Source organism: Sylvia atricapilla, chromosome 3, assembly GCF_009819655.1.
Source record: "Sylvia atricapilla isolate bSylAtr1 chromosome 3, bSylAtr1.pri, whole genome shotgun sequence".
NCBI classification, from domain to species: domain Eukaryota; kingdom Metazoa; phylum Chordata; class Aves; order Passeriformes; family Sylviidae; genus Sylvia; species Sylvia atricapilla.
The window spans coordinates 34713870-34785958 of record NC_089142.1 but is presented as its reverse complement, the minus strand read 5'-3'; the positions used below and the strand labels follow the sequence as shown (position 1 = coordinate 34785958).

The following is a 72089-nucleotide window of genomic DNA, read 5'->3' as shown; positions in this document are numbered from 1 at the left end:
TATGACCTCAGTGAACAGACAACCTTGAAGAGAGCATTTTTGCAGGAAGTTGGTATAGGAGTCCCTCAGTAGAGGTTGGCCATTCCATTTACTAGAGGAGGAGCCTGCTTGGACTGGACAATTACGACACAAGCTTAAGCAAAATGAAGCCCATTATTAAAATGTGGAATAGTTTTGCTGAGGAAGGGACACTGTTCTATAAAATGCTGTTGTTCACTACAAGGTGTTTTGAAAACATGGAACTGAAGGCACTAGGCAGTGTTGGGTTAAATAAAACCTATAAAACATAATGAAAGCCAAAGGATTTTTTTTTTTTTGAGAAAGAGATTCAGATCTCCTTGGCACTGGATCACTCACCTTTCAATAAAATGTTTTAGGTGAAATATCATGCTATAGATTTATTAAGAGAAGTGCCAAATTTGATAGGCTTGAAGGCTAGTAGTATGGCAAATCTCTTCATCATTAACAATTCCAGGTCTTGCCAGAAATAACTGCTGTGCAAAGGGAGACCACTCTTCGATATGTTAAAATTAGCTAGAATAGAGTGTCTCCTAATCAAATTTTGTCCAGAATTGCCAAATGATGTATAGTTGTTTGTGTTGTAGATAACGCTCCAGTGGGGACTATGCTAAAATCCCTGAAAACTCATATTATGCAAGACCTCTGGCTGAACTTTAACTCTATGCTTAGAAGTGAGAAGTTGGTGCTATAAGCCACCCAGATCTCCATTAAATGCTGTAAATTTAATTGTACACTTAGCTAACAAAGATCAACTTAGATTAAATGAACAATAGATTCCCACCTCTACAAAATGAACACAATGACATTTCAGAATTGTATAGTCTGCATTTGAGGCCACCCTCAGAGGCAAAAACGATGGCAGAAAAGGGACAAAGTGATCATCTAAGCATTGATAGGATTTTAGTGTTCTTTGCCTTTGCCTGCAACAGATGTTTCTGTGAGCTGGTCAGTTATATCATAGAAGCTATAAAATAAAGACAGAAGGCTTAACAAATAATTGGCATAGGCCCAACCTTGATATCAGCTCCAAGCAGTATAAGAAATTATGCTGCTTTGAGGGCAACTATAAGCAAAATCTATTCAGATGGAGTATACCTATTGAGTTTTGGCTGATTGCTGTTTGAACTCCCCCTGCTTACAAGTACATTAGGGAGTATAAATTTCAAAAAAAATGTTGCACAGCATTGCTAAGGACTCTGCATGTAGTTATCCTGTTGAAATGTTTGAAGTTATAACCGACATATGAGTTTTTAATTTCTCTCCATTTCTAATATCCTCCACTGGAAAATGTCGGTGCGTCCACACATTGCACTTGTCGTGCCATTCCAAACCTCTGCAATTCTCTGTAATGGAGAGTTAGAGGCTGGAGCAAACATCTCCAGAGTTAAATGTTTGTACAAAACACCCTTTATCTTATCTGTTCTTTTCTGAGATCTACAAAGCCTGTTTCACTGTGCTCATGTTCAGTCCTGGCTCATTTCTATTCTCAGACTGAACAAAGCAGACTCTTCAGATTAGAAATTTCAAAGATTCCTGTAATGGAGATCTATATGAAGGGTTTCACAGTTGGATCTAAGCTGACTTGTTCTGATTTCCTCCAGATGTCTGGTCATCTGGAGAAGGAGAAATATCAAAGGTGTCCCCATGCATTTCAAAATGTATCTTTTCCTTCTCCTGAAAGAGGCCCTAGTACCCAGTAATGCTGCCATTGTTGGGACTATTTCAGGGGAAGCCCCTTCTGCTATCTGATGGAGTTATTCCTTCAAGGAATAACTTCACTGATCTCATAGTTTTAAATCATAAAGGTGACCTGGGGCTTAATGCCATGGCCATGTTCAACACTCCACACACCCCACACTCAAGCTGATGCCATTTTTATACCATGTTTGCACACAGCAGGCACCCCCTCACCACGGTCACACGGGGAAAGAGTCTTTAGACAGACAGAAAAAGAATGAAGGTTTGAATATCAACCACATTATCAGAGAAACCCTGTTAAACCTTCTGAGTGCCCATATCATGATTTTTTTCTCTGAATGAGAGCCATCAGTCTTCAAAACTGGGATTTAACACAACAGCAGTGGAGAGCTTCTATGTCCTGAAGACTCCAGTTACTCTCTCCTGAAACAATATAGAATCTCAAGGGCTTCCTTCCTGTGAACTGATCCTTTCATTCACTATTGCTTTTGTTCTTAGCTATTTAATATAGTGTTTGCTGTTAGATTTTACTGTTGATATTTTGCTTTTATTTTAAAGTGTCCAAGAACCCTTAAGACAACTGCACTTTTCCAGGTCAATTCAGCTACCAAAACAGTAGATAAAATAGCCCTTGTTGTCAAGAGATCCTACTGTGGAAGTAGCTTCTAGGGGAGGTGAAAGCTAGACCTCCATTTAGCGACTTGTGACCTTTAGAACATGTGCAAGATTTCTTCTCTTTCAAAATTTGAACATATGAGACTTCAAGTGTGAAGAACAAGAGAACAGAGGTTGGTGATAGGCCATGGTCAATTGATATTTCAGTCAAGACCTGTACTTGCAGCAAGGGAAGAAAAAGACACCATGAGACATATTGTCTTGTCACTGTCTTTTCATACCAGAAGACTCTGAGAGGCTACAGAGGTGAATGATGAAAGCTTTAGAGCAGACAAACAGAGAAGAGCCACAAATGCAGGATAATGGTGAACACAATAGTTGCTGAAACCTCAATATAATTCTGTTCTGTAGTTCAACAAGGTCATGGATGGTAAGGCCAGAAAAGGTTGTCTTATCCAGAAGTTCCGTGTTCTTCTGCATAATATCTGACACAGAGTTTCAAATTCAGCCCTGACATAAGCAACTGAAGTGACGGGTGGGTCAGCAATGTGGCTTCTACAAAGTCATCAGAGATTTCTTGTCACCACAGCAAAAAGATGGTAAGATTAAACCAAGTGTATGGTGGCATTTGTAGTGTGAGCTAAGAATCCTCACTGTGAGTCCAAAGGTATGTGGCAAGACTGGCTACAGATTTGTAACCAATGCCACCACCAGTCATTCCTACTCTAAATCAGTTCCTGCTCATCAGGTTTGGAAAATCAAAGATAGTAGCATGGGATACAGTGGCCATGCTAGTGTCCTGTTGGCCAGAGAAAACAAGGTTCCAGGTTCCAGCCCGACCTGTCAAGACAGGCAGTCTCAGATGTTCCTGAATTCTGGGTAGATGAAACTGATTTCCAACATTTCCAAAATGCCTTAAATGCCAGGTGTGTGGTCTGCTACAACTGCATCATATTTATAAGAGCATCAATGCAAAATGTTTTTAGTGCTACACTATCAAATCTAGCTGTTCTTAAAGAATTTGTATTTATGCCCTGAAATAAACAAGAAAATATTTTAAAAGGAAGGGCATGTTAAATATAAACTTTATCATCTCCTTTTGATTATTGCATTGATCCATGAGTATATAGTATTTAGTATATTACTTTCCTACAAACGTCTGGAAAAGGAGGAGTTAATGCATCATGGAAAATAACTTTGTGTGCAAGATTTTATTTTATGAATGTGGCTCTAAAATTCTCTCTCTAGTTTTAAAATTACTATCACAGCCATATTGTGCATCAAAAAGATCCCACTTAGCAGAATATATGATCTCAAAAATGAATATCTGTTAGATTGTTCATACAAAGTGCTTTGAGAAATAATTTCTCACAGATGGAAAGCTATAAAAACAGTGTTCTGCTATCTTGTAGTTTGAACCACAATCTCAGAACATATGAAATATCGATATTGAATCAAGCTGTACCTGGTTCTGCTTGAATGAGTTCTTCCAAGTTCTTGACCTCTGTTCTAGCATTGTTTCATTTTAAGCTGGAGTGCAATGGAAGAAAACCCCAAAACCTGTACAAAGCACACACAAAAAAACCCCATCCTCAACCTTTTCTCCATGAGTAGAGGCTAATCAGGAATGAGATACTGTTTTCTAATGAGCCTATTTGATATTATATACTGCCTTTGAAGAGTGTAGTTATAATAAAGAGATGGTGTTAACAGATCACACAAATGAACATTTTACTTGGTGTGAAGTGTTTTCACTGGTCTCCCTATAGAATAGATATGTCTTGACAAACAGAGATGTCATAGAGAGCACTGCTGACATTTTTAGATGACAGAATAATGAAAATAAATGTTCATTTTCTGGAGATGATTCTCTATTGAGAGAAATATTCTCAGTGAAAAGTTCTAACGTCATCAGTAGAGAAGTCTGTCTGTGAATAGTGAATTTTTCTCTTAGAGTCTTCTTTCTTCATTCAGCAGTTCAGTCCTGGCACAGTTTTCAGAGGGTACAGCAAGGATGCTTTCAAGCACATTGCCTCTAAATCACTACTTAGGCCACACCAAAAGTACCAGTATAACCATTTCCTGGAAAGTTTCTGTGCTCTCTCCAGGTGTTCCTAACTTTCTTAATAACAGTAATTCACAGTGTCAGGGTCCCATTAGTTACCAGATGGATCATTTAACCACTCACAGAAGGTATCCAGCCCCTGCTCCACTGTGTTTCCCGATCAGAGTCTGCTGCCTTTTGATCTTGAGCAGCAGTTTGACTGTGACTTCTTGTGAACAACAGCACAAGTGCTAATACCTAACACCTCAAAGTCCACTCCTAACCTAACAGAGACCCTGGACAAACAGCTTCAGGAACAGAGGCATCAGTGGTCAGAAAATTCTGCTCTTTAGCACACAGATTTTACTCAGTCATTATACCCTGCTTTTTTTTTTTTTTTTTTTTTTTTTTTAGATATTTCATATGCAGCAACTTATGCCAGGCAGGGTCTTATTTAGTTCAGCTCAGTATAGCATAGCAGACCATTTACAGGTACATTACTTTTATTTTCCATACTTTTCATTTCAACATATTTATTATCCTTCACCTAATAAATCTTTTATCAAGTTATAGAGAAGGCTTGGATTGATTAAAAAAGTGTCTGTGGCAAGTTTTACAGCTGAAGATCTCCAAAGTGCTCTTTTATCACTACTGGGTTTTCCATATAATGGCTAATACTGGTTGGTCCCTTTGTGCAGCCCGGGGATGAGCTGAAGTGTCCTTTGAGGGCACTCTGTCTGACTCTACCAGGACAGCCAGCCCTTGCCCCGTTCAGGACTCATCAACTTCAACAGTGCTCACAAAACCTGCTGCTAAAACTGGTGCTAAAAGCTATTCTTCAGGAAGCACGTGTTTGACAGGTGATGTGCCTGCAGATCTCCATAACAGCAGAAGCAGAGGTGAGAGTTTCATGTCCATGTGGCTCAGTTTGGGCCAAGGACCCTCAGAAGGAAAATCTGGCCACATTTCTATGTAGGAGGTGGTCATGAGAGCTGGCAGGAGGCTCCAGACCACAGCCTGTGGACTAGCCTACCTCCTGCTGAGAGCAAGCCCAGGGATCTCCTCTGGGGCTAAATTCAGTGTCTAAAATCAGACAGGTTAGCAATTTCAAGGAAAAGATTTGAGGTGCCTTTCAGATGTGCGACGGGTCTCAGCCTGAAGGTCAGCTGGAAGTTCTACATTACTTTGAAAGCGCCTGGAAATTGCAACTGAAACAGACAACCTCCTCCTGCCAGAATCCTTATATTCCTGGTGATGAGAATATTTCCTGAAAAAATTAGAAAGGGGGCTGTGGATTAAAAAGACTGACTACTGCTGGATGAGAGATGCAGCTGAGGTACATCATGCAAGGTATGAAGTCAAACTTCCCCAGTGCTCAGAGGTGTTGAGCCCTCAAACAATGTTCTGTAAGATGCACTCAGACAGCTTTGCACCACAGAGGGGAGGTAGTAGCTTTTTAAAAAAGCTTGTTGAAAAAAAATTTGGCTCTCACAGGAGGTCAGCAGGATTGAGCTACTTTAGATCTACATTAGCATATTTCTTCTGTGTCCAGCCAGACATCACTGATGCATCACAGCTTTGAACTTTAAAGGAAGCTGAATGGCTTCAGCTGCAGCTTGCCCAGGGACTGCAAGGAGCCCCAAAATCCAATTCTGGGTCTGCCAAGGGAGCTGAGGACATGCCCTGGGAGTCCAGAGCAGCTTTTGGCTCCCAGAAGAGGATGTGAAATCCAGCCTTACCAGGCTGTCTGGAAACAGAGCTGTCTGGAAAAGTGTTGAGGAAGGGCCTTAAAACCTGCCCACTGCAGCAGGTTTAGATTAAAACAGGTATGTTGCAAGCAAACCTAAACCCACTCAAATGGCTGGAGCCCAGCTCCTGCTCAGCTTGCAGGGATTAAGTGCCTCACACTGACCAACTTCACACCAGCAGCCAGCCCCCGTGCTGCTCAAGTCTAGATCCCACCTTTTCTCAAGACTCCTTTTTTCAGCAAGTGGTAGCCATTTGCTCTGCAAAGCAAAATCTGTGTTGAACCTGCTGACTGACGGCTGATACAGAGCTGTAGGTAGTCCTCTTTTTAATGTTGTTGCACGTAGGCAGGGGAGCATCAGTGTGCCCATCTGACCTCGTGGGGCAGTGCTTACGTAGCACCTTTATCCATTCACACAATAAAAGCTGTCCTGTGCAGACATTTACACACACTCTTCTGAACACTTTGCTTTTGTTCTTTTTTGTTTTGTTTCCCTTAATCTAAAAGAAATTACTCAAACTGAGAACACATTGTTGCTCTTTGAGTGTGGAAAAACATAACATAGCAACTTGTCTTAGCTTTCTAATAGTTTCACGATGTGCTTTTAAACAATGTCAAACTTGTTCAAGGCTTCTGACATTTGAAGTTGGCAAGTAAATCAACGTTTGGGTTTTTTCCCAAAAGCAAAATTTTTTAGAAATAAAATGGTTGCGTTTATTTCAAAAGAAAATATTCTTCCTTGTTTTTTCTGGTTTGGGGTGTTTTTTTAGACACAAAGTGCTGTGTAGGCAGGATTATTTTTATTTTGTATGTATGTTGCAGTGCTCAACATTTTAATTGCCACTTCCTCAATAAAACTATTGGAAATCTTCCATCTTGCCATTAGCACTTACAAAATAACTGTTAACAATATGTTATCCAGACACAGAAACTTTATAATTAACATTGGACTAGTCTTCAAAGTCTAGTGACTAAAATATATCCTATAAAATTACTGGACTTCATTCAATGCTATTCTGCTGGTTTAATGTTCAATAAATGTGTTGAGGGGAGATATTTGGCAGCATGCATTAGTCTCCTCTGGCAGAGAGAATGACTACAATGGGGTTTGCTCTCTGCTCTGTGGCAAGAGCACCAAGGCTCTACTGGGCCGCCGTGCAAACACTGAAAGGTTGCTGCTGGTGTGAAATAACATCGCTCCCAGACACACTGCTGTGCAATCCCTCACTGCAACGCTCCTCCCTTGTCAACTGACAAGGAATTGGACAGTTTTCACATGAACAATAAAACGCAACAGGCAGTGTATTTCTGGAGCGTTATAGCACAACTGGGGTAGTGTCAGAAGGCTGAAGGCCAAGCGTCTCAACTGCGGGAGAAATACAAGATTGGCTCTGAAGTGTCTTAATGCTATCCCTAAATGGAATTTCTACAGTACATTAAATAAGGACAAATACTTCGTCCTGTGCCTTTAACACAGACATGGACATGACATCATTGGCAGCTAATTAAGACTTATTCCAGCCAGGATTGGGCTGCAGCCACAGCAGGCCATTGCACTGGTAAAGAGTTTGAAGGACAGGATGAAAAGGATTGGAGCACACTTTTTTTTAGATTAAACTATGAAAAAGGCATGATGGATTAAAACCCACATGATTTTGCAGGATCAAGGTAATTTAAAGCAGCATCTCCACATAAACTGATCGTATGAAGCTCTTTGCCCATGGGAAATATCTGAAAAAAGTCTCTGCCTAGTTTCTGAGATAAGCAAGACTAATGGACCAACAGACATGTGGACAGAGTTCTGAGAGTTATTTTTACTAGGATAGAGCTCTTAGTCTAGCCAACAGTATCGTGTTTAGCGCTCCAGCTCCTCATGGGGTGAAGCGGTTACTGCCCCAGTACACTTTCAGTCCCTCTTAGGTATGAAATACTTCACATGCAGAGTGATAGCTGTGCCAGGAGGAGTTGAAGGCAAGAGTCAGCCTGTATAGGATTCCTGCCTAGCAAGAAAAGTTGAGAAGTCAGAAGCAAAATTTTTGGCCTTATAGCCATTTGACTCCATGGGACACTGAGGAAAGGAGGGGTGTGAATGAGACATGCACAGCTCTCCCACCCCGACAGTTTTTGCCCTGGGTGGACCCAAATATATAAAGAGAAAAATGCATGAATATGCATTATAAATATTAATACAGTTTTTCTGTATCCAAAAGGGGGAAAAAAAAAAAAAAAAAGGCAAAACGCAAAAATTTTTCCAGATCACTTTACTAACTTTTTACAGATTTTTTAGCAGACAATATGAAAAAATGTGACTGCAACATCTGGGCAGATTTTCCTTCAGAAAATAAGCTTTAGTTGGAACTGTTTTCTTATTCTCTCTCTGTTCTCTGCTCACAGGTCATCTAGTGAGGCCACAGGTCAGGGTAAAGGCTTCAGTGGAAGAACAGCACCAGGGAAGAGCTTTCATCTTTCATGCTCATTGCATACATGAACATTTCCTTTCTGTCAGCAATTTGGACACCCAGTCAGACCAGTTATTTTCAAATTGTTTGTCATTGTCTGAAGAGGTGTGGTCTCTTTGCAGAGCATAATTTTTTCTGATCTGTCACAAGCGCGAACAGACATTTGAGCAAGTGGTTGTGCTGCTGAGAGAAATTGTTTGGCCTCAGAAATATCCACTAGGACACAGAGGAAGCTCCTGTCATCTGGATATTTCTCTGCACTGAATCAGTGGGCTCCTTCTGTTCAATAATCTACTTATACTGTAAACTAATAATACACTAGTGAAATTAAGTTATTGATCATTGTGAGGATGACTGAATTGTGCTAGTATAACACCACTATATCACAACACTTAGGAGGAAAAACACTGACATTTTTTAAAGGGAAAAATCCTTTGTTTATTCACTGTCAAGCACTGAGACTGAAGAGAGAAAACTTATTTTGGAGGATATAATTTTTGGGCATTTTATTTTTTTGCATCATCACACAGTTATCACTCATAAGGTCAGAGAAAAGGCATCTATAAGGGACACTAAGATGTTATCCAGCTGATCCACCTCCAACATAGTAGAGCATATAAATACATGTACATAATTCCTACCATTTGCTTTCTAACCTGTTTTTTGTCCCTTTGATAATTTGGCTTTATAGTTTGCCTAGTCAATCTATTTCAATGGTTGGTTATTTATTACAACAAAATATTCTTACTCTTCTGCTACCTAAGAGAATTATTCCTTGCTTAAACTACCTCCTTTTTTATGCACAAAGAGCAAAGGAATTTTTTTTTCATTCTTCCTGCTGCTACCCCCATTTATCTGAAGGCTATTTTCACAATTCCTTTTGATTCTTCTGCAGACTAAACTATCCTTTCAGTCATTATTTGTAAGATGTGATTTTAGACCTTTGCCCACTGTTGGTGTTCTCCTCCTCTGGTGCCCACTGTGTCTTTTTGGTATGCAGCACCCAGGGTTTACACACACTGAATAGAAGGGATATGACTTATGTCTTACATGATATCCCTGTCATCTTTCTTCTTCTAACATCTGGCATTAGGAGGCAGAGAGATGTGAATCATTCACACTCTGACCAGGGTAGGTATTGTAAGACAAAACATTTCTGTGATCTTTATCCAATAAAACCATTTTCATCTTGAACTCCATTTATTTTCCTGAACATTTGCCTGAATACACACAGAAGGTGAATGCAACTGTGGACACAAAGGCAGCTGTAACAGATTCAGACAGATATCCCTAAAATAAGTGTAAATGTCATCTCATCCTGAGTTAATATAGGTACCCTTCTTTAGGATGATGCAAGATTATAAATTATTCTGCAAGTTTGAGAAGATTAAAATGGCATATATTCATGAAACTGGTAGTAGATGCATAGATGTATGTATATCATGTTATAGTTTTAATGTTTTAAGAAAAATGAGGCAATGCTTATAAAGAATACGTGATATCTCCTTATGCTCTAAACAAGAAGGGAGAATACACAAAAAATCCCCAACAATGAACTATCATCCACAAGTTGGCCCTCCTTCTGTCTTGGACCTGAAATGGGAAATGGACCTCACAGCTCATCTCTTTTTTCCCCAATGATACTAGTCAGCCTAATGAAAGGGATGGCCTCTCTCCATAGATCTTGTTTCTCTGGTGGCTATCACTGTGATATTTGCCACCACAGGCCTCTAGGAATTTATGGATCATTCCGTCTCTCTCTCTCAAAAAGACAGAAAGGAAAAGGTCAGATGAAACTGTATCCCACGCCAGGTCCATAGTCCTGTGCCAAACAGCAGTGTCAGGGATTCCTGTGTTAGCCTCAGATGAACTGATGGGTTGATACAGCAGGATGTATCACGTGAAGAAACATGACCTTGTGTCCCAAAGCCATGAGAGCACCAGAATCAGTGCTGCACTGGTGCAGTGACACCAGGGCTGGTTTTGGAGGCTCTCCTAGTGCTTTCTCTCCTCTAGTGCAGCTACCAGACTTCAGCTCCTTGGGTGCATGGCGGCTTTTGAAAATACAGTCTCCATTCACAAGCAGGAGAAAATCACCAAGTGATTTGTTACAAATTATTTGCCATGCTCTAAGAATAACCAACTTATTTCATTAAAAAAGAGGGCACAGAGTTCTCTGCAAGCACGTGAGCATTTTTCCCCAAGGACAATTTCATAATGGTTAATATAAGCAGAACTACAGTAGTGCATATGGTTAACAGCTGCTTTAACATGATATGGCATAACAACTGTCTGGAAATCATTAGCCTAACTTTTCTTTAGTATTTGGATAATTAACCAACAGACAGAGCTATTTCAGCTTATCAGATAATACCCTTTTTTTCCCATTTTATTTACAGTACACATAGTGCTGTTTCTCAAAATAATACATTAAATGATTGCTGAGTGAATGAAAAAAAAGTCATAAGTCTCAACAGATATTTGACATATATTTAGGTCTTTCCAAAACATTGAAGGATTCATGGCTTTCAAAGAAGACTTTCCTTTAAGGAAATTAAAACATAAAACACTATTACTGTAAAGGTTGCATAGAGACTAACAAAAGCCTGGAATATAAATATTTATATGTATATATATTTAAATTTTGTTAAATATAATAAACTGTAAAGCAGAGTTCTCAGGGACTTTGATAATGTAGATCATCTTTTGGTACAAAGATTCTGTAGCACGCTTTTATTGCTCTTGACAATTGCCACCTTCCCCCTTTTTTTTCCTACCCATAAGAATTCTGTTAGCAGTACAGCTATTCTTCAGCTTAAACAGTGATATCAGAAAAAATGTTAGCTCTTGTAGTATTAAACAGAGCCAAAATCGAAGTGGTAGAGAGAACAGCATCACACAGGGAGGGCAAAATAATCTTATGTTGATCTACAGAAAGCAAGAAGTTATTGTCATCTTGTTTGAAAACATATATAAACATGTAGAGTGTAAAGGAAGTATTGGAAGTTTTAATATAATAATTATATATAATATTAATATATTTAATATAATAAAAATATAATAGTTTAACAAGCCAACAACCCTATAATTCATTAAAGTTGCTGGTCTAAGAATCAAAATTTTGTTTATTAAAAAATATTGACGTTTTGCTGCATATTAAAACTTATTTATTGTGCAAAACAGTCACAATATAACAATAATATCACTTCCAAAAGTATCTTTAGGAAGTAAATATGATCAAAGGAATGTCCTAAAATTAAAATGTACATAAGTGGCAGAAATAAATGCTTAAAATCCTCAGGGGTAAATTATTTTCAGCTTCATGAGTCCAAGTAGTAGGGAGGTAAGGATGAAAAGCTTTCCTTTCTGCTTCCCAGGGTGTTTCACTTGGGGATTTGTACACCTGTCCTTCCTTGAGGACAACTCAGAATTCATACTTAATACCCACAGAAGGCAACCTCATGCAGGTGCATCCAGGTTCTTCTGAGAGGGGAAGTGAAATGCTCTTAATACTTTTGTCATATTGAAGCTTTGGGAGTGGAGAGGGAGAAATGACAGGACAAAAATACAAATGGTTACTCAGCTGCCTGAGAATAAGCCAGAGATTAGCTTCACCCAATGGACTTCTATTTTGGATGCCACTAAATGCAGCTTTCTCTAGCTGCTCCACACAACATAGCTTATTTCCCCCTTAAGGACCTCATATGTGCCAAAACACACATTATTTTCCAGAACACATCTGAAAATAGAGTGGTGAATGCTAATCCTGCAATGGATTTTGGAGTGCAGCTATGTCCTTGCTTGATGAAGATTCCATTTCAACAGTAGCCATTTCATAAGAAATATGTGTAATGCACTGCTGCCTGAATCTGATCTATCACGTTTCTGCTAATACAAAACTTTCTAGAAACCAGACACAAAAGACTTACTAAAGCTTTTCCAGAGACTTGCCATGCCATTAATTAAGTGCATGTTAATGAGGATGGCATGCTTTCTAAATCCAAATCTAGCAATTTGGACAGAACTCAATAAATCCACGTTCCTGACAGGGTTTGAAGAACTACTAAAATGCCTGTTTGCAGTCGTCATTGGATAATAGAATGAATAAAGATAGGTGATGATATTTCCACATTTACTGAAGTTCCATGTGTTTTGTGATCCAACGTGAGAAATGACTGCAATATCTGTAAAGTAACGGTGGAGATGTATCTGATCATGCTTTGTCAATTGAAGTTGCCAAAGCACAGAGCAAGAGCTCATTTAACTCTGGGAGCTAAGCTTTGCAGATTCAGTTTGCAGTGATGAATCTGTTCCTAGTTTTGGTTCCATCAGAGACAAATAGCTGAAAAACTCACATTTCCTCATAAATGTCATGAGTTGAGATATTTCTCCAAGATCTTCATATAGCAGAGAATACTTTTGGGCTGACAGTCTTGCACAATGTTAAATACTTGACCTATAACTCTCAGGAGAGTACTTAATCACATTATGTCTTCCAGCTTGACCCAGAATTCTGGGTCCCCCTGTGACTGAGAAGGACCTTTTGAGGTGCAAGAGTGGAAGTCCTACCATCTTCCAGCTGAGCATTCCCCTCCTTGCAGAGATCATGAGAATACTTCTGGAGCACTTACCGTGGACTGCCATGCACAAGCCCATTTTGATGACAGCATCTGAGCAAGATTCTCAGCCTTCCTGGGGAGCTTATAGGACTAGTATGTGCACTTTCAGATTGCTCCCAACTTGGTGCAAATGAGGCATACAGCCATTCATGAACAACAGGCCACTGCAGTAAACAAGCACGTAGGGGTCTTGTGAGCATGGATAAAAAGCAATTCTTACTGCGGGAAATTACCTCACTTGCCCTTTTTCACTCTTATAGGACAATAGCTAGAGTAAATCTGCACAACAATAGAGTCAGATTTCTAATCACAAACTAATGTTTCCATTCACAGCACATTATTGGCCTCTGACCAAGTTCCATGTGGGTCCAATACTGCAATCTTCATTCAAATAAGAAGAGATTTATCAAAATGAGGATCGGATCTTTTGTCTATAAAATCAGCTGGTTCCTGTTAGAAGATTCATTCAATCATGATGACGTTTGTAATATCTCCACCAAAATCAGTTAAACTCATTCCTTTTGCTTTGCAAGATTTGTCTCATAGTGCATTATCAAAGCCTTTCTGTAACTCAGACCAGTGACTGTAAAGAATTATCAGAAAAAAATTCTGAAACTGCTTAGAAATACTGATTTCATGAGGTGGATGGGATGACTGTATAGAAATCCCCTTCCAAATTAATAGCATTTGAATCCTGAACCAAATGTAACACAATAAAATTGTCTTTAATATCACAATGATTTTAATGAGTTTAGAACATTTCAGTCACAATAATAAAACACAGAATCATAAATAACACTAATAATAACAACAGATAAATTCAAAGAATAACTATTGCATCTATCTGATAATAACAATGGTAAGAAAATGAGAAATTAAATCAAATCCAAAAATGAACTTTCAATTGAAAGCTTTCTATGCAGGCATCTTATAATTTAAAGTATGTCTAAAATAAAAGTAGTAAGAAAATGTTAAATATTCTCCCATAATATTCATATTCCAATTTTTTTCGGTTTCATAACTTCCATCTTTGTTTTTCAGTATTTGGGGCAAAATTCCTGGGAATGCTTTTCATGGTTAGCTTCCCATTTATCATGTCCCTTCTGTTATTTGTTCCTAGGAGGTAAGAAATGACAGTAAAGGAAAAATAACGGATCAGTGAAAGAAAATTATAGACAAATTATCTAGCTTTGGTCTCATTTTCTATAACACTATAGGTACTCTTCATTTGTTAAAAATGAGAAATGACACATTATAGTTTCTAGGTACTGTTAAATGCTGAATCCATCAGACCTATGGTTCCCAGACTATTTGTGAATCCAGCATTGGACTATAGCTCATGCTATTCATTAATCCAACTGGCTTTTTTGCATGTGACCCAACCTGTAGTTTAGAAACTGCTTATGCATCCCGTGTTGGACCTCTAGTTATAGTTTTGTAACACCAGCAACATTTTTGAGAGGACTGCTGCCAAAGAACAAATAAGACCTACACTTAAAGAAACAGAATGTGTCCTAAAACTTCCTCCAAGAAAAAGGAGAACATTACTCCCTGTCGTTATATTTCTGAAGAAACATTTAATCCGTGAGCTAATTGATTTGTTTTAGCAGAAGAACTGTCCTTTTCTCTCTTTTCTTTTTTTTTCCTCTTTTTTTTTTCTTTTATTTTCTCTTTTCTTTCTCCGCTGTGAAACTAGAATGCCATCAGTGAAGATCTTCTTAATAAACTGCTTTGAGACTATTTGGGACAGAAATGTTTCTTATAATTATTAGTTATAGCTAAAGATAAAATGATAAAGGCAAATTAGAGGGCTGCAGCTATTAAATCTCTATTAGTGACTTTATCCAACAGCATGCAACAAACATATTACTGCAAAGCACACATTAAATATATCATGCACATGTAGCCAGATAGTTGAAGGACATTACAAATAATGCAAATATTTGCATTCTTTTTCTATGGGGATGTGTTTATTTCTGTAACATGAAGCAGTCCAAGCTCATCTAATAGAAGAATTGGTGGTTTTTTCACGGCAAATACATAAATCTTTCCCCAAGGATGTTTTCTTGTAAAACTTATGTGGCTCATGAGCAGGACAATATGGCCATGTTAGACCTTGACCTAAAAAACAGGTCTTCACTGTTAGCTGTCTTGCTGATGCTTAGAGGTCTCTGTTAGTGATCAGGACCTGCCTCTGCTAGGCACCTCACACATACGGAGGAGCAAAATTTTGTCTTCCCTAAAAACTTCAGAGGCTTAAGGAAATAATTTGCTCCTCAGTCAGGCAGCTGAGGCTGGTGCAAACACCTCACAAAAGGTAGGTGGATATTCCCCAGCTGAGAAAAAGGGCACAAAGCCTTTGGTGCCCCTCCAGGCCATGTTCTGAACTGCTGACTGCAAGGAAGTCTTGTTTTTCCATTTTTGACATATCATAGCTGTGTTCTCTTTCTCCCTGTTTTCTTCCCATTTTTGTTGTTGTTGGGGATTTTTTGTTCCTTTTTTTTTTTTTTTTTTTTTCCTCTCATTCCCTTTCAAACCCATCACTGTGTTGCCACAGAACTCATTCCAGCCATCAAGGATTTAAATTTAGCTCTGGTAGAAGTCAGAGGGTAGCTTATGCGCCCACCTCTGGTGATGTAAGGCTAACCTCAAGGTCCACACTTCCAGCTGAGCCCAGTGCTCAGCCCAGGAAAGCTAAACACACTGATTTTCCCATGCCCTCAGAGAGGCCTGCAAAGCCTCTCTGGGCTGCCTGGTGGCAACCACTGGAGTAAACAAAAAGAAAATTCAGCACAGTCAGTTCTTGTTTAATCCTTATGCATCAGGATTGACCTGATCAACTCAGCAAGGCTATGCCAGGTTCTGTCACCTGAGGGACATGGCCCCTGCTCTGAGGAGCCTGCCTTGAAGTTCACTGGGCAACTTTCAGCCAAAATCTTTGTGTTTCCTTTCCAGCACTGGCTGCTTTTTCCAGCCCTCTGGCATTTCTCATGAAACATGTACTCTTGCTATTATTGTGAGACAGTAATGCTAATGTTATAGTAGCACCCAGAGGCCTGGAATGAGGTCCCATCAGGTTGCACACTGAACACAGCAGTGGGTTTTGGCCAAAGTGTAAGCCCTGCCATGGCAGCAATCACTGGTGTGTGCCTGCAGGGGAACTGGAGGTATTGAGCTGGAGGAGACCCCTGTGGCTGACAGGGAGATGCACACTGGCCATGCCTGTCTTCAAATACCCAACCTTTTGTGCTGAGGGCAGGTTTTCACCCTCCTTTTCACAGCCTCAAGAAGTCCACTGGAATGAAAAGTTATAGGATGCAACATAAAGTAGAGGGTAAGATGGGGAGGTCATAGTGACCCTCGAAGAAGAAGTAAGAGAAGATCAGATCTGTGCATCAACATCGGTCTGTTTTTCAACAGAAATACTCCAGAATTAGTTTCTCTGAAAGAGAGACTTTTAATGGCTTAGGGTAACCAACAATTGGTTTATATTCCCTCCTGGGATTCCAAGATCACCCTTTCACATCCAAAAGGGAGAGAAGATGTGCATGCTTCCAACTTCTGGCTCTCAGATACACCTTTAGAAATTGTACAGTGCCCTGAAAAAGGATTACAGAGGAGATATCACCAAACAAAGCCTGTCTGAAGGACATTTTCCATGGTTCAGATAAGTGATCTGCTGAAGAGAAATGGAAGTCCACTGCACATTTGCTCATTCATTTATATTAAGAATGTAAAAAAAAAAAAAAATTATTCAATTAGCTTAAATTAAATTGGTTAAATATTTAACTATTATAGCATGAGAAGACTCTAGTTATTGTGCCATTTTTTTTAATGGAGAAGCAATTATTGATTGACACATGCCATTTATTGCTACTCTTGAAACATTATGTGTTAACAGAATTAACATTCCTCAGTCCTAGTGCTGCCATTTATTCTCTGTCCTAGAGTACCTGGAGACTGATGCCATGCTTTATCATTCTGCAAGGTACTCTGCAGCCACGTAAGGTTTTGGAAATTCTCTTTTGAAGACTTTTAAAACCACGTTCATGATTTCTGGACTGGTTTCTCTGTTAGTTTAGATTGGCAGCCCTGCATTGACTTCACTGAAAGTCTGGCAATTTACACCAACTGTGAATTTTGATCTTTATTTCTTCTTCTTTTAATTTCTGAGGACAGATTGGTTTATTTTAAAACCTGGCTGCTGATTCAAAATGTGTGAAATAGCTTTATTTTGCTGCATAAATATTTTTAAACAGTATTTTCAAGGATTTTGCAATGAGCTACGTGAAGCTGGCAAAGCTCTGGTACCCCCTTCATCTTGTGCAAACAGAATTATGTAAAGAATAGGCCTCTGGGACATTAACATGTTCAAGCAAAAAGGACATTAAAAAGCAGCTTTTTTCTCAGTGACCCTTAACCTTTCCTCATCCTGGCCCCTGGAGTAACATTCCACCATCTAGATATTTTACCTGATTTATCCTGAGAATATTTTCTCTATACCCCTGATAGAACCAGCTGGCCAGTTCACTGCTTGCATTTGCCATCACTGCAGTGAACAATTTATCTCATGCTGTGAGTCCCTCGGTATATAAAGCCCATTCCAGATTCAATTAAATTTCTAAGTGTAGGCACAAGGCCATCTAAAAGTTGTTTTTCCCTTGAATTTAATGAGGTTTGGCCTAGAAAGTTGGTCAGCTGGCCTAGTAGTCTTTCCCACATAAGGGACGCCTTTCTTCCTTACTCAGAATTACCTCAAGATCTTCTTAGCAGCCAGTATTTGCTTAGCCATACACCTTCCTAAAATGCTTTAATGTGATGGAGCTGTTGAGCATTTCTAAACATAGATGCAAATTTGAGACTGTACTGTAAATGGTTTCTGCATCCCTTCGAGCATTGTCTAAGGCCAAAACTCATAGCCAAGGAAGCAAGTCTAAAACCTTGCCATGAAAATCAAGGCTCAGTGTCTGGCTGTCAAAGGAGGGCTGCACCCCCTCTGAGGCTGCAGGGATGCTCTGCCTTCTCCAGAGCTGGCATTCACCCAGCTCCCTGCACGTGCCTCAGCATCCTCTCCCTAATCCAAGGTTTTCTTTCCCTTCTCAGCAGTGTACTGGGGAAGCAATATCAACTTTGTGCAACATACAGTCTCTTTCCTGATGATGAAGAAATTTTCCTCCTCAGTTCTAACCACTCTTATTCCAGGCTTCCAGTCAGCTGTACACTGGTATTTCCACAGGAAAAAGTTAACAAATTGGGTAACAGCAAGATATAGACCAGATACCAACATGTATGTGGGATGATTTTGATCCCTCCTTCGAGCCTGAATTCCTTTCACTTCTTCATCTCCAAGGGTTGTGGTGTGCATAGTTGTGCAAGGTGGGTGAGAGCTGCACAGCCAGTTCCAATCCCAATCCCAACACTAAGAGTTGTGACAGGTCTTTGGGCATTAGAATATTGATGGCTTCTTCTGGCCTTTGCTTCATTTGGGAACCTGTTTGTCTTGCACCAGTGCACTTCTCCATCTAACAACAAGAGATGCTGCTTTCTTTCACCTGCCCCAGATCTGCCCCCTGCCTGCCCCTGCTGCCCAGATATATCTCACTTTGCATTTCCAGCCCCGAGGGACTGCTTCCCTAGCTTCTTTGTCGTTCTTCATTCTTGAATGTGTGTGATGCATCCCCATTGCACACACACAAATGCACTGCTGGTACATCTGCTCCTGCAGAGATTTCCATTGCTCTCTGCCCATCCTCCTGCTCCCAGTTTTCCCATTCACAGCGTGGCAGCTGGGGCTGGCCAGGAAGAAAGCCTGGGGATGGGCACCCACCTGAGCTGCTCTCTTCTCCTGAAGGTGTAGGGGCAAGGCACAAGGGGCCAGGCAAGGAGGGCTTCCTCCCAAAGGCAAAGCTGAAATTTATTATAGGGCTGGAGCAAGATCTTTCCTGGCTCTGCTCCTGAGAAAATCATGTCAGTGAGAAGAGCTGGCAGCACTGCTGCCGGCTCCCCCGGCTCCTCAGCCCTGGAACACAGGCTCAGCACTCGGCCCTGCAGCTTCTGAATCGCGGCTGAGCCGCACGTGGAGCTGGCTGTCGCTGCCGGCCTCTGCTCTCCCTCTCCATGCCGCTTCTATGAATCACAGGTGTTGTGCATTTCCCTCCGTGGACTGAAAGGAGTTTTCAAGAGCTCCAAAATCACTCAAAGTTAATGGGAGCCGGGAGCCCAAAGCGCCCCTGAGGAGCTGCACTGCCCCAGAGCTGCTCAAGCCCTGGTGTGTGCTGGAACTGGGATTCCTAAGTCACAGGATGCTTTTAAAAATGTGTTTCGCTCTCTCACACAAGTAGGAGCCAAGAGCTTGAGAGTTTTGGTCTTGCTTCTGCAATTAAACTGTTCTAAGTTTTTTTAGGCAACTCACAATCCTACTGAGCCTCTTTCACCATCTGTAAATGAGAGATAACAATACTTAACATCCTTCCAAAGTAAATGTTAATGAGACTTCAGCAGCTTACGTCTGCATCGGGTCTTGGAGATACAAGGCACTGGAAGAGCATTATGTGCTGTTGTTACTAATTGTGAATATCCTTCGCTTTAGCTTGTTGTCAATTATTATTAAAAGTGAGAATTTGTGATCCAATGTAATATTACTCAGAAAAGATTTAGTATCTTTCACAGCCTGTAAATAACTTTGTTGTATTTGTCTGATGCAGAGATGGTAATAGGAAACAGATTTCAAAAGCGGTGCAAAAAGGAATGTGTGGTTGTTCTGACAATATAGTTTTCTTAAATTTAAACCTGATAAATCAACTTTGGACTTATATTCTCTGTGAGGAGGATATTTTTAAGTGAAGCAACATAAATGAGATCCTTAACTGGAACATAAACATTAGCACTATGTTCCTACCCTTCTGGTAAATTCTAATGAATAAACTGACAGATGTCGGGGCTTTAAACAACATTTGGCAAAGCAGTATAGAGAATTTGTTCACAAATTGCAGAAGGAATCTGAGGTGGATCTTCCTTTTACCAACTTTTTAACCCCAAGAAGTGAAAAATGACACACTCATTTCAAGTCTAGACACATGAGTGTCATGAACGGCACTGGGACATTTAATCTGCTTAGCAATACTCTTTGTCTTCATTACCATGAAATACCTATCTGAAGCCATCTAAAATTTGGCAAATTAAGGGTAATTAAGCTGCAGTGAAGATATTAGATCCACTAACCCCCTCAATGGGAAAATTACACGGGCACAAGAGAGCTCTGCTCAGCTTCCTTCATCTTTTCCCTTTTCTTTATTCCCTCTGGAACCACAGGATTCTAGATACAAACTTCGTATCTCCAGCATGAATGTCTGGTTTTCCTCCCCCATTGTGTTCATTCCTATGGATTCACACTACCACGGGCTTCCCTGTAATGCAGGCTATCCCTAAAAATCAACGTTACTGTAAGGGGTGAAATAGCTTTTGGCTGTAGTGTCATGAAGAAGTCAGCTTAGGAGATGCAGAAATTTTCCCAGGGATATGGGATTGCTGGATAGGGTTTTCCTCTTAGAGACTTCCATCCCCAGTTGACTGAGCCTACATTCCCTAACACCAAAGGGTTCCCAACACTTCTGGGCCCCGGTGCACCAGCTGAAGGATTACTGACGTTGCTGTACTTCTCCTTTGCACACAAGTATGGGTCACTGACGCAAAGCAGCCGATTTGTCTGTGGAAAATGAAGTCTGGGCTCTTGCTTTCATGGCTGAGGGGTTTTTTATGCTCTCAAGCCTCATAAAGCCACCGTGCAGCTCCAGGTGTATGCATGGGTTTGTGTGTTTTTAATTTGGCTTCTTAAATACTTCAGATTAAAATCCATAATATTTTTCTAATATAATAGAAAGTTTGGAAGAGTCAGCTCTAATTAGTTTTATTATTGCTGGTAGCAGCTCTTGGCATACTTAGATTTTTAATGGAATCTTGAGTTCTGTGGAGCTGGAGCACATAGGCATTTCTCACAAGAACAGGAAGGAGTGAAAATTCTAGTCTTTTCCATATTTCTAAGCAGCCGGTTATTTTGGAATCTATTACAGATGTATCCCATTAACTGTCAAGTTACTTAGTAAACCCACCAAATTACTGCACACTCACTCAATAAAAGTGCTAGATATATAAACTAGCAAGGAAGTTCTCAAAGTTTTGTTTAAACCTCAACAGGGGAAAAAAATGTTTGGGTTTGGTTTTTTTGTTTTGTTTTGTTGTATTTTTTGGGATTTTTGTTTTGGGTGTTTGTTTTGTTTTGGTTTGGATTTTTTTAAGCAAGAAGTATAGCCAGGGAAAATGAATGCTAAAAAACTAGCAGAACAAAATGAGGGCTTACATTTCCAAACCTCGACATACCACATGTGCCTATAAAATACAGGAAATGGGTACAAATGTGAAGCTGCACACAGGATTAGAGGCACATGAACACATTTAAAGCAGGTGGAAATAATGTCAGCTGGAGCTGTAATGTTAGGTTTCTACCAGGAGGCAAAGAGTAGATGTGGCTGTACTGCCATTAAAATATTCTTGATACAATTTTCTGAGAAGAAAGCATAAACACAAAAAATTTCTGGCATCCTTAAACAAATGTACAGATGTTAGTTGCATCTCTTCCCCTTGCTTTTAAAACAGGAAAGCCTCCAGGCCTTCAGTTCGACTGCAAAATCTTCCAAATCAAGAGAGTTACTTTGTCAACAAAAGAAGCCTTGGGCAACAGCACAAAAGTGACTTTTTTTTTGTCAACTGGCATTACAATATCATGCAAGGCCAACACATGGCATCAAGTTATTGGGAAATCTGTGGTCTGGTGCTAACTTATCCTCAAATAGGTGTGTCATGCATTAAAACAGTGATGGGATGTACAGAGAACAATAAGATGACCTCTACTGCCCCCACAGACTCATGCCTACAAGATCAGCACAGGCAGGGGTAATCCTCTGTAAAACTTCTGTTTTCCCTCACATTTACCAAATAGGACCCTTTGGGGTACTCCGTATCAGAAAGAGCCTTCCGGGATCAGTGTAAGGTCTACAGAGGAATCAAGCTTTTCATCTCTTTTCAGATAATGCTACCATCAGTGAGGGTAAAAGTAATTTGTCATTAGCTCTGCCCAGTGCTACAATCTCCTCCTTCAAGGTCCTGGGGGCAGCTTGAGCTACCAACCCACCAGCCAGGTGCAAGGGCTAAGAGATACCACAGAGGCAAAGCACATGATGGCCCCAGTCCTGTCTGCATCCTCTGGGATATGAGCTGCTCTGTCTGCACAGTTGGTAAAGTTTACTGCATCCTGTGCCTCTCCTGCCAAACTCTTGCTCACAGTGAGGATCCAAATCAAAGGCTCTTCTACTTCTGCAGCCCTGCTTCCTCATAGCAGCTTAGATTACACATTTTCCATGGACTAGAGGAGCACCCATATCCTACGGCTTAAAAGCAAAGCCTGAAGAATTGCCCGGTCCAAAGAAATTTGTGTTTCCAAAAAAGACAAAATGCGAATGATTTCAGAGTCTGGAATCCCTTCAATCGGCGCTTTCCAAAAACAACCCTAAGCCCTGCATCCAAAATCTACTGAGGGAGAGAAAACAAGCAAACCTTTCCCACTTCTGAAGATACGGCATACTTGCTTCAGTGCCCATTAAATGAGATAGTAAGTTTTCCTCTTCTCTGCCAGGTTAAACTATAGCTATTCCTTCCCATTATCTTGTACTGTGCTCTTCCAGAGCACAAATAAAGCACCATCTGGCCCTTCATTAACTCTATTTGATTTCTTTTGATCTCATGTAAACGATGAGAAAAAGATCTAAGACTCCCTTCTCCTCTTTAGACATGTGCATAACTCACATCAGTGTCAATGAGAGTTAAACATGCCTACGGAGAGGAAGAAATAGAAACCACTGTGTGTTTCACTGTCGCATCTTTGCATTTGCAAAATGGAAACAAAATGGTCCAAAGCCTAATTCCCAGATCACATTCCTCCAAGTCTCAAAGTGAACCTCAGAGAGTATGTAGAAATACCAGGATACTGTGACAGGACACAATGGGGTTGTTGATGTTCTTATTCATAAAGAAATCCTCTCGATTGTCATGAATTCAAGCCCAAAGGAAGAAAAAAAGAAAAAAATTTAAAATGCATTTTGAAGTTTTCGACAATATGCTTGATCTTCTGTTTATATACAAGACAGAATTTGCTGTAAATTAAAGCCCAGGGTCACGGTGCTTTCCAAATCTCCTCTTTTATTTGCCGTCCACAACCCTCCTCCCTAAACAGCACCATCACTCCCCAGATGAATGGAGCACGTTCAGCATTATCTTTTCTCACTGCTGGTCAGTTTGGAAGGACAAAAGATGGTCCCTCTGTTTTGCGTTGGGTAAAGAAGCAATGGCTCTGGAGAGCTTGCCGTCGCCAGTTAATCTTTCCAAGGCGCGCAGGGAAGATTGCGCCGACGTAGCATCTCGGACGGTAAAGGCTGGGGGTACCTACAGCCGCGGGAGAACCGCCGTCACCCAAGGAGTTGTGGTCAGGCCGGGGGGAGGGATGTGGCATTCCCCCTCACATCCCTGGAGGGGGGTACCTGAGGGATGTAGTGGGATGCTGAGGCGTTCACTCCGTCCTGCACCACACGCTGGCACTGAGGATCCCGCTGTGCTCTCCTGCCAGGGGGTTTCCCAGCCTCCGTCCCACACCTCAGCATTCCCTTCAGCCCCTCCAGTGAAACTTTCCACGGAACAGGTAATGAATGGATTGCAGGGTACAAAAGTGTGTTAAGAACAGCTAAGTTCTTAACACGTCCGAGAGTTCACCATTCAAAGTGTATGCCCTCTTGCACCCAGCTGAAGCCCTCTCTATGCGTGTGTGCACATTTGTACGCACACCTTACACACCCCAGGCCTGTCTCTGCAGTCCGGGTACTCCCGAGGAACGCCCGCTCTGCTGCAGGACGCGACGGGCGCTTTGCAGCCGGACCGGGGCGAGAGGGAAGGGCTCCGCGGGGCCGGGGAGGGCGGAGCAGCTGCGCGGGGCTCCGCGGGAGGGCACCGGCTGTGCCCAAGGAGCTTTGAGCCCTTTGGTGGCACTGCGGGTGCGGAGCGCGGACACGGCGGGCGGGAGCCGGGCCCTGACAGCCGGTCCATTTCGTTCCCCTGGCGTTCAATGTGGGCTATGATCTGGTGTAATAATCAATAATCATCCTGTAGTCTTTGAACACCAGGGGGCTGAGAGGACTTTTCAAGACAAATTCCTCCGGCGATGATGTATATTTCACACTTACTGTGCACTTTCCACTGAGAAAAGAGAAAGAAGGAGAAAGGAAGAAAAAAAAAATTAAAAAGAGGAAAAAGAAGAAAAAGGAATAGAATGAAAGAAGGAGACACTAAAGGAAATAATTGCATTTATCTACAGGCATGAACAACTGAAAGAATCTGGACCGCAAAGCATGACCGTATTTAATATATGATAGTGCAATCGATATACATGTATGTGTGTATATGTGTTTGGACATACATATAGATTTATATTATTATGTATGTCTGCATGGATATACAAGCAGGCATTTGTTTGTTGTTAAAAAGGCGCCGAGGGACTTTACCCACGCAAAGTTTAGAGATTTTAAAGCCCCGCTTTCCTTGAGTCCCCCACTAGCGCCTTGGACTCGCCCAGCTCCCCGGGTAATTACGAGCAGAGTGCTCGCACAGTTCGAAAAACCGTCTGCCTTTCAGCACAACATCGAAAAAACAATATATTTGAAAGATATATCTTGTATGCAACACTTGATAAGGAACTCGGAGAAAATGATTTCTTGGATGTTCCTCTGAAACCATTTTGGTCCGGCTGATTGCAGAGGAATTTGATTTTGACGAGCCAAATCCCTTCATTCAGGTGACAGGGTGAATCGGGCCATGCTCAGGGGCTCGGCCGGCACCTCATGCAGCGGGTGACGGGGGCAGCGTGGGGAGCCGGGGTGCGTGGGCTGCTTTTTTGATGCCTTCTTCAACAATTAAAACTGAGCCCAAATAGAGCTCAGTTTTCTCCTTCATCGATTCCTTTCTGGCCCTAAAGCCTACCCGCCTGCCACTTTCTCCGACATCTCCCCAATAACTCGCTCGCCTGCCTCTTCTTCGGTGTCCCGGGACGCGACGGCCCCGCTCCCGGGCAGACTGGCCCCGAAAAACGGGCACACGGAGCGGCTGCGGGCAGTGGCGACGTTCCAGCACGGGCACGGCACTGCGGGGAGCCGCGGCTGCCCCCGGAGGGTCCCGGAGTGCGCGGTGTCCCATCACTGTCCCCAGACGTGGGCCACTGCCAGTCCGTGGCTGGCCTGGGCTTCGGGGATGTTTGCGAGGGAGGAAAAAAAAAAGCCGAAAACGAGTGCTGCCCCCGGAGTGCGCGTGTTTGCGCTCCCTCGGCAGCGAGAGACGCGCGGGGCTGATCCGAAAATCCCGGCGTGAGGCTGCGAGGCGAAGCCTTCGGGCTTCCAGCGCCGCGTCCCGCTGCTCGGGAAAAGACCAATCGGCGAAGGTGCGTTTCAGTCAGCGAGACAGTGCAATTCCCCTCGCATATAAACACAGGAACGGCCTTTCATGAAATTCAGACAACTTTGTAAAACACCATCTACTCACACGTTCACACCGAGAAGAGCAGTAAAAGGATATGAGTGCAGGGTCTGGATTTTATATTTTCCTGTCCTCTGGGGTCTGGTTTTAGACGGAGGGGATTTTTTTTTTTTTTTTTAATTTTTATTTTAGGGATTTTTTTCTTTTTCTGTGTGGGGAAAGATTAACCTTTCGAGCTGAGAAATACAGGTGCCCCCAGGAATTTCTCTCCCCCCACCTCCTCTCTGCCGCCCGACGCACACATCTAGGAGAGAAGGGCCAAACCGTGTTCTCCGGGATAGGGAAAGAGAGATTACAACGCTGAAAGTTAAAACAAAGGGCTCTCGCGTTTCCCACAGACCAGTAGTGGGCTAGTCACGGCAGGGAAAAAGTCAGGTCCTTAGCAAGTGAGGCAAGAAGGAAGAAAGCCGGCTTAAGACGGAGAGGCAGGGACTTTCCTTCAGAAATTGGTCTACGCTTGGAACAGGAAAAATTGACTCTTCCCTTCACATCTGTCCGACTATTTCGGTTTATTTATATCTGACGGGGAAATATCGTCTTCTCCCTCTCCACCCTGGAAACAGGAAAAGCACTAGCAGCTCTCTCCTGCGGGATAAGCTTTTCTGTCGCCGGGAACAAGCGCTGCCCGCGGGGTCCGGCGGCGCACCTCCTGCTCCCGCCGCTGCCCGTGTCCCACAGAGGCTCGGAGCGCCTCTCTGGGCAGGCTCGTGTTTGCGGGGAGCCCGGCGAGGCGCGGAAAAGGAGGCCCGATCCTGCAGTCACACCCGCACAGCGTTCGGACTGAGCAGAGACCGTAAGGTCAGCTTCCGAAGCAGCCTGCTGGGCAGCTTCGCGGCCATAAAGTCCTTAAGTAACCTTGCATTAAAAACACAGGGAAAAAAAAAAAAAAATACTAGAGAAATAAAAAAAGAAAAAAGATAGAAAGAAACAAAACAACAACAACAACAACAAAGCCTTATTTGACATGGCTCAGTAATAAAATAATCCAAAAAGTTAAATCTTTCTTACTCGGGCGCACCAAGAAGGGAATCCGCAATTAGCTGCAAAATTCCCTGTGAGTTAATGAACTAATTTGTGATGTATAAATTAACGAACTGCTTTCTTCCTTTTTTTTTTTCCTTTTCTTTTTCTAAAACTTCTTTAAAATTCCCTAGATCTCCGTGGAAATATCTTTATTTATTTGTTATAATACACGAAAGCTACTACTGGGACACTCCGCAGTATTATATTGAAAGAACAGAAAATACTCGCTTGGGTACCCTTGGCTTTGTAAATAACTGCTTTGCCAATAGATGGCATAGTGTCCTTTCCATCGTGAGGAAGCTCCGCTTCCCCGTTTATTTACCTGTCTTGTTTGTTTTGCTTGCAGCATTTTTTTTTAACGTGTAAACGTCGCTTTGCATTTCCTTCCCCAGAGTACAGAAAACATAGATATCTTTAAAAAGGTATATTGCAAAAATTAAAATTACAGATGTAATACATACTGTGAAACCTATAAAAATGCGTTTACAATGGTTACTTAAAAAAGAAATTTATAACTTTCATATGTACCTTACTCGTGCAATATGCAACTGCCATATGTTTCCTAGTTCCATAATTCAGTTTTTCCTGGACAGCTGGAGCAGGTAGTACTTCTTAAAGTACATTTCATGTAATATGAGAACTAGCCCTGACTAAAGACCGAGGGTTGCCATAAAAAGACACAAACCCTGCTAAAAAAATGTTGTTTAACTACACATCATTTCTTACAATGGTATGATATAATTGTTCTTGTAGACCCACGTTATGATTAAAAGGGGATATACTGTATCTTTTTATTGCTGAAATACCAGCTTCGCAAACATAAATAAATCCAATTAGTGACTCTACCCTAAACTACAGTGATTTAAAGCTACCTGATTTAATTTTATTCCATACACGTTTTCATTTTTTTTCCTGAGACGATAATGAATATATGAGTTAAATTTATAAGAAAGCGATAAAAAAGCAAAGCCAGAGGTTTCTTCAACCCTCATTTAGCGTTTGCAAACGCTTATTTTGTGACAGAAGTAATGAAAAGGCTATTTTTAAAAATCGTTTGTCTGGAACGAAAAATAAATATAAGTGGGAGCAGCATATTAAAGAATGGAGATTTCCCTCAAAATTATTCGTACTCGTAGCTATGTAATTGGGAATTAAAATAGTAGTATAAACGCTATAAAACGCAATCACCAGAATGTTTATAATTTTAACAAGGATGCCTTTAAACTGTGTTTTCAATGCTTTAATGCAGTCCCTCAGCATTTTCACCCGTCCGGAAAGCCGGTCGGTTGGCTGAGCGTTTATTTCCGTGAGCTGATCTTATTTATACACCGCAGCAGGGGAGCGACTATTTTTTCCCCCTAACTTTTCAAAGGAGACCTGAGGCAGCGGGGGCAGCGCCCGGTGCTGCCGGCCGGGCCGAGGGGCTCGGGGGGCACGGGGAAAGGCCGGTGCCCGCCGCGGGGGGATGAGCGCGCCCCGTCGGCGGCTACGGCGGGCTGGCCCCGACCCGCTCGCCCCCTTCGGTGCGCGCCCGTCCCGCGGTGCTGGAGCGGGAACAAAACTTGTCACGCCGTATCGATGAGCCCTCCCCTAAGCCCGCTCGCGGCGACTTTTTGGGGGCCGCCGTAGCCACGCTCCTTGGCAGGTTGGGCTTTTGGCTTCGGCGCGGCCGGCGACAACCGCAACGCGGCTCCCCGCGGTTCAGCCCAAACCTGGGTCACTCCAGGCGACAAAGGGCTCTGTGCGCGATGAGAGCGCGAGGGCTTCCTCTGTCTTCCCCGGCCCTGCTCCCTTTTCTCGGCTCCCGAGCTAGGAGCACAGAACGGGATGCTGCATGTTCCGTGGTCCTGGAGGCTGGCTACAGAGCGGCCTCGTCATCCGCTTCTTTTGGGACCCGTCAGTCGAGTTACGTAGTTTGAAGCCGGGGAGTCTGAAGTGTCGGGAAACCGACCCCGCTCCCTCTCGCTCCGGCTCGGCCGCAAAGCTAAAGCCCGTCGGGCGGGCGCCCTCGGCGGTGTGTTCGGGCCGGGCCCCCGGACGAATACCAGGGGCTTGCCCACGGCCGCAGGGGCCCCGCGAGCCTGGGCCCGGCGTGGGATCAGCCCAGGCATCGCCTGAGCCCCGCGCTGTGAGCCGCGCTCGTTTTGCGCCCGAGGAAGGTGACACACGCAAGCGGGAGCACGGGCCGGGCCGTTCTCGTCGGAAGCTAATAAAGAGCCCCGCCGCCGCTCCGGCCGACCGTGCCTGCCGGCTCCCTAGGGCCACCTCTTCCGTCGGGCTGCAGCCCACCTGGCAGCGGGGAAAGCAGCCCGGCCGAAGGGTCCTCGGTGGAGGGGACGTAAGGGCTCCGGGGGACTTTCCTGCCTCTTTTAAATTTAAGCCACGCTTAACCTTCTCTCAACCCTTTCGAGGGTCATCTGTATTGTGGGGACAGTCGCTCTAGGCTTACTGTTCACCCCGTTATAGAAGACCTGGAAGTGCTAATTGGCCCCCGACATACGCTCAGCCGCAACCAAGGGCAAGGGAGAGGAACGAGGGCGAAGGTGCACTCGGGATGCACAGAAATAGGGTTTACAGACTACTTTCTCACCGGCGCCTGTAACTTTTTCTGCAGTTGATAATGTTTGAGTGACTAGCGGCCGTCAGCTCCTTGCTGTCAGTTTTACACGCCACGTCTCCTTAGGGTGAAGCGATTAGGCTCACTTGGGGGGCGGAGGGAAGAAGAGGCTAATGATATATGTTTTCCTTAGTGCCCGCTTCTATGGATCCCTGCTGGGTAGCTACAGAAAATCATGTCTTTGAAGGGAAAAGGATCCTGTAGATATTTTATACTTTGGTGTCGCCCGGCTTCAATGTCCGAAAAGATTTTCAAAAATCACTGTGAATGGCAGAACATGGCCATAACCTTCCTGTAAATGTCCCCCAAGATTCTCGAAGGGAGGACAGGAAAATATCTTTCTGGTGGAAAACAATATTTTTTTCCCCCCCTGAAGCCTAAATAAGTGACTCTCCTACATCAAATAAACACTGCCTCACCAATTGCCTAAAAACCCAGACTGCATTTTAAAGTCCGGAAATAAAAGTAACCCCAGAAAAGTGTTTTGGATATATATATTATTTCATTAGCAGATAACTATATATATAGATTCTTCTCTCTTTCATCATCCCATAAAAAATTAGTCGGACAGACATATGGAAAACAGGTTGTTCGATAAATTTAAATCCCAACAGTTATTTCAAAAAGTCAAGAAATGAAAACAACATGCCACATAGCAACCGACAGAAATCTAGGGAGGAGTAAAATAATCAACAACAAGGGGCATTCCTCTAAAAATAAAAACAATCCGGGCGATCTGTCCATCCGCCGTAGAGCGGGCAGGCTGCGCGCACCCCGCTGTGCGGCTTGGAGGGGTGCGGAGCGGTGTGGAGCAAGGGGTCAGGGTCTCCTCGGCGGGAACGCGCGGCGGCTGGTTCTAGAGGGAGGGAAAAGAATAAAAAACGGGCAGGATCAGCAACCCCGTGCCCAGAGGCTTCTACAGGAGCTCCGCGGCACCACCGCCGCATTCGCCCCTGTCCCTGCCTGCACGCCGCAGCCGCCCTCCGCCGGCGCTGCGCCGCGGAGAGCCCGCCGGAGGAGCGGGGCAACTCGCCCGCCCCAACGCCGGCAGATGCCGGCGGCCGCTCGGGGCCGGCCCCGCACTCCGCACTCCGCGCCGAGTCTCTCCACTAGCTCAGCCTTGCCCTAAAGCTCCCGCGGCCCCCGTCGCTCGCCCCCGGGCCCGCCGCCACGGAGCGCGCCCTCCTCCTCCCGGGCCGCGGCGGCGGGGGTCGGTACCTGCTCCCGCGGGCCCCGCCGGGGCCGTGGCACCGCTGGCGGTGGCGTGTGTGGCCCGGCGGCCGCGGGCGGCGGGAGCGCGGAGCGGGGCGGCGGAAGGCACCGTCGGAGAGGGGCGGGCGGGTGAGGAGGCTGCGGGAGCGCCCTCGGACAGATGACATCCATTTCCTTCCTTCCTCTCCTCTATCGATCTCATCTCCACCGCGACGGCGTTTAAACTCCTGCAAGATCCTCTAGCTTAGCACATTTCGATCACTCTCGCACATCTGATTTCCTTCAGATTCAATCACGGCTGGAAAGGCAGAGCAGACAGACTTTAGACCACGGAACAGTTAATATGTCCCAGATTTAATGTAAAGATAAACTAACTCCACAGCACTGTTCGTCGGTGACAGGCATTAAGCATTTTCTACTCTCCTATCAATTTAGAGCGACAGCAACTGCAGAGCAGTATTTTCGTAGTGACGAATTTTTCACAGACAAGAGAGTGCTCCTACGGCGGTTTCGTTTCTGTTTTATTTTTTTTTTTCCTTAATTAATTATCTTTCTGTCACATACCTAATTTTTCACGTCTGGAAAGTACTTTTACAATTTTAACGCTGATAACCTTATTCGAAGGGATAATTTATCTCTAGCGTATGTTTATTAATCAGCCCATTCCTCACAGTCTCTGACGAAACATCTATTGAAATTAGCGATAAATTTGCATTTTACGGGTAGGTAAAATGCGATAGTGGAAACGGTTACGTCTCCTAAATGGCAGCTATTTCCGTTTCAGATTACGATCAGAAATCTCAGCTGTGCCACTCGACGGCCCGAACAGGACCTCCAAGGCTGTGACACAGGCGAACCACATCACGAATTTCCTTCTCTCAAAACAGAATGAGTTTGAGATCCTAGTTCCCTAAACAGTGAAATTTGCCCCTATGATTTTTTTACAACTGGAGGGTTTCTATTCTGTTTCTTTCTGGGAAGCACGTCACTCCCTTTAGTTCTGAGGATTAAAAACAAAAACAAAAACAAAAACAAAAAAAAGGGGGGGGGGGGAGGGGGCAAATATCCCAATAAAAAAAAAAACGAAAACAAGAAATCACAACAAAAATATCACTACCTTTTTTCATTTCCCTGGACATTCAAAGGAAAGATTATCTGGTTCCAAAACTTCAAGAGTTTTACTCACTGGAAAGATACGAAAGAGGATTTTCCCTGTAACTATTTTATGCACCTAAATATGATTATTACTAAAGTTGCTGCGGCTGGATGCATCGATGTTGATACAAGGTTCGGTTTAATTGTCGTTTTATTGCAGCCTCAGCGCTAACGGATTTGGTTTAGCGGAGGTTGTGGATGTTACGCTGGAACCTCTCTGCAGCCAGAGTTTGAATAACAACGCGATGAATCTCCAAGCGCAACAGTAACAGCAATAATTCCTAATTCCTTACAGCAAAACGTCATTTTTTAACGTCCGAACGGTTTTCCCGGCCGAAACGCTGCGCTCCAGGGGAACCCTCCCTTCCCTCTGCGTTTCGGGGGAGATAGGTCTGGGGGCGAGGGCGTCCCTTTCGCGTCCATTGCGGGTGTATGTGCCGCGGGCCGGGGGCGCGGGGCCGCTCGGGCCCGGGCGGAGGCGGGCGCGGGGACGGCGGGGCGCTCCCCCGGCCGCGGCGGCGGGGCCCCCTGGAAGGGCGGCGGGGCCGGGGCGGCGCTGATTGGGCTGCGGGCGGCCGGGCCGCACCGCCCCCGCCCCGCGGCTCCGCCCGGCCCCCGCCGCCGCAGTGACACTAATGAGCGAGTTCTTCCCACAGGTCTCCTGCCTGGAAGTGCTGACAGATCAAGGCAACAAATTTCAATTACAAGCCCTAATTTGTGTCCGCAGAGCGTTTGTTACCCATGTCAGCCCTGCCTGGCCCATCAGACGGGGCAGAACGTGGAGGAGGAGGAGGAGGAGGAGGAGGAGGAGGAGGGGGAGAGAAGGAACGCATCTGCAGAAAGGAATAGATTTTTTTTTCCACTTTAAAAAAACCCAAAACAATCCCCCCCTCCCAAAAAAAAAAAAAAATTCTTGGCTGATAACTCGGATTTAAAAAGAAAGGCGAGGAAAAGCCCCAGCCCCTTGCCTGAGCGGTCGGGAGGACGGGCGGGCGGCCGGCGCGGCGGGCCGGGCGCGGGTGCCGGCGGCCGCGGGGCGCCTGGATGCGCGGGCTGTAGGGTGGCGGGCATGGCCGACAAGCGGCGGTCCTCGCCAGGCACCACCATGAGCCTCAAGGCTCACGCCTTCTCCGTGGAGGCTCTCATCGGGGCCGAGAAGCAGCAGCAGCAGCAGCCGCCGCCGCCGCCGCGGCAGCCCAAGCGGCGGAAGCTGGGCGGCGAGGACGAGGCGGCGGAGGACGAAGGCGGCAGCGGCTGCTGCGCCAAGAGCTCGCCCGCCGCTGCCGCCGGCAGGACCTGCGGCGACATGGACCTGGGCTGCGCCGCCCGCGCCCCCGCCGGTGAGTGCCGCGCCGCGCCTCTGCCCGCGGCCCCGCTCCTCGGCTGCGCTCGGGATCCCCTTTCCCCGTCGCGACCGGCGCTTTGATTCCCCGTTATCCCTTCTGTCTTTCCACGCTGCGTGGGCACCCACCACCCTTCCCGCTGGCCTGGCGGTGAGGATCCGCGGCGCCCCTCGGCCGCCGGCGCGGGGCAGGGCGGCTGCCGGCGGGGCTGTCGGTGCTGCAGCGCGGTGGAGCGACGGCGGGGGCTGTCCCGAGCCCTGTTTCCGAGGGAAGGCAAAAGCGCTTATACGACACGTATGTGTGCGTGTGCTGCTAAAAGTGCACATGCAACTATGAATATTATTATGTGTGCATATATGTATACACACACATATATATACACACGCATATATCCACACATAACACCTACATATATATGTGCGTGTAATTTGCTGTGCGTGGAGGAGCGCACTTTCACGCTGCGGGGCAGAAGCCCGCGGCCAAACGAAATGCGGCGCCGGCCTCGCACCCCGGACGTGCGGCGCCCGCCTCGGCCCGGGCGCGGTGCGGCGATGCGGGCAGCTCGTCCCCGGCAGCGCGGCCGTCCTGCCGCCGTCCCGGCGCCCGGCTCGCCGCTCTCCCCGGAGCCAAGGCTGCGGCCCGAGCCGGGCCGGCGCGGGCTGGTCGGCCGGGGCTGAGGGAGCCCTCGATCGCCAAGTCCGCGCCGCTCCGGCCGCTATCGCTCCCTCCGCTCTCTCCGCAGGCGGCTGCGAGGAGGGTTTCCTGGCGGCCTCCCCGCCCGCCTCCCCCGGCGGATCCCCCAAAGGCTCGAGGCCCGGCTCGCCGCTGCCCACGCCGCAGGCGCCGCGGGTGGACCTGCAGGGCGCCGAGCTCTGGAAGCGCTTCCACGAGATCGGCACCGAGATGATCATCACCAAGGCGGGAAGGTAACGGGCACGGCGGGGCCGCCACCCGCGCGCTCCCGGGGCGGGCGGGCACATCAAAGCGGGCCAAAACCGGGGGAAGCCTCCAGATTTACGAGGCAGGTAGATGGCGATAATGTTAGATGGGCACGGGAACATGTGGCGTTTCGGGTTTCCTGTTCATTAGGGCGAGGTCTGGGAGCGCCGTGCCCTTCTGGGGGGAAGCTTTTCCCCTTTCCAGGGGACACATGGTAAAAACCTGGGAAGTATGAAAGTATTTGGACTTATTAGAAATTACAAAAACATATTTTATTGAATCCATATGCTACCGTCTGCATTTTCAGAGAGGCTTTATTAATGATTGAAACGCAGTCTTAAACAGCACAAAGCTGCATTTGTCTAAAGAGAGTCTAGTCGGGGATTTTCTGTTTTATCTTACAGGTGCACTGAAATAACAGCAAAAACTAGTTAGCCATAGTCAGGTTTTTACCCTCCTGCTTATTCAGAAATGGTGGAGATCGGATTTTTGTTTCCAGTAACTACTTTTAATAGGCTGTTTGTTAATATATATATATTTTTTAGCACAGCAGCAAATGCTGAATAAACTGGACTATCTTTCATGTTTATAAAATGCAGAAGAGTATTTTATTAGCTTGCAGTCAAGACGTTTCTTTTTTTTTTTTTTTTTTTTTTTTTTTTTTTTTTTTGTGGTTTCTTTTTGCTTCAAGAATGAAGTTTTCTGATAGAAAGCATGCCAAGTTAAGAGTTAAGGGTAGTTTTAGGTTAAAACCACCTCATTGGTTAATTAATCCGTTTCTCCACAGAAGGATCTAAATCTTGAACGTTGGGTTTTTCGTCGTTTTTGGTTTTTTTTCAGAAATTTGCTTTTAGATTCGTTTCTGCTTTCAATAAAGAAGTTTTACTATACCTTTCAAAGACAGAGTAGCTCTCGCACTTCACCTTTAGTAAGTTGCAGACAGGAAGTCCCGTGTCAATAAAGACCATATTGTTGGGTTAGAGCATGGCACATTGGCTTTTATAACTGCATCCTTGCGGTGTTATAATTGTATCACAGTGGATTTAGCTTTCCAATTCGCTGCTACAGCAATGAGACACCATTTTCTGCTGACACTTGAAACTTTAGTGGCAGTTTGCCTTTCTGTAAGCCTTGAGCTTCCTGGGTGGAGGTGGTGTTTGCACATCTCCAGGAATACATTTCTTACTAATATCTCAAATGGGTTTTAAATGTGTGTACTGCTAAAGTAAAGTCTCAAACCCAAATGATTTACTGTCTAACAATAAAGTTGAAATGATGTGGTAATAGCTGTACTCCCAAAGCGTATCCCCAAACATACGAAGCATTGTTCGAGTAAATGCACTTTAGAAATGTGTTTTGACATATCGAATGGGCCATTTCATGGCTATGTAACTATAATCGTCCAAAAGGACTCTGTAGGCTAAAAGGAAGAACGAGAAAAATCCCACAAAGTGGTTACTTTTCCTAAACAACCATTCCCAAGTCTGTTTCGTATTAAAAATGACCTCTCTCTTTCCAATGCTCAGGCGGATGTTTCCTGCAATGAGAGTGAAGATCTCAGGTTTAGACCCACATCAGCAATATTATATTGCTATGGATATTGTGCCAGTGGATAACAAAAGATACAGGTATGGTGACTTCTAGGCAAAAAAAAAACATATGATGTAAGCTATAGGGTGCTTGGCTGTTGGAAGAAAATATTAACACAACATAAATTAGCAGAAGATCATGTTTAGCTCTCCTTAAAGGTTCTTATTTTCATCCCGGTGTATTTCAAAAGACCATATTGTACCAAGTATGAAAAAGCAACTAAAATTTGTATTGAAGCTCTTTATGATACATTTGCCTCACGCTATGTCTGTACTGTGGGCAGATGCTCAGGTTTGGCTTTCACAGTGCAGTTCTACTGCGGCCAGGAAATGTTATCATATTTTTTTCTTCCTCCTGTCAGTAGGAATTATTTCCTAATAATAAATGTGAAAATGTACATTTTTTAGTGCCAGATGGTATAAACATTAATTAATAACATTAGTAGCATGGATGTCTGATTTAAATACTTATAAGCTATCTTATGAATCAGTCATGCTTCAAATTGCTTATATAATTTAATTTAAAAGCTGTTTATCACTGAGATATTTGGTTGCTTAGACTCGAAAGGGGTAATGTTACTAATTACTGTTATTTAAAGAATTAATGGCATTATTGTCTGGAAAATGATGTGAGGAACAAAAGAGGTTGTTCTTTGACCATTTAGGAGTAGAAATTTTGTGCTGAAGTTCTCACTGTTTCGAGGGTACTTGTGTTTTGAGGGAGTTGGTTGGGCTCTGCAGAAGACACTGGTCCTGTAGAAATGTTTGCAAGCTCGGGCCCGCAGGAGTTCCTGTTGTGAGTCGAAGCTGTTTCCAAGGTCTTGCTTTTCCAATGCAATCCGATGCTCCAGAGTAGCCGGGGGGAAGCCTGGCCAGAGCAGTTCAGAGGAGACAGGATCAGGTCCTTACCAATTGCGGGTTTGATTGTTTTAACCTGTACTTAGCATAATGTAGAGAGAACCGCTGAGGATTTAATTCTAGAACTAGGAATATTTCAGACCGAGATTAAAAGGTTGGTTCTGCAGGAATGCCGCCTTGTTTCCTAAGCAAATGCTGCCCTGTGTTTTTCCTGTACTTACCTCATTGACTGCGATTTGGTCGTTTTCTCGTGTGGTGTATAAGACCTTTCTTAAGACCATTTTAGATTTTGAGTTTTTCAACAAGTGGCATCAGATACCAGGGCTAACAATGCCCAGCTTATATAGTCAGGAGAGTCTTTCCTGTCTCTACCACAGAGGAAAAAAATCCTTTTTCCTTGTACCAGTGCAGTGCAGTTCAAATGGAAACTTTTTTTTTTTTCTTTTTGTTGCTTATGTACATTTACTTAACAATCTAAACATATAATTCCTAGAAGGTCTGAACAATTCTTAAATTCATAGAAAAATCAAGGTAATAATTCCAAATTAATTCAAATGTTAATACTAAAAATTAAAAGCAGTTATACTGAACATGAATTGTTTAAATCTCATTTCATTTAAAATAATTGTAGTCATGCTGACCTGCACTGTCTTCACAGCGTGATACATGGTGCCCAGAAAACTGAAGTAACTTAACAAGTGTTGTATGAAAGGCAGTTTTTTCTTAGTTGACAAACGTGATTTTTTTTTGTATTTGTGTATTAGTAATCATGCCTTTAAGCTTTCCACTAAATATTAATGTTTTGCATGTCTTAGTTGAGGCAGTTTGTGAAGCTTCACACGCTGTCTTGCAGATCTTTAAATTTCATAGACATGACACCAGTCACATGGAGCCTAATCTTTACCTGACAGAACAGATAGCAAAACAAATGGAAATGAAGATGGCATTTAGGTCTGGATTTCTAGCAAAATTTGACCTTATAAATATTTGGAAGCTTAAGCTGTAGCTCAAAATGTGTATTTATTACTAAATTTGTGTTTACGAGTATTTATAACTTTGTTTACTTTTTTAGGGAAGGAATATACTTAATATAAACCAAGAAATATAAAATAAATGAAAAATGTTATAGCAGTGATCTGGGGTGGAGAATTTGTCTCCAGGAGAGAATTTCACCACCTTTCTGTGCAGCTTGATTTGAATTGCATAGAGCGATAACTGCATTGGATCATTTGGTTTTCTGTTCTGACTGTGCTGTTTGTCTTTTTTTGATAAGGAATTGAATTGTGCAAAGATACGATTTGATAAAGTCTTTCTTGTTTTCATTTAAAAACACAGCTTAATTACTGGAATTTTACTGTACTTGAAAAAAACAACTTTCAATTAATGCTTTTTAAACTGCTTTGTGAAGTGTCTGTCTTCAAAATAGGTTTTCAACCAAAGCAGGCACAATTTTTGTTATAAAATCACCTTGTCAGCATTGGCCTATGAAATGAAATACAGACTCCGTGTTTTCATTTTTAACCTTTTTTGCGATACTATTCAAGTCTATTAATATGGTCTACAGAAATATCAAGAGCATGGTTTCACATGCTTTCATTATTTTTCCCAATCATAATGTAAAATATGCTTTTTAAACTGCTTTGTGAAGTGTCTGTCTTCAAAATAGGTTTTCAACCAAAGCAGGCACAATTTTTGTTATAAAATCACCTTGTCAGCATTGGCCTATGAAATGAAATACAGACTCCGTGTTTTCATTTTTTAACCTTTTTTGCGATACTATTCAAGTCTATTAATATGGTCTACAGAAATATCAAGAGCATAGTTTCACATGCTTTCATTATTTTTCCCAATCATAATGTTCTTTCTGTTCAATAGCTGTATTTATAGAGTCCTGTATTAGACTCAATATGATAAAACTTCCAAATATGGAATTACTACTCGATTTGATAAAAGAAGAACCAGATTCTTCCCTGTTTGCTGATGCCTTTTCAGAGCAGAGCTGTAGCAATCAATGAACCGACACCAGCTTAAAGCTCATTTTGAAACTTGCTGTTGAGACTGTGGCTGATTTTAGGAAGCATAAGGTCACATCAGAGCATGGATTTTAGACTTATTTTTGCAGGTTCCAGAACTATGTTTTGAAAGAAACAACCAAAAAAATTATTTTTGTTTATGTAAAATTGAGTCCTTTCATGTTTTGTTAATTGATGGGTTTTTGCTGTATGCATGGGCCGTAATTTATTAATGCTGAATGGGTCTGATAAATTGTTTTGGTGCTTGTGGTTAAATGTATTTGTTTTCTTTTTATAGGTATGTTTATCATAGTTCCAAGTGGATGGTGGCTGGTAATGCTGACTCCCCAGTGCCGCCTCGTGTTTATATTCACCCTGATTCACCCGCCTCGGGGGAGACGTGGATGAGACAAGTGATCAGCTTTGACAAACTGAAGCTTACCAATAACGAGCTGGATGATCAAGGGCATGTGAGTACTTGCTCTTTGGTGGCATTAAGTGTAGGCACATCGCTCAGCCCAGAGAGGCTCTGATGTACGGCATTGGCGTGCCAGAAATAGGCTTGAGTTTTTCAGACAACTTTTCAGAGTTATTTTGGAACTTTATTCTCCAGATCTAAAATCTGCTTACTTTCTGCTCCAATAATTAACCGCTTATTAGAGCCTGCTGTTTTACTCCCCCCTCAAATAGAGAGCTCCTTCTGCAAAGTAAGACTTTACAAGGCTAAATTGCCTAATACAGAGGGGCAGAATTGCTCTCGGTATTTCCCACCGAGCGCGTTACTCGCGACTTCGGCTACGATCGAAGAGGACGCTTAAATTCACAAGTGGCTAGGAGAAACATTACTAGTGTGTAATAACTTCACGTGGATAAAAATACACTTAAGTATTTTCTTAACCTAAACGTTTGTGTGAAATCCCATGAGGTGTTAATAATTGCAGTCAAAAACGAACAACATGGGAGCTGGGTTTGCTCCGATGATGATTTATTACATACCTTATGAGGCAAGACCCTTTCACAGCTGAGGCTCATTACTTCTGAAAGAGCTGGCGAAGACGTATGCAGTATGAGTGTTCTGTTTGCAAGTTCTAAATTGTTTAGTTATGACATTATCTAATGTGACAAAATGTGTTATGTTAATATTTCCTTTTCTCTTCAAAACTGTTGAAACGTGACAGATGTAAGCCAGTATCATTCCAGCAATCCCTAGAATAGTTTTACTTGACACCTTAAGAAATAATTAAAAATGAGAATTGTTTTTAGTCAGGGTGAAGCCTTTGATTTTACAAACCCCTGTAATAAATGGCAAATGTTGGCATCCTTTCAGAAAGAGCATCAAGTTCCAAGTGGTAGAGCTTTAAGATGTTAGAGAAAAGTTTTTGGACAGGATGAGGAATCCATTGTCCTTAGGGTAACCCAATTTATTAACCAGGATACTTTCTCCTTCAAGGAAAGGAGGGAAAGAAAATATACCCAGCACAGAGTGCAAAGACACCACACTCACCTTTCAGTATGGTTGTAACTCTGTGACATTGAGCCAGGTATTTTGCTAATACATAGTCTGAGATTCTTCCCCCTTATTTGTGTTTGCAAATGCGATTGACAGAGGGAGAGTACAGGAGCATGGCTGACCTAGCAAATGTGATAACAAGGATAAAAAGACTTCAGTTTGTGCAATAATTTTCATAATTTTATTTTGTTCTTCTTTAAAAGAAATGTGAGGGTATTCACATCTCTTAAGTTAGCAGTGCTTTTCTTAGGACATTGCAAAAGAGATTTTATATCGCTTCTTTCCAGAATTGCAGTTATGGAGTCTTATTTGGCAGTGTCCATTTGAATTAAGGTTAGCGCATGAAGTTCCCTTAGTTTTTGCAGCATTCATGTATTTGTGTTTCCTCTCAAGTGGGAGTTATTTTCCCTGAATTCTGAGTCTATTGGAAGGGCTCTGAAAGTGAAGCAGATGCAAGTGGATAAAATGTTGCTTTTCCAGCAGGGAGCTGGTTTTTGAACTGGGTGGGTGCAGAGGAATGATCTGTGGGTACTGTGGTCCATCTGTGCACTTGCAGTTGCAAATTGCCCTGTGATAAAATCTCAGCTATGCAGAGAATTGTGTTACTATATTTTTCCATCCCAGATTTTAGCTTTGTTTTTATTATGAACTGAAACCTGTGTAGTGTACACAGCACACCGTTATTTCTAATATGGGGGGATATAAATTTTCTGGCCTTTAGTTAAGTATTTCGGCTTGGAAACGAGTGAAGCAAAGCTCAAGTACAGTGATTTGAGACACATTGAACTGATTCAGAGCTATGTCAGTGCCCCTCCTCTCCAAAATGGAAATTTAAGTATTAAAATAAAAGGACAAAAGAAAGATGACTGCAAAATAATTTCATATTTCTCAAATCTGGGAAATTGCAAACATGTCATTCATAATTACCAGAAAAGGCAAAAGCAGAAAGCAGAAAAGTGTCTCTTCCAATGGGTACATTTTTTCTTTTAAAGTTATGGTAGTGTGGAATGCTGTATTGAAAAAGCTGTGTAGCCTCTGAATGCCTCTAGCAATAATGGAAAACGAATAATCATATTTTGTGATGAATATAAAAACCAATTGTTTCTCATAAGCAGGAAGAAACCATTTTTCTCAGGAGGGTACCAGGGGACGGATGGCGAATTAGAAGAGCTAGGAGTCAAGGCTGTAGTGTCCTTCCAATATTTGTTCTTTTATCAGAAGTTCTGACTCTCCCACCTCTGTATGGACATGGGGTATATTTTCAATTATTAGAAAGTGGGTTTTTTTTCCTCTCGTGTGTAGGCAAAGTGGTTTCGAGAAACCTTGGTGGGGTTTCCACCAAGCACCAGCGGGCTTTAGGTGTTGTGCTTTGGGAACACTTACCCTGCTTTCTGGTTCTGGCAATTTAATCCTTGTTGAAATTGTTCCTTTATGTTTTCTGTGCTCATCAAAGGTGTAAGCTTTTGCAGAGTTTTTGTGTTAAAATCCCAGGGGGTAAGTTTTGATCTGCAGGCGCTGAGGTACGGAGCTTGCGTGGTATCAGTCTAGAGCCCTTTTACTTATTCCAGAGTATTAACTCTGAGACTCTCTGAGGGAAGTCGCCCATGTCTGTGAGAATAGAGACAGTATTTGCAAGCAGGCACTAAGGTAGAATTCCTGTGCAGTATTTATATTGTTGTAGTAGTTGGTGGCAGTTCATTCCCCTTGTTGCCCTGGGATCGGTATTCTGTGAAAGGATACCAGCCATCTCTAAGAGACTCGAGCACTTTCCAGATGCCATGCTGCCTGCTGCTATTTTCATCAGCTTTTCAAGTGGGAGTTTGTGGCTACACGATTTTATAGTGCTGCTCAGCTCAGAGATTTTGAAGTACATATCTGCACATAGGACACCCTCTGATACTTGGGTTCCACTTTCAGTCTGTAGAGGTGAAGCAAAAATTTGTACAGACAAATGTTTTCCTCGTGTGTTTCTGATCTCAAAAGGAGTTCCAGGGTGAATTCCCTGCTTTGGAAATACTGCTCTTATAGTCATGAAGACACACACTGTGGCTTTTGTGTGTTTCATCTAAGTTGTGATTCTAAGGAAAAGTAAACCTGGATTTTGGAGTTGTCACTGAAAAGTGCATGGTCTGGATGCTCTTTGTTAATGCCTCTCATCCCTCTCTCATCTGTGGAGTGAGTGCTGCATTGTAAAAGCAGTCTCTCCCTCAGGCTGGTTAGAGCTGGCTAATTTTTCTATTTCAATGCAGTTTTTAAACTGAATTTCAGTGGAGGGGGAAAGTCAACATTTTTTATGCTATTTTCCATGCTTTTCAACTGAGTATTTTTTGATGCAGAGGAACATCTTTTAACTTTTAGTGAAAATGAGGCTGTTAGTGTGTTAATTGTTCCTTGGTGGTTGGGGTGGGTTTTTTTCCCCATTTGAAAGTGGGGCGAGGCTGGAAGCAGAGGCGGGCTGTAACTCTGCCCAGACTTGGCTCCAAGTAGCGGGCTCTGCTTACAGTCAATGGGCAGTTACATGTTCTTGTCACAATGAAAAGCTGTGAAACATCACCATTTGCACTTGCAGTTTTTGTATTAATACAGAGGAAGTCCATGCTCCTCAGCCCCACACACTTCCCTAACTGCAGAGAGCCTGAGTGCTTGTGCTTTGGAGGGAGGATAAAGGAGGATTTTTGGCAAAAAGAGCCGCAAGGAGTGTGTGGGTAGTGGGGAGGTGACTGTGTAGTGCTGGCACTGCCAAGTTGCTGGAGGATTGGCATCTACTGTGAAGGAGTATCTGGCTCTCATTTGTTCTGGCTGAGATGGTTGTGGCATGGTGGTGCTCATGCTCAGGGTCAGCTCTGAGGTCTCATGGTGGCAGCAGCTCTCAAAAGCCATTGCACAGGGAATCCCAGCGCTGTGTGGCTGCAGGTGCTCTGGTGGCCTTTGCTCTGCCTCCTGCCTGTGGGCTCCCTGCAGCAGTCTCTTCCTGATCATGATTTCTTGACAGCTGCTGTAGCCAAATTATAATTTTACTTTCTGTGAGAGAGCTTTATTCCTGCATCAAGTGTTTTGATCTTGTTCTGTGAGGACTTTGTAGAGAGAGAGGCAGGCTCTTCAGCTGTGAGTTGGATGTAATGCCGGTTCCTATTTGGGAACACAGTGGGCCTTCTGATCGGGGCTATTTTGGTGTTGGATTTTAAGGGCACGAAGGGAAAGTTGCTGCTTCTGCAGATAAACTATTAGATCCCATTGGTGCTTTTAAATGTACAAACACTGCAAAATGAAAAGCCAGAATTTCCTTTTCTTTAGCTTTTTCTTCACAGCAGCTTTAGGCGATGCTTTGAATAATAGAGCTGGACTGTTTTTGGAGTGGATGTTGCACCTCCCTCTCCTTTTATCCTGTCTTCATATGTTGCTCTTTAATTCACAAGGGCTTTGCAGTTATGCATTATTTAGAGTTCAGAGTCCTTCAGATCAGTAACAAAGTTCCCATTGTTAGAAGACATAGTACAAAATCAAGAAAAAGAAATTATTGCTATGGATTTGCTAGTGTGTTGGCGCAGGAAATTTCAGTACAGTACAGAGGCCAGACAAGTTGCTCTTAGGAGGTGACATGAATCAGTTTAGCTGTAATAGCCACCCAGATAAGCAGTGGAAGGTATTAATCTCTGTGCTGCTTTGATTTCACTTGTTCTGATGTGTGAGCAGAGCTCTTTGTAGCTGCCATGGTTATCGCTGATGTGTGGGCCAGCAGTGGTTTGCACCACAGAGCTCATGGGGTCAAGTAATCCATTTGGGAGAGAGCATGGCATGCTCAGTGGCACCCAGACAAATGGCATGGCACAGAATAGCAGTGGATTTGAACTGTGCAACATCTTTTCTTGATCATTTCTTTTTCTGTTGCACCAGTATCTCCCCTGGTACCACTGGGTGTTCACAGGAGAACAGGATGAGAAATGTGCTGTCCTCTCTGCGTTTTCGTTTTGTAGATCTTTGCTGTTGGAGAACTGAGTGTTGTGAAAGGGAAAACATTTTTGCACGATAAAAAATCTTGCTCTGTTCAAGATCTCAGAAACTGAAAAAGGAGTTTATATGAGAGCCTCCACAGGGCACTCCCTGAGCAAATTAATTGGAGCCTGTGATGTCATTGTCAAAAATCTTTCTCAGCAGCCAATAAAATGCATGATTATCCAGAAACTTGCCTTACCAAAACAGGATCATGTAATCTGGCCAGGACCAAGTGTATTAAACTAGCTAAGCTCTAGTTTATCCAAATGAATGCACTGTCCTCTATATAATTTGGGTGAATGAACTTCCATGGTGTCTGACATAGGGGCTCTGTTGAGTGCTTGAGCACACGCATGTTCCAAGCCTGCTCAAGGAGCAGGAAATTAAAAAGCTTCCTCAGAATGTTGATTAGTGGTTCCACAGGCCAATAGCCATAGGACTATTTATTTATAAAGTTACTAATCTCTTAGGGCTTCCAACAATAATAGTTGAACTTCAGTTTTTTTTTCTTGAAACATTCTATTTTAATAGTGGTTAGTTGAAATGAAGTAAAATAGAGGGAAAATTCAGTATTTTAAATCTCCTTTAAAATTGGGGTGCAGTACCAAGAGGAATTTGTGTGTTTAATTTTATTCAGTATCAGTTCATCCACCTCTCTTTAATGATATTTTTTGATTGAGTTTTTGTATGCAGGGATTTTTTTTTTAAATTGAAATTCATTGTATGTTTTATAAATCGATTAACACTTTAGAGTCTTGGATTTTATTACCATTTTACTCTTAAGTGTATGCTTCTTCAGAGTGTGAGAGTCTCAGCTTGTGTTCCAACCAAGATTTTTTTCCAGCCTTTGGGATATAAGGAAAAAAATTTCTCCAATACCATATCCTGAAGGTTCCAAAAACAAAAAAGCAAATTTCTGCTGCTGTTAATCCTATTAGGTGAAATCCAGACTTCAGTGGGAAAAAGTGACAAAACTTTCATAATTCCAGTGGGACTTGACTTCCTGATTTCTCTTTTTTTCCTTTTTCCTTTTTTTGGGCCAGTTTCAATTGAGCCAATCTCTGAATTTGGAGCTCATGAGTCGTAATTTTTAAATGCTTAGGGTTGGCAGTAACATAAATGCACAGGGATTAGACTACTGTAACAAGAACCTTCAGAGGTTAAAGAAAACATTTGATTTCCAGTAAGTGGCATGGTAAACACATACCATAATCAGTTCCAAAAAGTTATTAGTCCTGAAACAGCAGGGTGTCCTTTCTAATAAATGTTATCTTTTTTCTTTCATGACTGCACAGATTATCCTTCACTCCATGCACAAATACCAGCCTCGTGTGCACGTCATCCGAAAAGACTGTGGTGATGATCTGTCCCCTGTCAAGCCCATCCCTTCGGGAGAAGGGGTGAAAGCCTTCTCCTTCCCAGAGACAGTTTTCACTACTGTCACAGCTTATCAAAATCAACAGGTAATTTTGGCTTTCTGGTTAACACTTTGCAGGCTTTTCAGAGCAGACTAGAGATGTAAGAGATAGGAGAAAAGCAGATACTTTCATTATATCACTCACTAAAACAGATTTACCTAAACCCTTTTTTTACTACAAGTAGTAAAAACTGTTAGCATTGCTGTAGTGCCTAGAGGCTATAGCTGAGCCTTCAGAGATGCTGCATGTGAAAAATCATTTGAATTATGGAGATCACACAGTCTAATTAGCATGCTTAATGGTGTCTTGATTATAAATACAGCATTGAAGAGCAAGGCTAAGAGCAGTCTAATTTTTAAAGGTGTTTCTATAACTTTAAATGTAGATACATATCTGGAGGGAATTTTTAAAACACGTTTGTTCCTGACTCCAGTGCTTTTTTAATACTCCTAGGACCTTAGCAGAGAAGCTGAGTTCTGAAGAAAGCTGCAGTTATTTTTATTAACTGCATTTAGTTTATATTGTTAAGGGCAATTTGTCTGGGTCCACACAGATTCAAAATCAAAAGTAAACTGCAGGTTGTATCCCTCGGCTCTTTCTACCTCTCATTTAAGTATTAGCATACATACACTGTAGTTAGTGTTGTGACATTTTATTAATTCCATATAAATTATTGCAGCTGTATTTTTCGAAATTACATATGCATTGATAACTGTACAAAGAGAAGAGCAGGAGAGCCAAGTAAATACGGAAATACAAGTATTTGGTGACTTTCCCATTTATTAAAATAAATTGCAGTTATTTGAGGTGTGGTGTGTTTTGCTGGGCTTTTTGTTGGTTTGTTGGGTTTTTTTTATGAAGGCAAATAACCTAGAGATAATTACTCTTTTCACATTTCCTTCTTGACCAGTTCAGAAATAAAATTTAATTTAAATTGTATTGCAGTCAGACAGTGTACACTCTTAGGTGAAGAATGACTTTTGCTTGAAGTTTTTTTCTCAGTAATTCCAACTGCCATTTGGCAGCTTTAAATACCTATTAGCTTCTCCAGGGATCTGCAGAAATAATAATCAGAAGATTGGCCCTCATTTTGATATGTTTCAGGACAACCATCTTAAACTATACAAATATGAAGATGTTTCTGCTGTCAGCTTACTTCTGTCAGGAGAGTTGTTTTACATGCTACTTATCTGAGTTTACAGGTAATAATTTCTCTCAATCATATTTGCAGATAACTCGTCTGAAGATTGATAGGAATCCATTTGCCAAAGGCTTCAGAGATTCAGGCCGTAACAGGTAGGTGTTGGGAAGGAGCTGGGCTTGCTCCTGCTGATGGAATCAGATTGTGAAGGCTGTTCAAGGTGAACACTTGCACTTACAGACAAACTAATTTGTGAACTCAGACTCATTGAGGGACCACTCAGACTTCCCAGTAATGTTCTCCATGGTGAGCTCACATTGGTACATCTCAGACCATCTAGGTCAAGAACTGGCTGGCACTCGGCTTGACTCATGGGCTCAAGTTTCCTTTCAGTGGAAGCAGTGACACTCCATGGTCCATGATTTCAGGCTGTGCTTGAAATTTCCTCTTTTTCCTGGCTGAAGACACAAACTGCAGGTACCAATGTCAAGCTACAAGCCCAGGTTCTCTTACATGCAAGTGGCATATAGCACGGATGAATGGTTTGTTTCCTCGTGAAATGGGAGAAACTGGTTTGTGCAGTAACCTTACATTTAGTACACTTGCCTAGAAGTGAGGAGACCTGTGTTCAAATGTCTATTTAGTCTAAGGAGTTTTAAGTCCACTTCCTAGGTGAATATCTTTTCTAGGAGGCTATACGAGACCATGAAGTGAAACTGGTTTCCACTGCTTCTGTTGCAGATAGACTGATGAATTGCTTATTCTGTCTCAGTCTGTGAATCTTTCAAAATAGCAGTGGGAAATCTAAGTAGTGCAAAGTAGAAGTCTGGGCCTGGTCTGGGCTGCCAGTGCTTATGAGGTATTTTATCCAACAACTGTTTAATGCAAGCTATTTAAACCTGTTTTGAATTGTATGTTAAACCATTTCAGCTAAAAAAAAACCCCAAAAAACCACAGTATTTCATTGTGTATAGTATACATCAGTTGCAGTGACCACATTGTGTTTGGTGTCTGCAGCTGCTATATTTATGACCACTTTTTGCAGAGAAGGGAGCAGAATGTGCTGGTAGGAATGATCAGAAAGTTTATTTTTTAATAGAGTCTTTATTGAGCTTCCCTGTTAGCAGAAGCTTCAGCATTAACTCCTGTTTTGTGCTTACACCTGAGTTACATAAAACCAGAAACTGGACAGCAAATGAGAGTGGTTTTTGGGAAATGGATACTTATGGAAGGGATGAGGTAGTTGTAAGGACTTACAGCCATTCACTGTATCTTTTCAGTATGTCTGAGATTTTGTCTTCTAGCAAGAAATAAGTATCCACTAACAATAAGCCACTGACTTAAATAGAGTTTTGCCCTCTTTTGCAGCCTTCCAGTTAGAAATTAGGTGGATAATAGCTTCCAGGTAAATGCAGTGACTGAAGAAGCAAAACATGCTGTGTGTACTTCAGGAATAAAAGGGTTGCCATACGTGCCCTGTTTGAAAGCTTGCTCTCTCCCTTAGGCAGTGTCTGCTATGCTTGCTGTTTGCACAACTATAAAATAAGTACTGTGCAACCTCCTAAGAAGTGTGAAACCCTGATCCTCTGAAATGTGGAAATTTAGGTGGACTTAGAATTTGTTGCACAATGTCATATGAAACAAGAGAAGATACCCTTTTAGACAGAAAGTCAAGAATTGTTCAGAAACCAGTTTTGAACAGGTTTTAATGTGCCAGGACAGCTCTGGAATTACCTGAGAATGACGTAAGAGTACTGCATCTGCAACCACACAAATACAGTTTTGGGACTGGGTGTATCCAGAGAGGCTTTTTTTGTTTGGCTGCTAAGAATAGTCTGGTTTAGACATTAGAAAAAAAGCAGGATATTTTGCTTGAAAGTTATTTTTATGGAAATAGATTAAGAAGGTGAGTCCTGAAGAAAAAGCCAGCATCTCTAAATGTTTTGAAGCAGTCTTTAGATGAGATCTGAGTGCTTTTACTCTACTGACACACTCATTACAGAATTGACTCTGCAAATTCTTGTTTGTTGCAAATTGACTTTGTTTTACTGAAGTCAGTATCGCCGTTTTCTTTTATAGTTTGCATTTCTGGATAAGTGTGTTGGGAACTCAGCCCTGAATTTTAATTGTCAAGGAAAATTTCTATTGGTACAGTCAGTGGATTATTATTTTGCTCTGTTAAATACTGAAATTAAATGTGAATATTCTGTTATCCTCTTTGTTCTAGTGGGTGTGTTTGTCATTGATGCATTTTAGTCTGCCACAAGTTTTAAAAAGTACTGTGGTAAAATTATACCTAACTTTTCAATATTGCTTTAATGCAGCTATCTTACTCTGCACTGCTGCATGCAATAATTCTGTTCAATTAAAAATATGCCCTTCTAGGTCATTCCTGTTCAGTCTCACAGGCTTTTTTAATAGAAATCAGTAGGTTCACCTTTTAAAAACATTACCCATGCATTTGCAAAGTGCAACAGAATTTATGTGCTGAGAATAGTTTCATTCTTCAATTGGGCCTTAAGTTTGATCCTATAAAAACTTTTACTCAGGAAAGGACCAGAATTTCTCCCTTTAAATACTTTGGGAAAAACATAACTTCTTTTGTTAAATAAACTTGGGCATTTGATAGCTCAAATTAGAGTGGTGATAAAATGAGGAAATTGATTGAAGGCATCTTGTATAAATTACCACCTTGGCTACGCTCCTCCAGGAGGTGGCTTTTATCTCCACTTTAACTAGAAATGAAAATTCACCATTACTGCAGAAAATTAAGGCTATCTTTTTAGTCCAGCTTCAGCTAATAAATGCTTTATAAATGTTTCCTGACAGACATTTGTGTTCCTCTTGGAAGGAGTAGTATCAGAATGTGCTGGTTGCTTCAAATTGGGCTATTTGCACAATTCAAGTTTACAGAGTACTGCTGCTCACAGGCAAACACTTGTATTTGGTGTGTGCCTGATACTGACACTCAACAAGACTCTGGGGCCCAGGAGCCAAAATGAACACCAAAATTATACCTCTAAGTTTATATACCTCTGAGGTGCATTATTCATAAATAATTGTCAGAAGACAAATGGGCCTTTACCTTCAGGAAGAAGAGATTCTTCCAAATATGTCTGCCACCATTGTCTACACAATGTTTGTTTGTCTACACAATTGTCTGTTTTCTCAGGATGCTGTTGCAATAAAATGAGTGAAGACTTCTAGTTTCTAAAGGCTTAGCAAAAGAACATTTGTTCTATACATGATTTTAGTAACAGAACAGCTGTACATCCATGCCTTGTTCATGTTCTAAGTGTGATTTTCCAGCTCATCAGTAATGACTGGGAATCCTGTTTTAATAGAAGTTGTCAGTGGATCACTTTTTTTTCTAGGAAGAAATAGCAGATCATCTTTAAGAAATAGACTAGCAAAACATTTTAAATCATTTTAGCCAAGTCTTCCCACTTAAACAGCCCTCCCAAAAGACCCAAAATATTGAAATAGAGAGCCAGGCTTTGTGGGACTGGTAAACACTATGTGTGCTGTCAGCCCAGTGCTTGCAGGTCTCTGTGGTCTGGTGGATAGCCTGGAAGGCTCTTTTCTAAAAAACAAAATCAACTTGAAAATAATCCTGAAATGTTACTAATTTTTATATGTTTCTGAGGTAGACTATCCAATAGAGACGTGTGGCAAAATACTGCTTGCTTTCATGACACTGTGATTCTTTTGTTTTAATAGAATGGGACTGGAAGCTCTGGTAGAGTCTTACGCCTTCTGGAGACCTTCACTGAGGACACTTACATTTGAAGACATACCTGGGATACCCAAACAAGGTAATGAGTGTCTGTGTTCTTTCAAAACAAAAATGAAAGATGAAGCTTTTCTCACTGTAATGGTTTCAGTCATACATCATGCCTTACAAAAGTCTAGGTAAGTGTGTCACTCGCAAGACAGAAACAAACAGCTAATCACAGTGCAGCCATCTCCCCTAATCAGAGTTATTAGTTTTCTAACTAATGCTAACTCAACCACCGTGGCAATAAAAATGTTAAATTGTAAAGAAAAATCAGATCACGTGTGGAGGAGAACACCAGTTATTTAAGGATTGAATAATTTATTCCTTGGTGTTATGCTCTGGCTAGATACAGAAGGTAGAGGTCACAGATGACTTCTGTTGTACACATCCAAACTGCAGTGTAGGAATTACTTGTATTTTTAAGGAGGAAAAAAAAAAAAAAAAGGAATGAGAGAAGAAATGTTCTCTTAAATGATGAGTAAATAGGAGGAAGCTTAATTTGTTTTCTTCTTAGAACCCCTTCTTGATTCTTAAAGACTTGAAAATTGTTTAGTAAATAGGCCAACAAACTTTATCTGCATCATAGAGCTTAAAGAAATGGCTCTCCTCTCCATTTTGCTTTTTCCTGCTCCTCACTCTGTTGGAAATCTCTTTGTTTCCTCTTTCCTCATTGGGCAGGTAGTGTCATGAATGAGAAAAATATTTAAATGGTCCATTTGGACAGAGAGTGGAATCTCTGTACTCTTTTCTAAGTACTTTTATTTCCACAGTATGCCAATGCACAGAGAAAACATCTCAGCCTTTTCCCAGCTAAATCAGACATATTGCTCCCAATTCTTTGCATTTTCTGCTACCAAATTTACATCCAGGCTGCTTTCTTTATAATGTACTGATTACAAAGTTGTGAAACATCTTCAGAACATAGAGAAATTCAGAGAAATCACTTTTGTCAGCTTCTTAGTTCACTCTTTTGAGAAATCTAGAGTGTCAGCCCTGGATATGGGCAACTAAAAGGAGGTTTTGTGCCAAGTCATAGATACATGGGATGAGTGTTGGCAGAGTTTTGGGAGTAGCAGGGGGGTGAGGAACAGTCTCATCAAAAAGGCCTTTAATGAGAAGATAGAATGAGACCTGAAATACCTTGTCAAGCTGTGTAAGACTGAAAGGCAACTGACAATGCAGTTAATCCATTTAGGAGACAGATCAGCTTTATTGGCTGTTTGTATATAGGGGCACTATTTGGTAGCAGGGCAACTGCTGCCATGAACTTCTCACTTCCATTTCTGATGTTGCCTGAGGTTAGGAAGATTGTTGAAGTTACTGTTGATATTCTGAGGATGGAAAATGGGATCCTTGCAAAGTCTTTAGTCATGTATACCTTGGACATAGCAGCTTTCCAGAAGACCCCATTAGAAATTTCTCCTGGTTGTTTATACTGAAAATACCCATTTTCACGTAGTGGAGGCACTGACAAAGATTAAAAGAAAAATCTGTCTTATACCAGGATTTCTGTAATGTGGCAGTGTCTAATGTGCTTGTGGTGTCCTGTTAATAGAGAGGCAGCTGCAGGCAGTGTTCGTTAATAATGTATTTTTCTTTTTACTATCTCACCTGTTACAGTAACTTGTTAAACTATTGATAGCATTTATCTCTTTGCAGCATCAGGCTGTTTGATTGTTAATGGGATTGACAAACAGGTCTTCCTTGTTAAGTATCTTGTGCCTAAAAGACTGTAAAAGGCCCCAGATACTTTTTCTACTTTTTCTACTCAGTTTTCAAGAAGATCCAATCTTTTAAGAAAAGGATGTGTTTCTTGCAGCTGGGAAACTTTCAGTCCTGAGAAAAGGTTTCACCTACAGCAAGCAGTGTGTTTTCAGGAGCATTCAGCACTGGTGTTTGTAATATAAAAAGTTCCGATATCAGTAAATGAACAATTTGCAAACAGTTTGCTGCAAACCTACCCATTCAAGAAATGAAGCAGCTATGTGCAGCGTTCAGTCTACACTTTTCCTGAAGTTGTTCTGAATTTTTTTCATTGTTCTCAGAATTTTTTGAAGTCAGAAGTTTTTGTTCTCAAGTTGGGATCTTTCCTGAAGCTGTTATCTGTGAGAGTCTCTGAGCTAAGGAGCTGGTTCCTCAGCTGGCGCTCTGACAGTGACAGTCAGGCCCAGAGTGCTTGAAACACATTCTGGGCTGTAGCAAGAGTGCAGACAAGCCAAAACCCCTAATTTTGCAGAAGGCTTCCTGTGATGTGGTACTCACTTGGCTATGTCTTAACTGACATGCAATTTCCTTCCATGTCATGTAAGAAGCAGTTAACCTTTTGGGCAAGAGCTCTAAGCACTGAATGATGGTTGTAAGAACATAACTTCAGATCTCTTTCTTGGTCAAGTTGTTTCTTTAGAAATAGGCATGTGGTTTACTCACACATTCTCCTGCACATGTATGTAAAAGTTTTTATTTAATTTAAGTTGGATTTAATCTCAAGGGTTATTACGAAAGAGAAAGGTCTCGATCTTTCACCTGGGAAGTGCTCCTTTCCCAATGTGCTTCTTACACTGTAATGTTCTCTTCCAGGAAATGCAGGTTCCTCTACTTTACTCCAGGGATCTGGCAGTGGAGTGCCATCTACCCACCCTCACCTTTTACCGGGTTCCCCTTGCTCATCTCCAGCCTTCCACCTCAGCCCCAACACTAGCCAGCTGTGTACCCTCGCTCCAGCTGACTACACAGCTTGTGCCCGCTCAGGCTTGACCCTGAACAGATACAGCACTTCCTTGGCTGAGACCTACAACCGGCTCACAAACCAGACCAGTGAGACCTTTGCACCCCCAAGGACTCCCTCCTATGTCGGTGTGTCGAGCAGCACAACTGTGAATATGTCTATGAGTGGCAATGATGGGGATGCATTCAGCTGCCCGCAGACTGGCTTATCCATGCAGATTTCAGGGATGTCTCCACAGCTCCAGTACATCATGCCTTCCCCATCCAGCAATGCCTTTACCACTAATCAAACCCACCAAGGCTCCTACAACACGTTTAGACTGCACAGTCCCTGTGCACTCTATGGATATAACTTTTCCACATCTCCTAAACTGGCTGCCAGTCCTGAGAAAATTGTTTCTTCCCAAGGAAGTTTCTTGGGGTCCTCGCCAAGTGGAACCATGACGGATCGGCAGATGTTGCCCCCCGTGGAAGGAGTGCACTTACTTAGCAGTGGGGGGCAGCAGAATTTCTTTGACTCTAGGACCCTAGGAAGCTTGACACTCTCATCTTCTCAAGTGTCTGCACATATGGTTTGATGAAACCTTTAAGTAAAAATACAGTATGTTTGGTGTCTACAATCTATTTCTTTTGGAATATGAAAGGACACTTGATGTAGCTTGTAAAGAGTGTGTATATATAATATGAGAGGAAGTTTCACTGAAATTTTGACTTGCTTGTGGCCAGATTATTCTCCTATTTTGAGTTACACAGAGTTTGCTGTGGTACAGACTGCTTTAGTTTTCTGGTATAGTACACTTAGTTGTATAACACATTGGGACATATGCAACAAATTAAGTAAGACTTCCTCCCCTTTCCCCCTCCTCTGTTCTAACCCCTTTAAAGAATGAAGTGACACTTGGAGTATTAAACAACACAAAAAAAGCCCACTTACATTTCCTATAGCACTAGTGAGTTTCTTCTAAACATTCATACAATAAGCTGATGCACCAAAGGCATTTTACAAGTTTCTTCTCTTTCATAAGGGATACGAAGGGTATTTGGACTTCTTAGTGTTAAGCATCAAGCATCCAGCCTAAAATAGAAGTTTAGCTAATGGAATATTTACAAAGTAAATGGAAAGATTAGTTTGCCTTCTCATGATACGCTGTTTTTAGCTTATCAATGGCACAGCATTCTCACTAGGATTTACTTTTTTCAGCATTAGTCTAGATTTATGATTATATATTTGAAGACAAATAATGCATATTCAAATTGTGGTGATAGGAATAATTCAAACCAACAGCACTAGAAGCAGCATTCCTTTGTATGAAATGAACATTGGGGTGCTTAATTTTTGTCAAAGGTAGGGCTTGATGCATTTTTTCCTCCATAAATATTGCCTATAAGACATTTACTGGACAGTAGGATATTCTAATGTATCTTTGTTTTTGTATTTTTACTTTTTTAAAGGAAAATGCAGTTTGATTTAGGAAAAAAAAAGTGAGCAGGATGAGAAATTCCATTATTGGTTTTACCTGTTTTGTGTGTGTGATGTGTTTTGGGTTTGGTTTTTTTTCGTTTTGTGTTTGCTTGTTGGGTTTTTTTTTTAATAAGGGTGAAAGGTCCTGCATCCTCAGTATTTCAAAAATAGATCGCCTCTATCAATTAGCTAGATGACCCAGTTTGCCCAAAAGTGTTTCTGAAAGCCGAAAGTTGTCATATCTGCCTTCCTGTTGCTCTGGTTTTGTCCTGGAGTTGGAGAGTTTTCCTTCATTTCCACCTCTGGTTTCTAAATGGCACTTCTAAGAATGTAGATCATCTGCTCCTGACCAGATTTCTCCAGAGTACTTCTCCAGACAAGGACACAGGGAGACACTTACTGTGGTGGAACTTCTGCCCTCATCTGCACCTGCACAGCCCAGGTGTGTATCAGTCCTGCAAAAGCTGTCTCTCAGCTGCCCATCTGTCAGGACTGAACCACAGAGGTTGTGAAACCAACTTTAGTGCTTGAGAGAACAGGTCATCAACAGTATGCTAATCCTCACTTATATTGTGCAGGTGATGTAAAGGCATTCTAAGGTGGGTACAGATACAGTTGAAAATGCTTCCCCAGTCAGCATTGAATGAGATTAAGGTTTTTCAGGTTTATGTTTGTTGGATTCTTTTGGTGAAGGTGAATTTTCGTGTTTCTCAAGAGTTGCTTTATCTTTTCAAGCAAATATTGAGCATATCCACTCTCACTTCAAAAAAGGCTATTTTCAGCTAGTATTTCTTCAGTGGGATGGAGATAATACATGCAGAAACAGCCCTCTTGCTACCTCCTCTTTTCTGGGAACAGAACAGCAATCTTTAAGCCTGTGCCTGAAGAATGCTTTATTTCTAATGGTATTTGTTTCTGTTGAAGAAATGTATAAAGTTCTCATTCAAAGTTAGAAAGAGAACAGGATGCAATTGAGGTGATATGGGCTTGCTTCTTTGCTGTCTTAAACTTTCTAAGTGACCTTTCTGAGTAAACCTAAGTTCACTCAGTCTCTATCAGATTTTTTTTCTTCTGGAAAATGTGATAATAGCACTTCTCTTCCTCTGAGGAAAGGGTGAAAGTACACTGAAGATAAAGATCATCTTTACATTTGCTGTGCTGTGGACAGTATGTTACAGAGGAATTGCTGGGTAGTGTTCATATATGAGGGTAACAAAGAGCAGTTGTGTACTTCAGCTCTGTCTCTGGTCTTGGCAGTGCAGTGTCCTTTGAGACAAACTTCCTAGAAAGGACCTGCAATGCTAAAAATGCTATTCAAACTCCTGCTAATGGTTTTTGAAATAGTTCTAAGGTGTTTAGAAGATGGGAAAATATTCAGCTATGCAAATTGTCATAGCTCTATTGGTTTAAATTAAGTAACTTGTGTATAGTTATTCCTGCTCTAGCCAAAACTTTGAAATTTTGCAGTTGGAAAAACACTTAAGTGGAAAGATAGTACAATTAATCTGTACTTGAAAAAGCATAAGTAGCCATATCAACTTAAGAGCTGTGACTAGGTAGGAATGTGGAAGAGCCAAATCATGCATGTTCCTATAAGGAGAGAAAAAAAAAGGTGGTGCGTGGATGTTCATGGTGGTGCTCTCGTCAGGACTATGTACTTTATTGTCTGGGAATTTTTTAGAACTGGTCTCCTATTTTTCCTCAAATTATTCTTATCATATAACCACGCAATATTGTTTCATTTGTTCCTTAAAATTTGAATCATATTGTAAATACTGGTTTGTAATTGTGAAAAGACTAGCTTTTTATCAATACAGTAAATGCTATATATGCATTATATCTATAATTATATATCTGTATTTTACAAAAATGCCACAGAAAATATATTAAAGTGTGTATTCAAACACTTTTTACTACATTTGGAAAACTGAGAGGCTTGGGCCTATTTCTTTTACTACAGCTTCAATGAGACCAAAGGCAGTGACTCAAAGGTAAGCTCTGAATTTCAGAACCTTAATACAACAAGCTGCAACAAGTCCACAGTTCTTTAACCACCTGCAGTTGAAGCTCTATTGTTATTTCTGTGCAAAAGAATCGTTCCAATAGATGCTGTGTATAAGGAGATACTCAGCTCAAAGCAGACCTGTGGGGTTTTTATGTGGGGTAAAGGAATTGAGCTGCTTGCCAGGGTCTTTAGCCAGTGATGGAACTTTGGTACATCTCAAAGCCCATGTCGTTCCAGCTGCCAAGACCAGTTCAGCTGCCCAATATCAACTGGATCTGAGAAGTTTGAACTTCCATGTGACTGGTTTCTTGTGCGGGAGCTTGGTACTCTGCACTTTTTCTCTCTATGTTTTTGGTAATTTGCCCTTTGGTTCTGCTAGTTCTAAATGCAAAAAGCCATTGATTTTGAAGGCAGAATTTACAGCCAGTAATCATCTGGGTATACTGTTACTCAGCAATGAGCAGCATTTCTCCCTCCAGAAATATTGCTGGGCATAGTGGCCTTATTTCCTATTGTACTGCAATAAATGATTCCATGTGACGTAGGGCACACGGCCTGAAAATCTGATTACTTCAGAGACTAGGGTTTGGTAGTCACTTAACACCAGCATTGTTGCAAATGACCAGAATTAGGACAAGAGAAGTAGGCATGAAATGCCTGATCATAAATGTCAGGCCTCCAGAGAGAATGAAAGCTTCTGGTTTTAATAAAAGAACAGTCTTTTTTTTTTTTTTTTTTTTTTTTAATAGCACCATTTTGCTTCAGCAGACAACTGGAGCAACTCGAAAGTCATGGACGTTGTCATTAATACTTGTAAGCCTGTACCTTAAGCAGTTCAACGGAAAAAAATACAAATCATCCTCAGAAGTAGCCCACAAGTTATATGTGTATACTTTTCTTGTAAACATAATATATCTAATTAATCTGTTTAGAAGTGTGTTTTAAAAGGTTGCAATTTTTGGGGCTGTCTCTGCACTTCAGATGACAAAAACTATTAATTTGTCAGTTGAGCTCTTCATTTATGTGATCCCCAAGATTCAATATTTTGCCTTGTATCTAACACAAAGTTGTAGATGTCCATTAATATATTCAAAACTACAGGAAAATGCATTTTCTGCCTTATATTCCATCATAGTCTTAATTTACATGGCTGATTCAAAACAGTGACTTGACAAGGTGACACACACTTGTAAGAGGTGATGACTTCCATCATTAGCAAGTAACATTTCTAGAGAATTCAAGTTGCTTTAAGTGCTTTTTGTCAGTGCTGTGTTCCAACTCTTAAAAGGTGTTTGTTACCCAAAAAACCTCAAGTCCTTTGCAGTCACCATTTCCTCTTGAAATCCTATGTATTCACTGCTTACTCTTGAAAAGCAGTGTTGAATTGGCCATAAAAACATCTCAGATAGCTGATGCCCAAACAGAGCAATTTCAGCAAAATGAGAATCTGTACCTTCTGACTCAATTTTAGAGCTTGAAGTTCATAAAGTAAATACTTCTAAGAGGCATCAGTAAATCTGGTCAAATACTCTGGGCATATAGAAACACTCATTTCAATTTCATTTGTGTGTCACTTTCAGAGGTGTATTGGTACTTAAATAGTTAGTATCTCAAATCTTCCACTACTGCAGAATGAAAAATAAGCTTCTATGAGATGGATAAATTTCCAGATTTTTTCTTTGAGGCCTTTCTAAATGCTGGAGGTAGCACCCAGGTTTCAAGAAAAGCAGCTGGGCTCCAGTTTTGCAGCAGGGAGTGGCAGGAGACATGGAGATCACACAAATGGAGCCTACAGTGCTACCATTGGAATGTCACAGGTGCTGTGGTGGCACCCACAATGTATGGTTCTATCCAAGCATATCTCAGTGCACCTCTCGCAGAAGGCTTAGCCTGAACTGAGAACTGACTTCAAAGCCTAGCCAGGAAGGATAAAGTGTGGTATGAAAATCCTTGGTCTACCTGAAAGCTGGGCCATGGCAGTGAATGTTAAACATAACCCAGCACAGACTTGGCCTTTGTCAATGCTGCTGCCACTTTGACTATTCCATGCCCTTATGTTCATTTGCACACCACTGGTTTTATTTAGATGCTATAACAGAGAGCCAAGAAAAAATTTAGAGCACATTGGAGGAAACCTGGACTCACTGTGGCCAGTGGTAATGTTGCCACTGACTTAAGCTTTATGGATACCACATTTTCAGACCCTAAGACATCCCTCTTTCTGTTCCAGAGTGCTTTACCCACACAACAGCTGCAATCGTAATGGTCTTGGCCATTTTTGTATCCATTTGTGATGTTTTTCAGATGGATAACTGGCTTTTTGCATTTCACATTCTTGTATTTTGTTTTTAAATTTGTGGTTCTGCAGTTTTTGAGCCATAGACTGAAAGACAAGACAAGCCTGCAACTTGTTGCTCCATCCCCCAGAAGCCTTGCCAATGAATGGTGTATCCTTTCCACTGCAGATAATTGACTATATATTTCCCCACAATGTTTTTATTGTATTTTACAGAGAAAAGTAATAAAAATAGAGGTTGTATCATAAGCAAAGCAGTGTTTCCATTCCTCAGGCAATGTTTCTCAGTAACCCAAAGGAAAACACCTCCCCACCCTTTCCTAGTCACTGTACTTGGTATATGGTTCTCAGTAAGAAGAAAAGCAGATGCCATGTTTAAATGTAAGATGGCAGAAACCAGAAAAGCAGAAAAATGGGTCCCAATTCAGGGAAGTATTCCCAGATAGTCTTTGTATTCTTTGAAGTGCAATATGAGCACTAATGCTTCTAGAGACATCTGCAAAGACCATTTGATACATGCCCCAGGTGACTGCTATTGGTGTGTGATAAAGGCTGATGCAGTGAGCACTAGGGATTACCTGCAGCATACTGAGGCAGGGTGTTGTCAGTGTCACACAAGGACGTGCAAGCAAATGCCATTTATGTGGTTCTAGTAATCTTATGCAGAAGTGTAGCTTCCCAAGTGTTAAACAGACCCCAAAGCTACGTTGAGACTAGGTCTCGGGGAGAACTCATTGCAGGCCAAGCCCATGTAATCCAGTTATCCTTGTGAAGGTAACTAAAAAGCATCTTACAGTGAATATAAAAACAATTAGCTAAGCAGACATTTATTTCACTTTGCTGTGACTGGGGATATTAATTTTCTGAACATTTTGGTGAGGGTGAGAAGTGGACTAAGTATCTATCGGCTGTAGCACTGAAGGTTTCAGTCCCACATGAATTCTTTTGTGGAAAGAAAGAAGCCTTGGAAAACAAAATTTAAATTCAGGCAAATGAGGACTGGTCTATGAGTAAGGACCCTATAGACATCAAAATACACCGTCATGAATGTCTGAAAATGGTCTGCCTGATGTCATATCCTTGCATTCAGTAGAGGATAGAATAGTTAGGTTAAGGAGTGTTCTGTGAAGTGTTGAGTAGAATGAAAGCTTTTGGTAAGCTGAACTACTTAATCTAAGTTTGAATGTCATCATTAGAAGTCTTAACATTCTTGAATTCTTCCTTGGTTTGGTTTTGTTTGTTGACTTTTTTTTTTTTTTTAAGATGCTTTTAGCAAAGATGAGATGATGCTTAAAAATTTCCAGCCAGATGTGTCTCCAGACTTTCCCAGAGATGACAGATACTCAGATGTAATTTGAATTAAACCCATTATATAGATAAGCTTGTTTTATAGCTGGCTGCAGCTGTGAAGTTTGGATTCAGATCTGTAATTCCCCTCAACTTTGAAGACTACAGTCAAATCTGTGGTTTTGGGTTTGAACCTCCAGTCGCTTGTTGCGTCAGACTGTCATTCTCATCTGTTCCACCACCAGCTCGGTGCAAGACTGTGATACCAGTTTCAGCTTCGGCAGAACTGAAGCTCAGAAAGGCAGGCCCTTTCTCAAGCACGGTTACATATGAGCAGTGACAGCAGCATTTTGTAGGTCTGTAGGTTAACAGCCCTCTACATGCCATCGAATGTCCATTGTTGACCCGCCATGGAGCACTGGCTGGTGGCTCCTGCCCTGCAAAGTATGCTTTGCAAACTCCCTTCATGTTTCTGTCTAAGTGAGAGCGGTAGCTTCCCACAGGGATATTACATGATCCAGTGTGGAAGGAGATGGGGTTGGTGTAATTGCAAATGGCATGATAGCTGCTCCTTGAGGTAATCTCTGAGAGTACCTCTCTTACCTGTACAAAGTGGTTGCTGAGAAATAGACTAGGAGTGAGTTTACAACACCTCAGCTCCACAGGTGGGCACTCTTAACATGCAGTTAGGAGAAGGTGCTCCATGTGAAAAACAAGAGAGAAAATATTCCACACAAGGGATGTTCCTGTGAGGACAGTGCTTTGAGACTGAGGTCGGGCAGTTTCCCTCTCTTGTTTGCTCTACAGGCAGACCTTAAGACTTCAGCCACGCTGTAAAAAATAGCAGCCCACAAAAGTCTGTCTGCGAGGGTGTCACTCGTTGTCACCATGGCATAGATGGCCTCACCAACTGCAGTGACAGAGCCACCCATGGTAAATGCTGGACAACTCTTCTGACCTGTTAATAGTTGGCAGACTATTTGATGACAGTTGCAAGAATCTGATGCACAGCAGTATCCTTTACAGCAGTTTAATCTTTGTCATCAAATCCCCCAGCAGCCATGATTAATAGCAGCACTTGAGCTTGTTTTGAAAGTTGTATATTTGGCAGCTATGAACTTTGATCTGTGGTTTCGCTTTAAAGAATCATTATGACACAAACTTTTACTGTAATCCTTCCATCTAATTAAACCACACACAAATACTATGTGGGGAAATATGATGCTATTGATATAAGCTGTGTGTTTATTACATTATTTTAGGCACTTTATTAAAGTGGATAGTTGTTCCCAGCAAGATAGTAGATAAGCTCCCCAAAAACAATAACATCACCCAGAAAGAATATATAAGAGAATTTCCCAAGGCCAAATTCAATTAGAAACTTTCTTTGTTGATTAATACTGTGCCCTTGAACCTGTTGAGGGCTTAGATGTTTTAACCTGAGCTAAAATTACTAGCATTTAATGAATTCAGTCTACTAATGTGTACTTTTCCACAAAACATTCGCCTTTGTTCCAGATAGTCAAAGGACTCCAATACCTGGCATCACAGTGTCTGTCTTCTTGAAGTAGTTCTTCCAGTATTTGGGTACAATTTAATCAGGTAGTTTTCAAAACTCCAAGAAAACTTGTTTTCATGTAAATATTTTAAATAACAGAACATTCATCTTTTTGTAGCTGAATCAACCGTAAACCAGCCATTTTTTCTGGTCTCTATCCCACTGCATAATTTGTAGAGAAATTCCAATGAGGCAGTTAATGCTCATATTTTCAAGAGGAGAATATGAATTGTGGATGAGTCTGATAATTTTTTTTTTTTTTTAGGTCCAAAGTACAGCTCTACATAGTCTGGACTGAGTTGACTTGCTTGTGCATTTCATCTTCATGACCTATGCATTTTTGCAGAAGGGGAATCTTTCCTCTAGAGCTGACTTTGGAGTCTCTGAGCAGCAGTTTTATGGAGCTACTTGGAATCCCCAGAGTTTCTCCTGCTTGGTCTACATGGACCTCCTAATCTGGGTGCCACCAAACCGAGAGATAACAGAGGTATAAATCACCACCTTTAAGCTCCTACTGCTTCCAGGGCCAACAGTGTTTATATTTGCCAATCACCATTTTTTCCATATTTTTGGGGTAGATTTTCAGCCAGATGGCTTTTGGCTAAAACATTACTCCTGTCAGTACTGGTTAAGCCCAGTGACTATGGTTTCTGAGTCAGCTGGAAACCAGACAAAGTACCAAGTATAATAATTTTCCCAAATTGTCTCACAAATTTGCAGAGACTTCATACAAATGTAGAACAGCTGAAGCAACATGAGTGATCCCTTAAGAGAATTCACAACTGAGCACCCTCAAGCAGAGGAGTAGTGCCCATCACCACTCTTTGGACACGATCAGAAAAGAGTGAAAGGGAACTGCTCTAATGCAATTCCATCTCCTTGTGCCAGGTTTTCTAGTCTTGGTATTAATACTCTGTGATGATCTGTGTCCAAGACTACCACAAAACTAAGCAGAATTAGCTGGGACATTTGTCATGTGTCTGTTGTCATGAGGGAGGCTGGATCCATGGCCAGAAATGGCCTTGACCTAACCTGCTCCTGAATAACTGGGCATGAGCTACTTGAGCTGTCATCCTCTCTTTAGTGGCTCTTCTCTGAAAAGCAAAACTTGCTTAGGTAACCTGGAATCTCTGAGACATCTGCACAGCCAGGGCTTGAGTGACAGTCACAGCCTGGGCAGAGTGGAGGTGTCACATTATTCGCAATCAGCCACACAACCTTGTGTGTGGATATGGGGTCAAAATATATTTCATATGCAACTAGAATAAAGTTTTGTATAAAAAGCTTATAAAACCTCATGAGGACTTTTTACTAGTTCAAGGGCTGCCTCTTGTTCTTATTGAACTCAATGGGAATTTTGCTACTGACTTCAAAGAAAGTTGAAAGGAGCCGTGAGGGGTTGATTTGCACTCCTACATGTGTGCTTCTGCACACCAAATTTGCAGCTAGAAGGACTGTGTTTTAGTTGGTTTTGTTGTTGTACTTGTTGCGTTTTTGCTACTTGAGAGTTTGCATAAGCACAAGATCTGCTACCTGCAGATTGTCTACACACATGCAAAATGTATGCAATGCAAAAAGGATTCATTAAGCTACCTCAATTGAGTGGCTTCATTCTCCAGAGAGGCAAAAATCTCTCCTAAGCACATAATGGCTGGTGAAGAAGGTTCCTCATTTACCACTGTAGGATGCATAAAAACAAATAAAATATAAATTACTCCTTTTGCAGGTCTTTTCCAAGGCTGCAAAATGGAAAACTTCACCTTCTATTCTATAAGCAGGCACAGAGCCTTAAGACTGCATTCAAGAATTCAAACAAGTCAAAATGGTTTGGAGCTTAATTTAACCACTTCTGAGGGCATTCTTTTCCATTCGTTCTCTGTGGCAATTTGCAGAGGATGAGACTTACCAACTGCATCCAAATACATTCCATTAGGCAAGAGGGCTTCTTGTACTGAAGTATGAGTTAAGGCTTTGATGGTTCAGAAATAGGAAGAAAGTTGTTTAGAATGGGAGCACCATTTCAAACTACTGCTTCATTATGAATAAGAGGGTGACTTTACAAGTATCTGTCAGTTCTGTACAAACCATGTGAACACTGGAGGCTCCTGGGGACCAAGGCAAAATCAGATAGAAATAATTTCTGTGTCAGTAATAACATACTCTGTTTGCTTTACAGTTGACTGAGACCTGGCTGCTGCTAACTTTCTATTAGGGATGATTTCATAAGCCAGAGATCTTCCTGCTAGGAAACACTCCTGCATTGCATGCTTCAATAATGACCATCCTATTCTTGATAGTTACACATTCTCTGTGAGTCTAAATAGCATTACTCTTGCATAGGTTTTTTTATGTACCTCATATATTAGCAGGCATTATCATGACCTTTTTCAGTGATCGTGTAGCCAAGCCACATGCATTTAACTCTTTCAAGATTCCCTTGTGAAAACATTCCAGAAGAAAAGTTGAGGCAGCGTCAGGATCTCTGAGCAAGTGTGTAACAGAAAGCAGAGTGGTTGGGGCCTCAGCCTTTCAAAAGAAGACTGCTTTGCAAGGTTTCCTCTCCTCCATGACTCTTCTGAATTACTCAGACCATGGGCGTGGGGTAGAAGATCGCAGAAGCTCCGTAGAGGATGACTGCTGTTAAACTAGAGAGAATTGAGTGACCAGTATGATGTGTGTAGGAAGATACTGACTGTGGAGTTGGAGAAGATTGGTGGAAGCCTACACAACCATGTGGTAAAGAGTTTGGGTAGTCCCATAAAGCACCAGCATCTGGCTGCTGATAAAAAAACCCTACAGTTTTCTGAGCTGACTGGTTTCTTTCCTCTTCACGAAAAATATGTACTTTAGATCTCACACTCTGAAGCTAACCCAGTCAACTTTTCAGAACAGGTTTAATATCTTTCCTTGTATTTAAGGTCAAAGGGCTTTGCTGCAGCTGCAGCTCAGTCAAATAATCTGGACCTGTTGCAGGAGTTACTAGTCAGAGCTCTGATTTGTGTCAGGTGTAGGTTTAAACCAGATGTGACAGGGATACTTTCTGGTGTTGAAAGCTGGAGAAGGTGTCCCACACTTCCTGGGAGCTTAGCCTTGGGCAATAGATACTTAAAATATATTTAAAAGGCAGACAATAAAAAAAGTGACATTGGAAATGGAGTTATAATTCATGTAATAAACAGAAACATCCTCTACCATGGTTGTGGTGGTGCCTAGTGTTGATTTTTTTATGCTTTATATAAGGCTTGCTTTATGTCCAGGATTAGCTTTTCAACATCCAAGAGTGATAAGGGCTTTTGAAGGGCTGTAGGTACTAGCTATAAGATAAAGCCACAGAGCAGCTACTAGCTTTCTTTCTGTTACAGCAAATACAGGTACCAAACATAAAAGAAAGTGTCTTGGAGACAGGTACTGACACAGAAATCTGATTTGGAGGTTCATGTCTTTTAAAAGGTGGAGTTTAGACTAAGAGACCTTCATGGCTGAGAGAGAATGAGGAGACTGGAGGGAGGTTTGCACATATAATTCATCAATATATGCAAACTGGAGCTCATAGTATCACAGCTTGGCTAGGCTTGCCTTTCAGCTGTGGCGGCTCTCAGTGTGAATAGGCAAGGACACAGCAAGATACTCATCATCCATTTTGATCTGACAGATGTTTCAACCAAAGTGTTTGACACCCTTTTGTCACCAGGTTTTATGCCTGTAAGTCCTGCTGGGATCTCATGGATCCTCACTTTGCATTGACAACAGTGTTTCAGTGTATAGTCAGTGACTAAGAATACTTGGATGGATAGTTTCATTGTGATAATTAAGAAGAATTTTCTCACATTGATATGGTAGACTTTCTATAAAGCTGTTCATGTCACTTGCTGTCTAATAAGGGTCTAATACTGCACCCTGTTTCCCTAATGTTAACAAAAAGGAGGAAATGTGTGAAATACCTATGTGTAGCTGCCTACTTCTTAGAAACTCAGAATACACCCTGCATATGTAGAAGCACAGCACAGCTCTCTTCAATAAGCAAAACGACAACACATGTATTTAAATATCAGAGTCTGCTTCTTTTCCCACACCTCTGTAAAATCAAAGTTTGAAACCCTGTAGGAGCTCTTTTAAAATATCCTGGCTTCCTTGCTGCAGACCATATGTTTTTTTCAAAAACCAGGACTGCAAACTCGAATAATTGCATGACTTGCATTCTATCACTGTAGACTGTGCTCCACTGGCTTCAACTGGCACGGTTTGGTAGCTGTTACAGATGCCACAATTCATTGCTTTGAAGTCTGCACATTAAAAAAAATGGTGGGGAGGGGGAAAAAAAGGCTTTCAAAAGATCGCCTGACTTTCTGTTATGAATAAGTCGACATTTCACAACATCTGTCATAGTCCCTGCCACTTCAGCTTCCTTCCTCTGCTCAGGCTTATGGGCTTTATGTTAATACTGGAGCAGCTGTGGATTCACACTCCGAGTGAGATACAGCAGAGTGTAGGGGCAGGTAACTGCTTCCCCTGAGGATCAGGCAAGTAGGTGCTGCCTTGCTCCTGCTGACCCAAGGTGCAGGACAGAGAAAGTGTGTGCATTGCAGTGACACTTCTCTGGAAGCACACTGTCATTGCAATAGTCTGCAATAGCCTCTCCTTGGGAAAGAGCCTCAGATCACCCCTGAGTAGCCTACAGGTACCCCAACCACCTTCCAGCACTGCTCAGGCATTTCCCTTTCTCTACTACTCTGCACAAGGAGTCACGGACAGCTGTGCCTTGGATCACTGGTTAACCTGCTTCTTTTCTTGCGGTTTGGAGGCTCAGGGCGGGGAATCCATGCTCTGCTCAGTCCATCATCACTACTAGCTCAAGTGTTGCTGTTAGAGGAAATTAGCCTTCCCTGTGCTGTTTCGTTGGTTATTGATTTTCATATTCCTAGATGCAATCTGTATAACCTCATTCAGCTGTTAAATGACAGGACTCTGAGGCAAAAACATGTCCCAGGTGGACTTGCTATCAGTTTGTTTTAATTAGTTTTTGAAAATACTGCCAACGAGACAAAGTAGTGCTATTAGTGGTAAGATTAGGCTTTGACTATGGAAGTACTTGAATACTTAGGAAAAACACATTCACTTTGGCAACTTCAGCTGGCTCCCCAGAGAATTTGCAATGTGATAGCATTTTGCATGCAGTACAATTTCCCCATTAGAAAAGTGACACCAACCCATCCTTGGCATGTGCTAGCAGAGTTCCTCACATAGTGCTCATGCCCAGGGAGGTGCCCTGGCCGTCAGAAGGGTCCTGGCTGTGTTGAACTTTGGCTCTTCCATTCAGACTCCAAATGGAATAATTCCCCACAGGCTGTTTTCGGGTTTGAATCTGGAGGCTGGAATTCATCGCCTCGGAGGGCGCTTCCCCTGATTCAGTGGTGTGTTCGATCACAAGCATCTGTAATCCCTGGAATCCATTTCACCCTGCTCGCCTTTTGCGTGGAGGGTGGGAAGAGAAATGGTCTGACTCCATAAAAGCACGCAGCACTGCATGTGACCCTGCTTAAAAGCCAGAGGAAGGTGTCCTTGAAGCTATTAAGAGGAACTATGTGACAGCTCTTTACACAATTATTTTGAGTATCAGCTTCAACTTCCTTGTTAATTTCCAATATATTTTTGTTTTGTTTCTGTTTGCTAATAATATTCTGAACATGGTGCTCATCTGTTTTAGCTGAGGTAGTGCTACTGAGGTGAGTTCCTCCTCCCCCCCGTACTGTTGGTCTGTTTTATAGAACATGGGAAAAGGGTCAGGGCAAGCATAATTAAAATGCCAGCACATGAGCAGATTTTGTCCACATGTTCTTAAGATCTTGTTGTTCTTGAGCTTGGCTGTTTCTATACACCAGGTGTTAAGACCAAGCTATGTTATAAGGGTTTCATATTAAAAAAAGAGTATTTTTGATGTGGTGTATTATTAGCTGCCAGCACTGCTGTTTATCCCAAAAGGTAATGTGGGAGGTTTTTGCATAACACTGCACTTTGCCATTTTTGCAAAGTGAAGTATCTACGTTTTGGAAAAGTAAATGACTTTCAGCAGATACTGCTTTGTCTTTCCCTGTCAGCTATGATTTGGGAGGGTTTCTAAATCTTTGCCACTTGAAATCACAGTGAGCTGAAACTTGCCCAAAAAACTGTCAGCCTTTTTGCTTTTTTTTTCCTCTAACATACTGTTCATTACTTCCATATACCTTCCCCCACAAATAAAAAGTAGCAAAAAAGGAAACAAAGGACTTTTAAAAAAAACAGATTTCTAACTGGTGGTGATTTACAATCTTTGCAAACAATTAGACTTCAGTGAACACAGAGATTTTGTTTTTATTTTGATGATTAGCATTTCTAAAGAAAAATATTTTGAAGCCTTGAGATACTGATGTTTGAAAAAATTAATTAGAACCATGCTGTGTTTTTCATAAGGATATGATTGTCTGTCATGATGCTTGAAAAAGTTCAGATTTAAAATGTAAAAACATTTATCCATGTTTAACTAAGAATCAAAAAAGTGGCAAGCATGAAGAGAGAAGTTGTTAGAGTAAAAGGGAACATTTTTTCTCAAGTAAAATTCATGAGCAGAAACCACTTTTGCTCCTGCTGCTCTTGCACCTTTTAGTTAACAGGATGCTAAGCTGGAGATCAAAGTGATGCACAAAAGTGATTCTCTGAACAAGCAAGGTTAAGGATCAGCTCACCACTGTCGTTATCTTTCCTGCTCATTTAGGATAATTCCTGGGGCAGAATTTGGGGTGTGGGGAGGGGCAAGGCTGGAATAAAAATAGAACAACGTTGAAATAGAGTGAAATGTGAATATATCATGCATGCATGAATATGCTATGCCAGGGTCATGTAATTTTGTACCATGGAAATTTTAACAGCAGCCAGGAAACACAAATTGATCAGCCATCATTTGTAAAGATGGGGGTCTGTGCACGTACACAAGTTTCATACATGTTCTTCATACAAGGCTACAACACATGCACAGTTGTCTAGTTACTGCTTTATAGCCCACAGCAGAAAGTTGAAACTCCTGGGTTTCCATTCCTCTTTTCCCCCCAAAGAAAATATATAGAGAAAGTTGGATAAATTACTTTCTTAAAGCATTGCTAACTCTCCCAGAATTATAAAAGGCAGTTACAGAAACACAGCTCACATGTAACAAGATGTCTGTAATCAGGTGGGATGAACTTTATCTAAAATCGCTGTGCTAATGATTGTGCCTCCCTCTGGATCTCCTTGCATATACATAGGCATAATATATACCACACATCAGCCCTGCCCTTGCACGCAGCAACTGCCTGTCGTTTGTCTAAGATTTGCTCATTCCAGTCCTGTGGTTTCTTTGGAAAAGGAAGTGCTTTTCTATCAATGCTTTGCAAGGTGCTATCCATTAGGCAGAGTGACATTTATACCTGTGCCTGGAGCAACACCCTCTAAACTTTGCTGGGCTGAACATGAGCTACTTCTATTTCCCCTCCTGAAGTGGCACTTGGGAACATTTTGCACTTGGTGCTGGACATGCACAACTGTCTGTTCAGAAACCTAAAACCTTAGCGTTTTGAACATCAGGTGTGGCCTAATTCTTCCAGCACTGTAAAAGAGCACTGGCAACACAACTTAGCTGCTTCTGATCTTAAACCAGACCTTGACTAGAGCTGCTACACTGTGCCTTTTACAGAATCCTGAGAGCAGAGATCAGTAATTCCACAAAGTGAAAATCCCTCTCCTTTGTCAAAGACCTCAAAGAGGCTTACTATAGCTAAGAATTAGATGTGGGCCGACTGTCCCTCTCTTTCCTGCTTTTTTAGCATAAAATTGAACAATACTGACATAAAGTTGTGTAGTTATGAATATAATGGGAGTGTCAATAGAGTGGATAGTTGTTCCTTTCCTCAGTGTAACTCATCACCAGTAAACTAGGCCTGTATATTTACTGATCTGTGCTGAAATAAGTACATTTCTGCAGTTGTGACTGTTAGAGTTAAGACTGAAGTGAAACTTCCAGTTACAGCTCTCACTCGTATATCTAATTATAATGTACTTAATCTTGTACCAGCTTTGCTTGGCTGAAACACTGTATTTGCACTCATTTGAGAAAAGCATTCATGGTTTTATCAGTTATGAGTAATGTCGTAATTTCTATTTCATACCAATAGCCACACAATCTTGCCTTCATATTCTATATATATAAAGTTTACATATATAACTTTTTATTTTATATGAGTGCTTATTTACACATACATACATAGACACATAAACTGATAAGGAAAATTGTTTCAGCATTAGGCTTTCAAGGAATTATGAAATTAGAAGAGAGTGAAAGGTTCACAATGAAATTCAAAACTTTACTGGCTATAAGATTTCATTACTAACACAAAACTCAGTCCAATACTTTGCTCAGGCCAGGGTCAACTTATTTTTAGCAGGAGGGATAGTCTTACAGTTAAAACACAGGGGAGAATAAGATTTGAATTTCCACACAAAACCTGCACGTTTTTCCTAAAAGAAAAAAAAATTAAAAATATAAAAAAATGAATGAGTTCTGTATATCAGCAAGAATGAAATCTTGCTCAATTCAGTGCAACAGCTTTAGATTTGCCTTGATCTATGTATATGGGAAGGATATATATATTTGTTTCTTTGTGTTTTCATCCACTGCACAACACCAGTACTTTGTTCTTCCACTGAAATTATAGGGCAGAGATTGGTGTGGAATAACTCATCCATGTACTAGCCAGAAGTATCTCTTTAGATAAGGAGGTTGGTGTGGTTCCCTTCTGTGCCCTCCCTCCTTTCCCCTGTGAGTGTCACATTCATGCCAATGAGAAGGAGGGGTGCCAATGCACAGATAGTTGCTCCAAGTTCCTGAATAGTTATCTTGGAAACAGCTCTGCACTTTCAGGAGTCATCTCCTCAGGCAGGAGGCAGCCATGCTTCCTATTTTAGTCAGTCACAGACCCCAAGGTGTCAATGAAGAGAAAAAAGATCTTGCAATAAGAGTCACAGCGCACAGCATGAGCAAGTCTCACATCATTGTTCATTTGCATTTGCTGAAGGGATCAGCACTGAATTAATAATTCTAAACTTTACTTATAATTGGGATGTACTTTCTAAATATCTAGAAACATAAAGTGTGTATTAACAAAGTTGGTCTTAGAAAGATGAAAAACAGGAAGAGGAACAGTGACTGGATTTTCCCCTGTTACTTGCTTAACACTCTTCCCTAAAGAATTTATTGTTGTAAAAAAAAAAAAAAAAGGCTATCTTGAGCTAATAAAACAACATAAAAAATTGATGACTTTGCTGGTACATTTATGTGTGAGAATTCTTAGTTGAAAAGGGAGAATGAGTCAGTATTTCTGTCATGCAATAAGGTTTCAGAACATTCATCATCAGGAATCAGGAATCTTGCATCTGTGAAGCTATGACACAGGCTGTGACATTTTCCTCAAAGGATTTTGGAAAATATATATACACACACTGAAATTTTACACCTGCCTGGTTCCCTCCCCTGCATATTGGGGAAAATAATACTTTGTGAGCAGAGACATTTTACAGCACTTTTATGGAAAGACCATTGTGCCCAGTATTGTGCTAATATTTTCTTAATCTAAGCAGATGTTTAAACAAAGTTGTAAGACTGCAGCATCCATGGCTGCTGAGAATTGCCCTGTTCCAAGGCAGAATCATGGAAACTTGCCATAAGGAATTATTCCTCTATGAAAATGAAGCATAGGTTTGGAGGTGACAGACTACCCCTGAGGAGAAACAAGGAACCCCTGAGGAAGTTCTTTTCTTTGGCACTTGGCTTTATATGAGCTAGAAGCCCCCCTGGGTCTTCTGCAATTTTTCCAATGGGTGGGAAACACAGTTAACATTTAGGAAAAGCAATTTTTGACTGCCAAAACTGCAGTGCCTGACAGTTTTTCATTGAAGCAGAACTGATGAAAATCCAAATATTTGCGGATTTTGCTTCAGATGCAAATATTTTGTGTAGCTTCAATCCCAAATTGAAGTCCCAATGGAATTTTGATTAAAACTTCTGATATCCATACCTCAGTGTTTCCCTCATTTCAAATAATATCAAGCTGAATATTTTCTAATAACCTTCTGAGTGTATATACATGTCAAAAATATTTTAGCCTAGTACATGCCCATAATGTGATATGTGTATTTTCAAAGCAGACTTCAGTGAGGATTTTTATTCAGGGTGTGTTTTCCATCCAAAATAACGAGCAGAAAAGATGATTATTTGCCAGGAGGTATCATTCAAACAACCAAACCGCACAGTTCTTGGCCTTGGGTCAATTGTGCT

At 41.8% G+C, this 72089-nt stretch overlaps 1 protein-coding gene and 1 long non-coding RNA gene across 2 annotated transcripts; one reads left to right on the top strand and one right to left on the bottom strand.

The window, feature by feature from the left end:
- Window positions 1-29959: 29959 nt before the first annotated feature.
- Window positions 29960-32132, bottom strand: LOC136358391 (uncharacterized). Its single transcript, XR_010743078.1, has 3 exons — window positions 31869-32132; window positions 30689-30980; window positions 29960-30326 (listed from the first exon to the last, which is right to left on the bottom strand). It is a non-coding gene; the product is annotated as an uncharacterized lncRNA (long non-coding RNA).
- A 363-nt stretch (window positions 32133-32495) lies between these two features.
- Window positions 32496-56470, top strand: TBX18 (T-box transcription factor 18). Its single transcript, XM_066315095.1, has 8 exons — window positions 32496-33177; window positions 33923-34106; window positions 35646-35747; window positions 38877-39048; window positions 45377-45544; window positions 46731-46795; window positions 50361-50455; window positions 52996-56470. The coding sequence occupies exons 1-8, from the start codon at window positions 32907-32909 to the stop codon at window positions 53718-53720; spliced, it is 1782 nt and encodes a 593-aa protein (XP_066171192.1). The 5' UTR covers window positions 32496-32906; the 3' UTR covers window positions 53721-56470.
- The last annotated feature ends 15619 nt before the right edge of the window (window positions 56471-72089 follow it).

Coding starts and splice junctions, on each gene's coding strand:
- TBX18 (XM_066315095.1), top strand. CDS start 32,907: ATGGCCGACAAGCGGCGGTCCTCGCCAGGCACCACCATGAGCCTCAAG. Junction 35,748..38,876: donor GTGGATAACAAAAGATACAG/GTATGGTGACTT, acceptor TTCTTTTTATAG/GTATGTTTATCATAGTTCCA. Junction 46,796..50,360: donor AGAGATTCAGGCCGTAACAG/GTAGGTGTTGGG, acceptor TTGTTTTAATAG/AATGGGACTGGAAGCTCTGG.